Below are 60,948 nucleotides of genomic sequence, written 5' to 3'. Positions count from 1 at the left end.
ACTTTCCTCTGGCACCGAATGTTAATTCAAATTGCTTTCGAATTACCTGACGCTCTGCGTGAGCCAGCGCAAGGAAAAAGGGCACGAGAGCAGATACGAGAAACGGGCGACTCCTTTTCATATATAGATACGCGCCACACGTCACGTAACCAGCTTGCGAATTACCCGAATCGCATTTTACGTCCGTATCCTCGTTTCATGTCGCACAAAAAGGGCTTCTCCGGTGTTTCCTCCTCGGAGAAACCAATCGAACCCCCCGAGGATTGGAATTTCGAGGCTGAAATTGCTAAAGGACCTTCGCAGCTTCATCCGGTCTCATCGAAATAGAAACGCGTAATGAGAAGCACTTGGGTAATCGATTAAGAGTGTATTGCGAATTTTTTATCTTCAAAGACCGAGGGACGATAAATTAAGGCAACGAGAAGTGCTGGAAGGTGAGTGAAAGAAAGAAATGGCGTGTGAGCACTTCAATTTCGATGCTCGCGCCTCTATACTTGGGGGCTGCTGGTCAGTCGCTCTCATTATACTTTACCATGTACACAGGTATATATAGTACCTATATGTGTATAGTGGATGGAGCCAATATATAGATTACTCGCACATACGAGCGAATTATAAACGAGAAAGGTGTGCCACAATCATTAACAGACCCTTCGCCCTTTCTCTCGTGAATGCTGCGTTACCAATCCATAAAAGAAGACAGCACCTTTCGCTTTGCTATATACTGCTCATCGATCGACGATTTATTCGACAACCATCGACGAAACCAAGCGTTTCCTCTCAAAGCTCAATCCTATATTGCTATATGCATCATGTGCAAACCAAATTTCCAGAACACACGAGATACAGACTATATAACGTTTACCTTCTGCGAGGAATACATACATACATTCTATATATATACACGTATAAATCCATAAATTTACAATTAAAGCTAAATAATTAATTCAATAGAATTTCCGCGTAGATTCTGGTAAAATTCTTCGCAATTCCAGTGCTATTCAGCTTGTACCAACAATGTAAATCAAGATGCTAATTAATTGTCACGTAGAATACAAACGCGTGACGTTTAATCCCAGCTGAATTTTCACCAAATACCACGAGTGGCGTCATTCGATCGTTCATCTCGTCATCGAGTCAATGACCTTGCGTGTGTAGGACTAAAACGTGACACGAGCAGGTACCTTCATATCTAGGGATTTATCAATGTTGAAGAGGTAAAATTCATAAGCGTTTTAAATGGAAGAAAAACAATGCGAGGGATTTCTGCAAACAAGCTCAAAAAATAAATTCTATATACGGCGAACCGAGATTATCATTCAGTGTACCTGTTCAAGTCGAGAAGTACACTTTCCAAGATGAAAAAAAGACAATGTTCTACTCACCTGAAAAAAGAAAAAAGCAATTTAAGGCTGTAATCTAGCCTGGCAGGTGGCTTCCTGCCTATTTCCTTCCCAAGTTATCTATGGAGCAGAGCACAGAATTTGTCGGTTCACTGTACGTATAAAAGAAATCACTTTAGGGTGAGTGGGAGGGGGGGATATAGCGATTTTCACCGGTAGCTTGGCACGGTCGTTATGCGATATAGGTATGCGCGGGTTAACCTTGAAAAGGCAACCCGGTTGGAACGATACGCGAGGCTGTTTTGGGTGGCGTGCCAGTGCAAGTTCGGGTGCGCCGACGCTGTCGCCACGGCGCGGCGCCTTCTGGTGGACCATGGCAAAAACCCTGCAATCGATAGAGAATGCTCCCTATAGCACATGCGTGCACCCTCGATACGCCGAACCGCGGAATGGAAGGAAAGCCGACGAAGTACCATAAGAGGAGGACGATGATGAAGAAAAAACCCTGGGAGAAGGAAGCTTTCTTCGTACTACCTCTTCACCCCCTAAAGTAATGGGAATTTCTGTTCTATTTAGCTTTATTCTACCACTGGCTACACATTTATGACTATATACTCACCCTTCCCCTTCCTATCTCTTTCTATCCCTCGTTTTTACCTTATCAACCAACTTCAAGCTGTCCCAAGGACATTTTCAAACTTGACGCACCAGAAGCAGCTCTACATACTCACTCTTATCCGCGGACAGGTGCAACTCTATTTCCGCAACTACTTTCGTTTTCCACCCCCAGCTTATTTCCACCACATTTCTTCAACTTTTAATTGAAATAGAACTTGCTTAATGATTAGATGTACAATTCACCATACATTTATACAATATTGCAAGATACTTTGATTTTTTGCATTGTAATAAACAATTGAATTATATAATTAGCTGAATCGATTGAAGAAAGCAACTATATATAATTATAGAAGTATATGTTGTATTGATTTCATTAATTTTAATATTGAGCTGGTCTTTGCGGGGTGACACGGAAAGGCAACATTAGTCTTGAGTGACCATAAATAATCGGTAGGCTCAGCTAGCTCAGGTGGCTAATTACAAATGATTGCTGTAGGAAATATTGAAAATTGCAAGAATAAGAAATATTTTATGAAGAGTTACTACTGTTTGCTTTTGAGCTCACTTAATAACGGGATTTAATATTTTTATGTTTTCCACGTAGGTGGATTTTCTGGTCGCTTAGCGCAAGTGCTACAGGGATGTATGAGGATGGTAAAAGGGGTGGGAGTAAAAACCAGACAACCGAGCGTGACTACGCGTACATGCGTGTTCACGCACTCCGGTGAGTTTACGTTAAAGAGACGTTGCGTTGGTTTGCTGCAAGCTCGAAACTTGTCGGTCCCCAGCAACGGAAGCCGTTGATCCCGATTCCAGAACACGCTCGCTTCCGCTTTGCATCCGTGTTCGCGCGACAATTCCAACCAGTCTCCGGTGGGACCATCACTGTGTTCCGCTTAACATTTTTGGTACGGGAGAAGCTTACAATTATTTCATCCACCCTTCTAACCAAATTATTCTCTACTGTCGTGGTTAAACTTTATCGTATCCCAGAGATAATTAAACCTTTGGGATAATGTAATTAATGTACCGTACTTTTACAAAAAAATTATATGATTCTCATAAAAAAACAGTATTTATTGTAAGTTCAAAATATATATTCAGTATCTCGGTGGTTTTCCTGTTTATAGCACGCGAGCTACATTGTAAGAATGAAAAGTATGAGTAATTTTGAACGTTGAATTGAATTTGGCATAAATTAGAAGAGGGATCGCTATATATCCACGTTATAGACGCAAGTCCAGGAAAGTTTGAACGTAAGACAAATACGGCTAAGCAGGACTGGATATGGTCCAAGAAATTTATAGCTGACACGAGAGAGAAGCGAGCTGCCCTGTAAATTCCAGTTGCGGTAAATTCAACCGCGAATGTATGTACGGCGGTAAATTCTGGCGAAGACGAAAAATCCGGAGGGTGGATCCGGATGGCGATCGATCAGGGTTCGTCTACCCAGGCCAACGCGTAAAAATAGAGGCGGGTACCTTGGGATAAATTTAGCCGCCGATTCTAATAACACCGACTATCGATCGAGATTCGTTCGCGTGCCCATTCCTCCGGCAAAGCTTAATCACGATTTAACTAAAACACCGCTCTCATTTCTACATGTTTCACTGCCTCTTCGAGCACATACCCCTCTATACATATGTACATATACCTATACGTGGTGTACTCAAGCAAATAGTTGTAATTACTTGTCAAATGTCCGTCCGTGAATTTCGTTAAACAGTATTAAAAGGGACTCGGTCGAAAGTTGGGCGATTCATCTTTAATGTATAGTACGCGGAAGATGCGTTTACTCTTGTTTATATAAGGGAGGAATGAAGAAAGCTGCTAAAACTTTAAAAAGTTTTGGCATAAAAACGAGAAAAAGTTGTAGAGCATCAGCGTGCCGGAAGGAAATAAGCTTGAGAGCGGAAGGACGTAAGATGTTGCAAGAAGGCATCGGAGGAATAAGATGGGGGGGGGGGGGTGGGGGTAGTAGGTCGGGACAAGGGGGACGAAGAAGACCTCGGTTTGCTGGAGTTTCGCCAGACTGTGTCTTCGAGTACAAGAAGAGAGGGGTAGAGAGTACAGCTACTTGCCAGAAAGCTAGATTTTACATCCTCCCTATAAAGCTTGGAAGCGTAATGGTCCGGAATCACCTTACGAACGGCCACCAGTAAAACCTCGCGGTGGTAACGCACGAATAACGTCCCGCTAACGTTATTCCATGGGATGACGGGTAAATTCTGATCAACATCCATACAAATCGTTCGTTCGTTACGCGCGTGCGCGCGCGCGGCCACGCCAACCTTTGTGTGTGTGTGTGTGGTTTACGACGAAAACCAAAGCATCGTGGCTAAATCGCGAAAACAAAACTGTTATAAGGTTGGGTCGAGGCTAAAATAACGGAAATGGTTTGGAAGTGTGTAAAAAATTATGGCCACATTAAAATTTACAGGTTTTACGGTACGGGTAATAAATAATAGTTTGCACAATTTTTTAGTGGAGCCTGATGCTATATATGCGGGCACAGACAGAGTATTTTGATGTTTGAGAGAAAGCGAGAAATAATTTCGTATCTTAGGAATGCAGCGAGGGTTTGGAAGGAGGGAGAATTGTCACTGGGTGGCAGTGGCCGTGTGTACGCGAGAGATTTCGAGGCAGGGTGCAAGGTTTCATGGTGTCATGGCAACACCCGCCGCGCTAGAGAACGCTTTTGGCCCCTTTTGCACCGGCAACACGCTGCCACCGGAGAGCTGGGGAAAGAGAGATAGATAGAGTGTGCTGCTGCGTCGGAGAAATCCACGGGAAGTTAGCTGGCTCCGTTGGCTCCTCCGAGAGAGCCGAGAATCGGCACTCATCGATCGATTTTCCGTCTCTCTCAACCCCTAAACTTGGTTACCTTATCAAAAAACTGTAGCATCTGCCAGAACCACCACACCGCGATAACGACTTTTTCAAAAAGAACCTATCCATTTCTGTTAAATGTAGCCTTCACGCCTGCAGATACTCTTCAGAAAAATCTGCCTTCCTGTCGAATCAATACACCAGGGCAAACAACCAAAAACTCACGCTTTAAAAGCAATTCTTCATAAGACTGTTTTGCCCCTGATGCAGAAAATTCATACAGCTCTTCTCAACTGATATATACTCTTATTAGCGTAGCGTATCCTAATTCTTTCTATTGGAAATTACGTTGTTTAATTTTATCGAGCGCAAGTTTTACGCGCTTCCTGTTTTAAAGTCGAAGAAATGCGAATCAATCGTATTTATTTCTCCAGCACGATATAAATTTTACGAGGACTAATTTTCCGGTGAAAATATAAAACGAGTGTAATTGCAGCTTTTATTAATCCTGCAGTTTAAATTTAGCCCATATACGCGCAATTACAGCACCGCTCCGGGTTAATTGACTGCGCAACGATGAAAATTTGCTAGTTTCAACTGTAAATATAGGGCAGAAATCAGCGATTTGTAAAATGGCTTTCAGCTTTGGCTTCTGTAGTATATAGTACATAAGCAAAGAGAGAAATGTGTAGCTGCCATGTTTCATTGAAATTCTCCACGTAATTTTTTGAATCAGCTGCTATAGATTAAATGCGAGATTGAATTTACGTGAGGATTTTTGTGTACTGAAAAAGCACGATATAGCAAGGCACGGAGAACGCGCAGGTGTGTTTATGCGCCAATGTCTATAAAAAAGAAAAATAGGATTCACTGCGTAAAGATGCAGAAGGTGCGTAAAAAACCTTATCTAGCAAGTTATCTATATATAACGTCTACAGAAAGAGGTTATTATAGCCTGGTTATCTAGCTTTGTAGCGCTAACAGAGGTACTAGTTGAATCATCTAATGATAAAAAATTGTCTTATCTCGGTATATGGGGTAGCTAAAGAACCGGAATATGCACGGATCGTGTTTTCTTGGGTCATGATCGTATAACCCAAACCTCCAGGCAGCGCTTCGTCAACTCGATTTCCTGCCAGCGTTTCGTCAAAGACGATGTGGAACTAGGGGCTGGATCGAGCGCTACATTTTTGTCACGGAAAGTCCTAGCCCTTCATAACTTCCAGCAAAATAACATGGTCGCCAGCCAGTCGCTCTAACTTTGACCATCTTATCATTTTATGTAAACTAACGCTGTATTCTGAAACTTTGCCCAAGGCTATATACGCACATGTGTATATGTATATACGCATCCTCGTCAACTAATCTCATTGTTGTCTATCGTAACCTGTATTCTTGAAAAATAAACTGATGCTTTATCACACATATTATACTGTTATCTCAAATTGTTATTATTTGAAAATAATTGTAAATATAATTATTTTTCCAAAACGAGAATTATGAATCTATAATTAACCCTCTCTCTCTCTCTCTCACACACATACACAATATGTAGCACAGATAGGTGTATAGCTATTTTTCTAAGTAATTCATCTTATCAAATTTCAGAAGTAAAGGCAGAAATCAAAATGAAAGTGTTCGAATTACGACCTCTCCATATATATACCGATCGTTATAATTATAATGTTTCGCCTATATATAAATGCATGTATATATAGGTATATATGCAACGCGTATGTCTCTGGCTGCGGTAAACGGCTGGCCGATACAGTTTTAATTGTGCAAGGATTTGCAATTCAGATTTGGAGACGCGCGAGCCAACGCATGACCGTCGAATGCAGTTCGCATGTATTCGAAAGAGGAAATTTGCTCGAGTACCGATCGAGGAGAAAATACGTCGGTGTGCTGTATGCGAAACTCGGATAAAGTTCCCGTGCACACCGAAAAGTCATTAAATTGTCTCGCAACACCCTTTAACTTCCACGCTATCCGGATACAACTCATGATTTCATTAGCCCACCGATCCGGAACCAAAATCAATCATTTATTCGCGCGCTCCGGCTTGAACGAGCCATTTTACGAATTTCTACTTGCTGCATGCACCTTATGTTTATGCAAATCTTAATTAAGCGTTATCTTACACCTAAAACTCTGGCTGACAGCTATATTTCAAATTATAGTACACGAAATCATCTGAAGCTTAATCGGCCTCTTCCATAAGGTTTTTTTTTATTGATTATTGTGATTCTGTGACGTTGATGAAAAGGCAAATAGCGTGTTAAGCCAGGCTTTTTCAACCCGAGTAACCATTTTAATTTCCATTTGCCTGTCGACTGTATACAAATTCCTATACATTAATGATTAATGGTTAATAAAAGAGCTTTTTACATTGAACGCAATATCAATAGTTGGCGCGAGCGTTTTCCCATATCGATCCAATCGAAGTTTACCGAGTAGGGTTATCTAAATTTAAGTGATGTCTATACAAACACGGAGTTTGCCGGATTGCAAGTTACTCAAGCGCTAAGTTTCATCAAACCGGAAAATCCCAAGCCCTGCAGACTTTAATGTAGGCTATCTATTTCATTGCTTTTCCTATAAACGAAAATAAAGATCATATCGATCTAAATAATACTTTTATCTCAAATTTCTTATTATTTCTCCAATAAATCTCACCTGTACGATCATGGCAAACGAGAATATATAATACATTATAATTTTATTCTACGCGAATGCTTCACTTTATTTATTATTTAAATATCTGCTACCATAATGCGCTGTTATGGAAACTGATGTGGGCAACGGTACAGGTAAAATCAGCCAATGTTTGACCACGAATGGAAACAGGCTGGCTCGAAATTAGCGGTTGCTGGGTTAACTGGTTAATCGTGTGAAAGTCTATATAGCGTTTGAGCATGTAATCATTATTAAGCTCTGTAATTTATGATTTGAAACAAAACTTTACTTCTTAAAGTAATTTGTTTTTAACTATTTCTGCAATTTGTACAATTTGCTAGTTTAATTCTAGATTTATATAGTACATATAGTGATGCATGGACGCGAATTTAAAATTAAGAATATCAATTCTCTACTAACTTTATAGCCTATATCTATATGTGTGTCATTAAATATGAAAAAATGCAGGACATCTGTTTTATAAAAAGTAAAAAATACACCATAAAGCTGTCTTTTATAAAAATAATTTATTTTAGAGATTGAAGAAAATTTTGGTGAAGTTATTCGCCAATTGTGAATCAATCAGTGGCTGCAAAATCATATTAATCTGGAATTGAAGAGGCTCTCAACGTTCCTTATTCTCAGATACTCTATTGATATGCGGAGCACATTTTTATGGAACGAGCGCGGCAGAGCTATTAGCCTCGATTTCTCGTGAATCGAATAATTTCGAAGCGATCGGGCGTAAATCCATAGCATCGTAGCCAATTAAAATCGATTAGAAGTCCGTACGAGCCGTTGGAGAGAGCCGAGTAATTGAGGAAAATTCGTTTCGTATAGTTCGCTTTGCGGTTCTGCACACGAGAACTTTGCTGTCGAATGAAGAACCTATTGAAGCTCGTTTCGACTGCTTGGGTCTGGACCTCCTTTTTTCCACAGGTACATCAGAGCCGATCATCAACTATTCTGGCTGCCACCGTTCTATCCCCTTGAACCCTTCACCCTTTGCAACGTAAACCGACAGTCGCATGCGACCGACCACTTTCGTAATTACTTCGATTACCTATCCAATTATCCTCACAATTAAGTATGCTAATTCTGATCCAACATTTCAGGACGCCGCACATTACCATCGATAAAACTCTCCATCCTATTTTCTTTCTATCTCAATAAAAAGCTTTTAAGCTCCTTTGCATCGACAGATTTCTTAAAACTAACTCGAGCTTTTTTCTCAATAAACTATTAGACTACTTTCAGTCTAAACTGAAAGTAGCAAAAGACACGCGTTCTGATAGAAAAAATATTATCTTATATGAAAGCGGTATGTTCAGTGGACGAATGAGAATCGATCGATATGTTCTCTCGCATTTGATACGGACTGTTCGCTTTACTATATATCGCGGATGATTCCCCAAAAAATGCGCATGAAGGGTGCGGGAAGAGCGCTGTGTAACGATGAGAGGGATCATTGCCATGAACAAAAAAACGCAAGCTATTCGAGATAGATACGAATAGTACGATGGATGTGGCGACGAATGGCATGGAATGGCCAAAAGTATTGTCGACTCCCATTCGGCCAATGACTTTTCACTGGCTCTATTATGACCATGCGCAAGAATAAAGGGGCCCATCGTCGATCGTGAACTAAAAGTAATTATACCTTCGAAACTGAAATTATGCAGCTGTCCCAAATTGTCTCGAACCTTTCGTAAAATTTCTAAAAAAAATGTATCGCCCGCTACTTCAAGATTCGAGTACTTAAAACAATATTAAAGCCAGAATCGATGACGGAGGAAAACTTTGTAAAACTGCTTTAACCTCTGGTTCGCTAGAATCTCGAGTATCCTGTCGGGGTTAAGAGATTTTATCGTCTAAACAAAGAGTTTACCTCTTCTTACCAGAGGGAAAGTTTTCAGCGAAGAAAAAGTCTGCGACAAACCCTTGTTGGTAACCCCTTCTTGAAAACTCTACATGACTGGAATAACGTATTAGCTTTCAAGGACATCATTGACGATCTGTAAATGGCACATTGACAGATCTGTTTTGCACCGAGTTGAAAAAAGAATTTGCATTTTATTTCAGGCTGTTTATTATTCCAATCAGAATCGGGTGACAAAGCAACTTTACAGTCGGATTTTAGTTTGCCTACTATACGTATACACTCTGCTTGCTGCTTGTTTCAAATACCTATCTCAAATCATGGGGGATGAAATCGTTTTTCTATGCACGGTTGGTGCTGAGTGTTGCTTCCTAAATGTGCGATCGAATGCAGTAGTCTGTATGAAATAGGTAATTTTGTCTTTTAAAAAATACTGTAATTTCAAGAAAGAGATATATTTCAGAAATTGACAAAGTCGAGTTTTTTTATTCCTTCGATTCATCAGTCTTTGTTCTGACGCCATAGATTATTTAGTTAGCAGTACTATACAAGGATTGGTTCATATATTGAGGAAGAGGGCTACGGTAAAGGCAAAACATATATATGTACGTACCTACTACGACATCGAGAACTCAAACAACATAGGTAATTGGATGCCACAAGCATGTGTCTAGTTCACAGAGTATTTGTTTTTTATATGTACAGCTTTACCCTTATAACGGTGCGTGGTTTGTCTTTTCATGACGAGGAATCTGTATATACGTCACCACTCAAATAGCTTCTACCGTTTAAGTTACACTGAATTGTGTAGATTAGATTTCTGAACCAAATAAAAATCAAGCTTGCTGGACCAATTCATCAAATGAGCCAATTGTATAGGCCCAATTTTGGACGATGCAAGAAATACTAATAACGAGTCGATTATATCGCACGGGAATATTGGAAGTTTTAATTGCTACGCTAGTAAAATCAGCAAAGCCGAATATTTGTCAGCTCCACCGAGCATGTAGACGCGTTCTGCGCAGTTTTATGGAAGCCAATTAATCTTCCTCCAATTCTGAATTGTCAGTGAAAATGCCAACAAACACATCGTATATACCAATAACGATGCTTTATACGACTCCAATAAAACGAATGTGGAGATAAATGCCGTAGTTTTCATTATCTATGTGTTTATCACGGATGTGATGTATTAAAAGAAAAGGGGATGGATGAAATTGAATTGAATAATTTATACCGTCTGTTTGATTGCATATGTAATCAGCGGACGCTTTAACAAATATATATCATATAATATATACCATATATATATATATATATATATATACTTGATTTTGTTTTTCTTTTGGCACAACTATACCAATTATTGAAGTTGCTGAAATAAAAACTATATATGTCAGAGTTCGTGTAAAGATGCAGGCAATAAAAGGGACGATTCAACGACTGAAAGTGGAAAATAAAGATGCGAGACGCGAGGCATCGATCCAAGCGTCTCTCCCCTCAATTTCTCCGGGTTTCTTTGCCACAGGCTCCGTGACGAAATCGATTATGAAAATACGACGAAGCGATAGACGATCAAGTTCTGTCTTCTTCACAGGAAAAGTTAACGTTTCAAGGATATACTGATGCTAGAACGGGATTGAATCTTTTCCACGAGATATTCCGTCCCCTTATAGCTGACTTTCTTCCATGTAGATTTTCAACTCTCCTCCTCTACTACCTCTGCTTCAATACATAGATTGTATATCTTCAGCCCGCCGTAAAAATGACGGAAGTCTTGAGTTTCAAACTAAGTTATCATGATAGCAAAAGTTGGCCTGTTCAGCTTCCACTGAAGATTGCAGCCTATGAGTAACCAATTTATTGTAGAATTATTAAATTCGTCACGCTGTAAAAATTTAGCAAAGTAATATAATGCATAAGATCCTTCTTCGCATCTATACCTTATTCTTTTTCCCTTAATCTTTGTCATAATTAAAATTTACCTTCTATACTACTACTATAAGGCTTCAAAGACGTTCACTTTTAGTCAAAGAATGCTGAAAGTATTCATTTCATATACAGACTACAAAGTTATTATAAATTTGTTTTAACATTTACTCCACTTATTTCTCACGAAATATTCCATATGTAAAAGGAGAATGGTACATTTAAAGCAGGGAAACCAAAGTGCTTATACTATACGTCGATTCAGGAAGGGAACCTTATGTTTGATCATGGTACCCACGTCTTACTCACCCCAATTCATATGGACACCGCAACGCAATACGGCACAGCCTTATATTTGTGATATGCGTCAGTATATTCCACCGAGATTTTCGCTTCTGACTACCCAATATGTAGACACAAAGAAAACACCTGCCTACGAATTCAGCAAATTGTATTATTTTCAAAGTTGCGGTGAATATATAGAGCATAGTTTTAACAAATTGATAAAAATGCCAAAGCATTGGTTTCGTGTTGTTTGCAATACATATCAAAGTTAATAATAATTCCAAATTGTAATAAAAAGATTAGCAGTAGTACCTAACAATATGGATTTAATTTTAAAGTCATAGTTAAAATGAGAGAAATCAGAGGAGATAATTAAGCGTTTACAAGATGGATAAGTGACAAATATCCTCATAATAGCATAGTGTTAATTTTTGTCTTGATATTTAATTTTTTATTTCAACTTTTTTTTAGATTTCATAGTATCTATTTTCGTTTTCTTTTAAAGATTTTATAGTAAGCAAACGTAAAAATGAAAAGTACTTGATCCGAACAGAACTCTTACAAGAGAGTAATGTATTAAGGGATTAAAGGTCTAACTGCTTTGAAGATTTTCTGCGTCTGCTTATATATATATATATATACCTATACGTATTTTTCGCTTTATTCTTCCTTCTATTTTCCACGTACGTTCATATTTCTTTCACTATTTTTGATCTTTTTACTTTTTGCAACACTTTATAAGCATACCTTTCTTCTTCTCATATTTCTTTGCAACGTTTTCCTCCTTTAGTGTCTTGAATCAAGCGTATAGGATATCTCTTCATACCTATATATGAAATTGCACGAATACCTTTTATTCTCTCAAGAAGTTCTCTCAACAGAAAAGCTCGAACTTTAGTTTACCTAATTAGAAAGAAAGAGAACATATTATGACATAGTTAACCAGTACCTATATTTTGTATTATATTAACTTTATTGACTATATGTTACAGAAAGAAAGTATATCGATTCAAAAAGAATAACTGTATCATTCCATTAGTAATCGAATGATCGATCGATATATATATATATATATATATATACACATATTCCCATCTTTCGTTCCTACATGCTGTATAGCATGTATGCTTTTATCACTGCAATCTACCCTCCAATATTGCCTGTACCAGCCGATATCAAACTTCGTAAACTAGCTTACTCATAAAAATGATTTTTATTCAAAGGCCATGTGCTTGTGAATTTTTTCGTTTCATCATGAATGTCTACACTTCAAGGCCAATTGCAACTTGTTATTGAGTTATCGTGAATCTTATAAAATATAATTATGGTGACCTGTATTGTGATACGATTGATATAAAGATTACTTTTATAAATTGAAAAAATGAAGTGTTATATCATCAGTAAAAAAAAGCTTGATTGTAGTTTACTCAGCGAAAATAATAGTCCCATTGATCAAATATTTTTTTTAAATCAAATGTATACCTAAACTTTTGTCATTGTATTAATATTTTAACTCTAAGCTAAGCGCTTTATGCACTTTAATTTTTTTTAAATAGTTCCAGATTTTTAAAAGTATAAATCATTCTGTCTTTGATGTTGCTGCAATAATCTTCAAATTAGTATTCACGAAAGAAAAAAATCCAAATTTATATGTTAACTTAAATGGCAAAATTATAGTATAAATTGAAGGATTTGTTAAAACTGATCGAAGTTTCGACAAACGATATAAATACAGCTTAAGCAGAAGAAGAACGTAGTGGCCATAAATCTTATTCGCTATATGTTTAAATTAAACTTACATTTAGTTAAAAACATTAATAGCTAGGTTTTTATTATGTTTAATGAGAAATATTGAAGAGACTGCATTTATTTTTCAGATTCATTGGACTGCCAACAGGACACTGGAATGTTTTTCCAAATTCATTGGAATTTGCCAAAGTCATCTGTATTACTAAGCGTAGATTATCCTTTAATTTTGGCTTTACATGTTCGCATAATTGCTACAAAAAATTAACATACGTTTATATTAAATTTATAAGCCATCTTCTATAAATTTAATTTGCATACAACATTATCTGCATTCATTTATATTAGTAACTTACATTTGTATAGAGTATGAAAAATAGCTTGTCCCCAAAGTAAGTTTCTAAACCAGACACTCCAATATCTTGGTTCTTATTGGTTTCAATATATTTCTTATAAGCACGGAAACCTATTGTCAATCCAGCAGCTTCAATAAAAGCTTCATGCACAGCTAGGTCATAATTATCCTGAAATTTATATGAAAATTTTTATTTAAGTCACCTAAAAAATAAAAACAAATATGTAACAGAAAACAATATTTGATTCAATGAAAAAAAAAACTACGGCATAGCTCGTTGCGGTAAATGGGTTTTCTTCTTGAATTGTATATTTGTGGAGCAGATTAGCGAAGCATCTTTTCTTTTCTTTCAAAACTATTTTGTCATTTTCTCCAATAAAATGTGTATGGTTATGTTTCGAATCTATAATATTAATAATATTACAATAAATATAGCAAAGATTCTATTATTGCTTATTGAACTCACGATGTTCGTCGTCGAAAGTATGGAATATTTCGTGTGCTACTGTTTCGCCAAGTGCTGCATAATTGAAAACACTGTAATAAAAATATAAATATACTAATTTATCAGACTAATTTTTTCTTAAATAATAATAAGATAATACTTACGGAGGCAGCTTTGCATTAAATTTGATTTCTAATATGGTCACCGTGTAGACTGGAAAAAATTGATTATTGAAAATATTGATAAACAATTTATATTAAACAATAGTATTCAAAGGGGGAGCTTCGTGTAACATATTGAAAAAATAAATTTGTATACAAGAAAATATTCAGTTAATCGTGTTATACGAAAAACATGAAGGTTCCCTTTACTCGAAATCACTGGCTGAATAACTGAAAATCATTGTGAGAATTTCCATGCGGTAATAATTACTTTTTCTTTAGAAGCATTCTTTTTCAAATTGGTTTTTCATATAATTCAAAAAATTCTCCAATGATTTCGATTTCTTTCGATTTTAATAAGGTAATAAAATTTCATTCTAGATGAAGCTACTTGTTCCCAATATGTTTGAGAATTAATATTTTATATAATGTTTCAAAAGTGAAAAGAAATGGTTCAAATTGCAAGTTCTTCTTTAAAGTTACTATAATTATGTCTACATCGATCATCAATTTTTTGTATGAAAATATGTTCCTTTACGGGTCATATTTGTGAGAGTTGTAACAATTTTTTGTTAGTTTTAGAGGAAATTACACGCCATGCCGATTCTACATATTCTCATGCCAATACCACCACGTTTTCTATGAATTGCTATTTTACTACGCTATTTTCATTAAAGAAAGATGTGCAATACTTTTGTAAAATTATATAATTAACTGCAAAAACAACCAATCAATTATGTTTCATTAATCCTGAAAAATTATCCAGAAATTACCATTTTCTCGTTGGACTATACGAAGCTCTAGCTTGATGTATATTTAGGAGATACTTACTAATTTCATTTTTATCGTGGTTATAAAAATGATCATCTAATGACAGGGGGTTAAATGTACTGTGAAATATAAAAAGATACTCTTATTTAATATTGTACACTACATATAATAATACCACTTATGTATTATATAAATACTTACAATTTATCATCTTTAGGTTGTCCTAGTTTCTTTAAATTTTGCAGGTGTTTTGATTTTTTTAAACCTACTATGCTTTCAAAATATCCACTTTTAATTTTAAACTATATTAGAAACACACGAAGATAAATTTAATTTAGTTCATATAAGATTGATTTAATATTTTAGCAACTTACGTCTGCGTAATAGTTATCTATTGCTTCAGGAGTAAACCAATCTGGATAACCAACATATATTTTCATAGCATTAACCTTTTCAATAATTTTCTTTTTAGAAGTACCACTTAGCCAAACACTTTCTTTTATATAATCCACTGCCGTTTCTTTAACATTCTTTATCAACTCCTCAGCCTAGAAATAAAACGTATATACTTTAAAAAATTATTACTTTTATAGTTGACAAGTACAAAATTGTTAATAAGTTTACCTTAGCTTTTGTTTTCTTTGATAAATATTTATTAGCATACTCATGGCCTATTGCTAAATACAAAAGCTTCGCGGTATTTTTCACACACTTTCGACTTCTAAAGGAAAAATATTTATTATCAACTCTATAGCATGTATTTGAAGCAATTTAAATTTTAAGATAAACAAGAACCTATTTGGGAACCGCTTTTTCTTCATTAGTATTTTATTTAATTCAAGATAATGATTTGTCGCAATACTGTCAGTCTCCTTTACATTATCAACAAGGAATCTCCATAGAATGTAATTTACTGTAATAACAAAAATTTTTATTAAATATGGGAAAGCTAATACTTACCCATACAGCGCACTTGCCTAAAAGCCACCTAAAAGATGTCTTTAAGACATTTGGTGCTTTATGGATAGTTATTATTAGTCGGTTTCGTACTACATGCATTAAATGAATTTAGTCCCTACCAATGGTACGCGAATCGGTTTGACCTAACAATTTTGGGAGCTTCAAAAAATAAGTTTCCACATTGTTTACAATAATTTCCGTAGAATCGTTTACGTTAATGTTGACTTTAGCAAAAGTTTCTTGAAATATTTTCAGCCAGTTTATCTGAAAAACAATCAATACATCTGTTAGGTCTAGCCTTTTAAAGATAGTTTTTATTAGAAACAATATTACGTTTGTATGCTGGTTTCCGGCACTTGCTTTATTATACTTTTCTTGAAACTGTCCCAATGTTATTTTACTTGATTCAGAAGTGACACCCTTCAACATCTATGCAGAATAAATAATTTATGTGTTTTGTGATACATATAACTAATAAATAATGTTTTATTGATAAGAACCTTAGCTATTTGTCTTTGTAAATTAACAATTCCATCAACGTCGTTTTGTATATCTTCATTCGAGATATTTAAATTTTTATCTTTAGTGATCCTGCTGATAATATTTCTTATGAAATCTTTGTAAGCATTTATTTTTGCGGAGTTTGCTCGGGTATGCATCAATAATTTTTGCATTGGAAATGCTGGTGCTGAAAGCTAACATATTCTATATATAATATGTTATTTATTAGTTCAGATTTACAATTTCAACAATTTTTATATCAAATCATGCGAAACATACCTTGGCTATTAACTTGGTCTCATGATTTGACGAAGTGTCTTGCGATACGTCTATGTTATAAAAACCGCTGATTAAATATTCCGTAAACAATTTTTTGTCATAATCTTGCCAAATTTTATTTAATTTTTCTGATTTCACTTTTAAAATTGGCCACCCATCGAATTTATCGATAATGGTTAAAAGGGGAGTTATACCTAGTTTATCCCGGTTCTCTGTAAACTATAATATTGAAACAGCTATCTGCCATTAAGAATAAAATTATAATTATTTACCTGCATCATTGCACTGCTTATAAAGATCCTTAGCCATTTGAAAAGCTTTAGTCTTACTGGGCTTTCCGGGTTTTTTCAATAGACCTGAACAAAGAATTGTACAAAAAGTAGAAAGAGCTTAAAAATATAGGTAAATATTACTTTTCATAGTATCATCGATTTACCTTCTATTTTTTTAAAAACCTTTTTAGAAGCTAGGACACGTTTGTTAATGGCTAAATGCTTGCGTGGAATCGCATGAGTTTTAATCCAATTATCGCAAGTAAATTTGTATAAATCATCGCAAGGCGCGAAAGTCTCGTTCAATTCTTTTTTTAACTGCTTACCTATAAATATTTCAAAGGCACGTTAGAAATGATCGATTTAAATTAAGCAATCAATTTTGCTATACTCACCTAATTTAATACAGGGTTTTGTTTGACAAAACAAATTATCTGAATCAGCAATTGGTACAGTTAAAAAGATAAAAACGATGATACATTTTCTGAAAGAAAGATACTTTTAATATTTAATGCGTATTTTATCAAATAAACGAAGAAATTTATAAATTCATTACGTACAAAAAGAAACTTATATAATTTACAGTCATAACGGTAAGATTATTAACTTCGAAACTTTAGTCTTGGAAGGCTAAAACCTTTATTTCGGTTTAAGTCATTATTGACGGATATATTTATGTGCAAGATATCAAAGGTATAAAAGAGGGGATACTAGTTTATCGTTAAATATTTATGAAAAACTTGAGATAATAGTGCCAGTGGAAAAAGAGGATGATTAGAAGAGTTATTACTTATACAAATATTTACTAAAAAATACGATCTGCTAAAAGTATAAATTCAAATATAGAAAAATAATTACATATCTAAACTTAAATGTATTACGAATGCTTGCACGTCAAAAGATACATGAAAAGCTATTATGCAAATTATATAATGTGCTTCATTTAACAATTCAGGATAACCTAATGATTACGGCCAATAAATTGCAGCGCACATTTTGTTGAAGTTTTTAGTCAAACCGCTTATATAAAAAATTAACTATTATCTGTTTACTTGCTTATATAATTTTTATATATGCTATGAAAATTGGAATTTATCAATATAGAAATATGTATAGTAATTTCGTTGACTTTGTACTTGTTTTGCCAAATGTTTTCCGAAACTCCTAAAATAAAATCACTTCATTTAGAGAGGACATTTTCCAAAGACTAAATAAATAATTAACAATCAAATTATCAATGTCCTATATATCGTAATTCAAAATGATTGAATATTTAGCATTGATAATCCGACTGTATTATCGTATGATGGGGGATGCAACACTAAATGAAATAAAAAAATTGTATCTTATCTTTATAAACTTTTATTTCCATCTATTCTTTTCAGCATTAGTGTATGTCGTTTATCTAAAAAATGTAAAAATACTGTGATTAAAAATGCGACTAGATTAAGCAATTGTTAAAAATACTTACAGCTAACAAATTTAGACAGTAGTAAACATTTTACGTGTCCATAAAATGAATGAAAACATTTTCAAGGAAATCATATAAATTTTAATCATTTTTAGCACGATAATAAAACCAATATCTCCTTGTGACGAACAGTTTTGTGATTAAATGTAATTATTTGTAGAATATAAAAAACAAGTTTTTCTTTTTATTTAACCATGACAAAATATTTTTATTTGATAAATATTGAACGGAAAATCACATACAAGATTTTTACCAATAGTCGAGATTTTCTAAAGTTCAGCGTAACATCACTGGACAGATAATTTCGATATTTTTTTCTTTTCATTTTTATAGATTTTTTATAGTTGCACAAATTTGTTTGGTTCAATTTTGCAAATAAAGCTTTTTACCTATTTATCTCATTTTCTCTTTCTCTCTCGTACCTTTTGACAATAAATCAAATTAATTATGCATATAGAAAATATTCCATATTTTAGTAACAAAACTGAATTTCGTTTATTAAATTTATGTTTATATTTTCTTATAAATTATTAAGGAAATTAAGAGAGAAGAATATCAAAAATAAACACTAAAAATCAAAACAAAATTCCTTTAATGGTCAGATCCAAGCATAGTCCTTTATATAGAGTTGGTAATTGTGTGAAATATATAACGTCTTTGTATGTTTATGCCATATTTTTGTACCAAAGGCCTATTCTAATTTATCCAAATGTCTGAATTTGACGAGGGAGAGAGAGAGAGAGAGAGAGAGAGGACTTATAGTATTACTTCTCTATTTATAAATCGAAGAGTGGAAAACAATTTAAGGGAATAAATGTCTCTTATTTTACATTATAAAATCTTGTCTCAAAAATTTAATAAATGTTATGGTAAATGTTTCAAGAAATAGTTGAATGGCTATATATAAAATTGCACTTTGTCATCTTTTCAAGGATTACGTCTCCTTCATAAATTTGTATGCGCGATTTATAAAATGTTTACTTTTTAATTAGCTCGGCATTTACACTGTAGGGTCATCGACCAAAATTTGCAAGAGCTTGATTTTAAAATGGTTTTCTTTTTTTAAACGAAGAAGCCAGAGGATTGCTGTTTTTTTACCACGAATAAATTTGGCTTCTTCCGGTCGCTTGGGTCGAGGTGAGAGAGCAAACGAGGCGGCAATTGCCGGATTGACCCGTTCGACGACACAGACTAACGTCCTGACTGGCTAAACTAAACACTAGCATTTTCAAGCGTTCATACGTAGCGGGGCAGCTACACGTCGAATACACGAGAGGTTTGCATGTATTGCTATCTGCGGTTTGCTGCAGTTGTGTGAGTGGGATCCAATCGGAGCAATGCCTTGGGGCGAAATCAGGAACCCTCGACCGAGAAGGCGTCAGCCGTGAACCATTTCATTGGTTCCTGGCACACACGTGTGTACACAGGCGAATAGATAGCTCCTGTTGGATCAACGTATCGCCTCTGACGCTATCAAACTGCTTGCACGAATATATTAGGCTCCGCGTGTATCCTTTAATAAGAACCATTGTCGCCTCATTTTTCATTTCACTTGCACTCATTGTTGCAGCTTGCAGCATATGCTTGATAAATCACTGCGAATCCACAATATACATAAATTTATCATCTCTGTACAGTCAAATTGAACATTTATTGGAGGAAACGCTTCCATCCTCGTCCGATAGAGTTTTCACCGCGAGATTTTATCTCGAACAGTCGAGAACGGTGGCTATTGAAGGAGTATACGAAGAAAGTGGATAAAAGTGGAAAAGTTTTTTCTAACCCAGACTATATGAAAGAAGCGTAAATATACGTGCGACAGACGCGGCCAACTTTGATGCAATGAATATGAATGAGCGTCCCTATCTGCGAGGTCTTGAAATTGCAACGCGGAAATTTGAGCTTCGCGCTGGTGCACCCCTTGGGGCGGAGGGCGTCCATACTCACCCCCTAGAGCGACAACAAATCGAATATGACGTTATAATGGAAGCAGCATTAGTGGTTTTACCGCTTGGATCGGGATGAAAATTGCTGACGAAAGTCGACCACGCCAAATACCGGCCTGCATCCTCTTAGGAATTACAGAAATCTGATCACGTCGATACAGTAATTACGAGATACATGAATATATTTAAGTCTCCCTTATAGCTCCATGCGAATCTCAATTATCATATAAAATTGCACTTTTAGTTATTCATATACATATCGATGTTTCCCCTATCCTGAGCAAATATCGTATTATAAAGTGTAAATTAAGTATATAGGATCTTTGTAAACGTCATGGAGAACGAATATAACGTATTATAAATTTGCACTTTAATTTGGATAAAGGAAAATATCAATGGAATTATATACAACGGTCGTTAAATTATATATAGTTATAAATATATGTACATAAAAGTTTGCAGGAGCACTTTGAGGAGCGTATATTCTCCAAAGGAACAGTTTTTCTTGAACTGTTAGTCGAATCTGTATAGTTTCGTTATGCTGTCACAAAACTGCGAGTTCCTGAAAGATATAAGTTTCTGCAACGGAACCGGAAATGCAGGTACGTTGGAAGGGTAGTTGGGACGCTATTGGAAGGAGTTTTTTCGATTGAAAAGAAATAACAATCTCGTCGTCACAAAGCAACTACGCGGGGGCTGAAATTTCTTCAGCTCACCCCAATAATTGGGCGCTGCGGGTGGTATACTTGCTCTTCGTTATCGTTCTCTCGAATAGTCGTTACGCTTTTCGATGACTGCGCTAGTTCCGTTTTGCTCTCGAGTATATACCAAATTGAGAGTCCTTCCTCTTTGCCCCGTGCGTCGATCGTCTTTATAACGCTATACCCGACGCTCAAATTGAATAAAGCGACAAAATTTGCTTCACTTAACGCACCGAAGGGGAATCTCTCGCGTACGACTGAATAACCATACGCTCAAAGAAAGTTACGTCAACCATTTCGTGAAAAAAAAGGCCAACCAACGAAACTCAGTTATCGTCCCGTGGCAACGTGTGTGGACCAAAAGCAATTCAACCGAACTAATATCAATCTGTAGTATTATCGATGTTTTCAAAACTGCAGTGCACTCTGCATCAGATTTTTTTTGCAGTCGTCACTTATTGGAATCGTCAAAGACAATAAACAATTCGAAAATTTCACCAGGTGGCAAGCGTAAGCGTTTTATAAACTGTACACTTTTTGTGAGAAACTTTTGGACACTTATACCGTCTCACACGTATAAATCAGACGAGTTAAACTGTACACGCATGTTACCCATCAGTGGTCGAGAACGAAAGACACGAAATTGGAAACGCATGCATTAACAGTACTTACCCAATAGGGATCCCAAAATAAGAAATTTTCGGGTTGAAAGGTTTCACGAAAACCACGCGTTGACGAATTTAGTGTATAGTACAAAAGCAGTATCTGCTGAAAGTTTTTAAAATACCCGAGGGCGTTACATAATTTCAAAAGGGTTTAATTGTCGATGGAAATCTTGAATTCCATTTACAACTCCGACGATGAGTATCTCGTAACACGGAGCATTATTCAAATTCGTGGATAGGAGGACTCGAGGTGACGCTGATTAAGTTGGCGAAATTGGAGAGTACTCCCTGCCTCGAGAGAAAAGTTTACAGTCGTTTTCTAAATTCTAGCTAGTGTACTGTCGGTCGGAACTAACGTCAGTTATTCTTCATTCGTGCTAATATACTGTAGTAGAGTTTTTCTATCGTGAGAATGCGAGGTGAGTTTCGATACGATAGGAAAAAGTATGTGGCGTGTTGGTGGAATTTCGGAGTAGGATGGGGCTTGAAAATTGAGTCGGCGACTCAAATATACGCGTGATTTTCCATTGTGAGAAATGTTGGACCGCGTCTCGCATGGCTCTCATCGACAGTTCGAACAGAAGCGAAGTCTCGGGGCATCGATTCAAATCTCGTACTCGAACGGGGAGTCCATTCACGGGGATATAATGGGGGGACGGAGCAGAATAGAGGGCTCGACCACGTGTATGCACCGTGACAGTGGATTCTCATCCCGTCTCTCTAATATGTATACCACGACTCCACGCGTTGTGTCGTGGTGTCGTGGATATGCGAACTAAACTTGCGTTTCGTTGTCACCGAAACGGAAGCGTACGTCGACCGGTTCTGACGTCGATGGCCACTGACACTCTCTGGTATCATAATACAAATCCATAATCGTATCACGTTGCTTTCGTCGTTTCGTTCTGTCAATTATTTCACCACTTTTTTCCTTTAAATCCTGTACTTTCATCTATATATTTCGAATGCTTGCAATAGAGATGTGTGCTCAACAATATTTTCTAATCTTCTATATCTATTTCGGAATGAATTTTATTTTGATATATGTAGCTTTTATCATTCTGTACTCTGTATGAGAGATTATTATAATTATACTTGTTTCATTTCCTACTTCCAACTTCCAATTTATTTGCATGCTTAATATGTCGCGTCTTAATATCTTGCATGAAGTGGAAAGTTCTTATCCGCTGTAACTAGTTCATTTCAAAGTCGCTTGTATATTTTAGTACATATTGGAGATTGTACGGTAGTGATATATACGTGTATACACATACAAGTTCTCGTACTCCCAGTGGAATAATCGAAACTTTAATGCTTAATTCCTCCTTCTCTCAGTGAGCAAAAATACTTTCAAGACAGAATGCCTTGCACTACTTGCTTTATTCTATTTTTTACATGACAATTATTTTAAAATAGAAGTAAGGAAATAAATTGTTTAAACCGAATCAATTGCCAAAATTATCAACGCTCATTAGCAAATATTTGTCAAATGTCACTTTTATCGAATGTACATCAACAACAAGGTATAATATTTATCTGAAATTTGCACGGGCAGATTTATAAAATCGATTTATTGCCAGTTTACGCCTCGTGAACATCATCGGATCAAATATAATAATCTGGTATATTTCGCAAATACGTTCAAGCTGGCATATCGTACCACGAGAAATTGTCAAATTCACGCATGACTGACTAGGCGTGATTTAAAATGTCAGATTCATGAATCGATCATTTCGTATCGGAAGTTTGACAAACAGCTGTGTGTATCGTTGATATACATATATTGGTGCATATTAGTATATGTACTATATGTATATTAATAATACATATAAAATTGTACGGTTTTTGCTAATGCTGAGAACGATGATTGGCTAGTCGATGTTGGGCAAAATTGCAGTAAGGCGGCTCTCGTATAAAGTGGACGTTGGTGAAAAAGTAATGGGGCGGTCGATACGTGAATGTAAGTGGAGTTGGCAGAAAGCGTGTCGCCCATTGTCCCACGTATTACGCATTCCCTGTGTGGCATCTTTAGAAACCTTCTGGCTGCGTTCGCAAAGCAGATAGTTTGTGTACACTACGGAAGACCGGCAATGCTAGGCCTCGGCTATCTTCCCTGATGCGAGTTTTCTGTTTACAGCTGCAAAATTGCAAGGGATGATGCAAAAGCTCAAAAACACGCACCTCCTGCAAAATCTCGTACAAAATCATCAGAATATTTGCACGCACATTCTAAATTATATAAGACTTGCTCCTGTTCATTGAAATACCTCATCAGCCTGAAAGCATATATATATAACTGCATATCGAAAAGGTGGAACCAACAAGAATATAACTTTCATTTATCACTCGCTATCTCTAACACACCCTGCAGTATATATGTATATACCAATTGGTTTTTTTACTTTTAACGAAGGTCTACCCTAGTCGATAAATATTACCCGTCATTGTGTATGATCCAACATGACGAAAAACCTGGAAAATCATTCACGTTACGTTCAAATTTCTGCTCCGTAGCTCGATTTCACGTTACGCGCAGAAATCTGACGGTTCTATGATAGATTTTCGGTGATGTTGGAATCAACCTATTATATCTGTGAATTTCATCTGAAAAATAAATGAAAACCACAAAATATCGATCAATTTATTCATTTTTGCTTTGCTTTAAATGTGACTCGATAGTATCTCTTTTTTGTGCAGAAGTAGATCCAAGTATAATGACGGCATTTGCCATACATATATTGCTCAAAGCGAGGGTTATTTTTTGACTGGAATGTTATAGCTTTCCGGAAAAGTGGCCAGACATTCTTCGAATGGCCTCGAGTGCTTTTAGCTATTTCCGGCTGAATTCGACACTTTGGAGAAGTAGGAAAGTAGCACAAAGTCATTTTTTTTATCAACCTTGGCGAAGCTTAGTGATCGACGTCGGAATCACGTACATATAATAGCCATCGAGGGGAAATCTCAATTATCCTGTCGACGGCGATGCCTGTTCCTGACAGGCTGGAGCACGTCCGCAGAAACATCACGCCTTTTCAACTGCTATCCACTGATCAAAACGTACTCGTATATGTTTTATCAAATGATAACGCGAATTTTGCTGCCTTACTTTTAACAAATTTACACTCAAATCTAATTTTTTTCCCCCACAATGAAATAAACGTCAATGGTAAATTATTGGACGTCATCAGAATTATTGTATTCTTCGTGCATTTAATTATTAGTATATGTATACATCGGACCGCAGTCCATGAAAGCATTGTAAATGATGGAATGCAAATACAGATGGATTATCCGCTCCATCCCGTGAATGTAGAAGGTGGTATTAAATGATTCGTCGATCACGCATCGCATCTGTTCAATTTTTAATCGGGTTTGGCAATTTTTACGTAGGGATTGGATTTTTCGTGTCAGCCTTTCACGCGTTGATACAGGAAGATATTCAGCCGTGATTTTGGGATTGGATGTTTGCATTGGTCGACTGCAAAGTTTCAATTACTCGTCTGTCCAGTTTGATTCTATTATCGACTCTTGCTTGATTACCGCTTCAATTGTTGTAACGAGTTCGCCGAGGAATTCGTATTTGCATTATCGTTCACTGTACGATCTATTATGCAAAATACACTTGGCTGCTTCTCCCAACCCTCTGGAAGTTTTTACTCGAATATCGTGCCTTACACAATAAACATGCATCATTATTAGCTTTCTAACAAATTATTTTCCTCTTAATTAAAGCACTATCTTTTTGTCGTTATATTATTTGAGCCGTTTATCGCACAAATCATCGATTAACTCTAATAAACAAAAAGGCGGAGATATACATATAAAACAATGTAATTTGTTTTATATAAAATTGCATTTATAATATAAATTCAACTAAATATTGTATAGCATGTATATATAAACACAAGTGTATAGCTTTCTTCTAATGGTAAATAAAATTAGCAAGAAAGGATAGCCAAAAGAATAATCGTCGGTGTTGTTATATTTTTTATGAAACTGCTGGAGTTAATTAATTGGAGCGCAATGAACGGCTCATTTATTGGAATGATCGAAATATTTTAAAGCTTCGGAGACTTAACGAGTGTTTTCCGTTCTACGAATAAATCTTAAAAACAGTCCCTATAATTTAAAATACGCATTATATAGAACCAGATTTAAGAGAAACATAGATGAAATTTGATAATTAATTTTCAATGCTGTTCTTTCGATTAGATTTATGTCACATTTAAATTGGGTAGGCTTTTTAAATGCGTGTCCTGTCTCGCCTTTCGCTACTTCCTTTCTTTCGCACCCTTTTTGCGCTCGCAGGAGCACTAACTGTCTCTCTGGAGGCGTTAAACGACGTAATGCGGCAATTTTGTTAGCCGCTACCGCAAATTCGTGGAGATGCGAATGGCTGCCGTGGCTCTCGTTCTCGAGTGCCATTAAGCGATCTTTCCACGATAATTACTGTCAGTCGGGTCTCCATTTCCGGGAAAATGTCCTCAACGGCCCACCGATTCTCTTCCGGAAACTCCTATGAACGTTTTCTTGTCCATTTAAGCTCCACTGACAACATTTCTCAACACGGTAATCGACTATGAATGTTTAATCCTGCGTGCATGGAGTTTACCTTTCCTAGCTTTTTTTCTCTTCCCATTATATCATCTATTCCGTTTCTGCGCTTTTGCGTTTTCGAATGAAGCAAATGAGATTAAAAATCGCCAGTTTCGTAGCAAGTCTATAGCACATCGCCAAGCGAGTAGTGCATGAATTTTTCAAACCATGAAGATTTTATGAGCCTTTCCGTTCGTATTTCTACTCTTGTTTCAGCACTGACATGATTTACAACTTTATTACAGATTGAACAATCAAAATTGAGAATCACTGCCTGTATATGGAAGATATAGTCACGGTAAACGTCGCCTTTATCGAATTGCTGTCACTTCAATCAGAATTGGCCAGAACGTGCTTCCACTCTACGCGCAATACAATCCTATTCGAGGTGCCAAGCAGATAGCAGTGGTATCACGGAAAGCTCATTGCTCGCTGACGGTGGAAAAACACTTGGATACCGTTTCCTATACTACACGTTTTTGCCTTCAAATTTCTATTCTTCTAGATCAATCATATACAATATATTATATAGGTATCTATATATATTATAACTCAATTTTAACATTTTCCACTTTCAGAGCTTATGCTTGAAAAGTCAATTGATTCCCATTGAAATATATTATACGGCGAAACACCTCTTTTAGTTTTACAATTAAAACATTCTGGTTTTCTTAATACAGCAAAAGAAAAGTCGATAATTAATACCATTCGAAGATCACACGTAACAAATTTATCATCGTTCAATGATCGACTGTGAATATTCTACGCGGATCCTTCCGTTCTTCAGGATCTAGAAAACTGTTTTATCAATTGCGGGTAAATCGATGGTAATAAGATCTTTTAACCGGTTTTCTGATTTTCTGTATCATTAGGTCTGTTTCATAAATGTTTCTCTATAAAATAGAGAGAGAGATAGAATAGTGAAACATTAACAGTTTCATGAAATTATAATAATGTAATTTAACCCTATTGAAAAATATCATTATTAAAAGTGTTTAATTTTGGAGCAATTCTTTCTTGCATTATGAGTTTTAAGAAAAATCAATCTGTTCTGCCAGAATAAAGAATCAGGATTTTAAATAAAAGTTATATTTAATATTAATATGTATTGGATGGTAAAATTTTGTGGACACAGATTTTTAAGGAAGAAACGTTCACAGTAAAAGGTATAGCTAAGAATGGATAAAGTAAGGGTCGCAGAGCGTGCGGTGAGCATACATTTGAAATGATAGGTCTTCGAGCAAGGCGGCGGATCCTTTTTTGATCGTGCGACCTGTGCCTTGGAGAGGAGCTGGCAACGTAGCAGGATGAGGAGGATAAGGTGGAGTAGGAGGAATGATCTCGCGAGAGCACACTGGCCAGGAGAGAAGGATAGTAAAGCGAGACACTGGAATGAGACGTGTACAAAAGAGAGAGAGAGAGAGAGAGAGAGGGGAATGAAAGGATGGGAGGGGGGAAAGGGGTATTCGCCGGCGACTACGGTGGAAACAAGAGGAGGCAAGTCTTGGGGAAGGTCGAAGAAAGAGGGACAAAGGCGCGAGAGCGAGAAGACAAGGATGGATAACTAAAAACAAGGACGATGAATGGCAAAGGGAGATGACGCGAGCTGAGAAAGAGGAAACTGACGAAGAGAGAAGAAAGATCTAGGGAAGGGCAGAAACGAGTAGGTTGAAGAAAGATGTAAACTCCTGGAACGCGGGAGTTGAATGAGAGAGGAGAGGGAGGGAGAGAGAGAGAGAGAGAGGAGAGGCGATTCGAGCAGCGAAAAAAAATAAATAAGGATACGTAGAGCTAGAATAGAAACTCGCATGTTTGGTTCTTCTCGCGTTGAACTCGCATCGCTTCGCGAGAAAGCTCGAAAGTTTTCCAGGTCGGAAAAGCTCGTCGAGTTGGAAGATCGAGGCGTGCCAGCCAGTTGGTGTGCGTTTGCAAGTACGCTGCCGTGCGTGAAACAACAATACAGAGGAATACACGGCAACAGGCAAGGGCACCGCGGACTTTGGGAAAACATTGCTCGTTCGCAACCAGCCCGTTTGGTAGAAGGATGCCGTGAGACGGTGGAAGTTCAAGTCGAGTCTGGCTGGCGTGTTTTGCCTTCCGAATACATCCACGTGTGTTCCCATCAGAAATTCTTACGTGCTGTGAAAAGACTGTGCTGCGGCTGCTGTTACTTTCCAAAGTACCACTATCATCAATCATCTCTTTTTCACGATAATTCGATATATTTGTTGAGCGTTTATACCCAATTTAAAGAGAGATTGTGGAATATCAACTAGTTTTATTTAATATATAGTAGGTAATAATTCTTTTATTTTAATTACTTTCATCTATTTATACCTATTTCGTTTTGTTTAGAATGTTTTACTACTGTGTGAGTGTGAAGAAATGATTTCGTTGAATCATTTACTTTTTCATTCATTTGAGAATAGAAAATTTTAGCAATATATTATTTTTTAACTATGTAATTGTATAAGTATTTCTGAGCCTTCCGTATTGAACATTATTACAAGATAGCTTAGCAAGTTACTTCTATTTTCGAACATATTGATTAACCATCAATCATTTCTATTTTACGATATTTCGATATATTTCTTGATTGCTCGCTTCCGACTTAAACAGAGTCTGCACGCGCGCGCGATAGCACCTATTTTTATTTAATACAGCAAGTGAAACGACTTTTTTTAGTCCAACGTATTTATACTTTCTTTTTCTCTACCAATGTAAATAAAAACTGTCATTCAATTACTCAATTTTCTAATTGATATCTGATCGAAGTATATTTCAGTAGTATATAAGTATAATTAAGGATATGATTGAAATATTTTATTCAAGACTTCTGTATCAAGCATCTACCGAGATGATTCAGCTAATTTGTTAATAAGTTATTCTTTCTATATTGAAGTGACTTTATTTGCACGATAAACTCAGATTTTTTCGGATACAAAGCAGAATTGACGAAAAAGCGTTGGAGTGCATCAATACAAGGGCGGAGCAAACAACTAGCACGATTGTAGTTTTTGAATCCTCGAAAGGTCTAGTAGCTCCTCGGTGTGTACACAATTCATGGGTGTTCTATAAAAACTACAAAAGCCAAACTGATTAAAACCGAATCAGAAAGTCACGCTGTAGAGATCGTCCAGATGAGGCCTTTTCAGATCAAATATTAATCACGCAATTAGCGTCAATTGTACTTTAATTGGTTTTGTGCTTGTTTTTTTCACGCACATATGACGCGCTAGAAAATATTCGATATCGCGCGAAAAGCCACGCTACTGCTGGTCGCTGTCATCACTCACGGTTCCATTAATTTCGAATTATCGCAAATTGGCCAGACCGCTGGCTTGTACAGTGCACCGGATGCGGAAGAAACCTGCGACAAAGAGCAAAAAAATTTATATAAAATATTACCGTCGCCGCCAACGCCTGCTGCGCCCTGCGCGCATCTCCCGATCAAAGAAACTAGCCGCACAGAATGAGCGCGATCGTTTATGAAAATGCATTAGCAGCTGGCCGAATTACTGCAAAAATTTCACCGTTATTAAACGCGAATTATGCTGAATACCTATCTGATTTTATTCCAGTCTCGGCGGTTGCTCACAGAATTTAAAGCACTATCAACCTTCATTACGTCCTTTCTTGCGCTTTAAATTGTTTCATTTTTTAAATTTTTATCCATTGTATGAATCACTGCTCAATCTCTCCCTCACAGCTATGGTTATTGATAAATGATGATGAAAATTATCTTGTTTCTTCTGCACTTTGAACATATTTTATATTAATATTTGAAAAGTCCTTAATTTTGCTGTGAGTCCAATATACTATATTTCGTAGTAGTCTAATTATAGTGAACTTTTAATTAGTAGCTGCTTCTACATTACACATTAATTACATTATTATTACAAACTTTATATTTCTCAAGAAGATATCTTAAATGGTAGATTCTGGGGGTGTTATATAAATATTTTATTTAGTTTTTTTAGTGATTTATCATAGGACACTATATCACTGTAGTACTTTGTGGCGTGAACACAGATAACGCGTGAAAAATGGGAACCAGAGCAGTCGCTGTGGGAGCAGCAGCGGGAGCAACTGGATTTTCCGGTGAGGCTGGGCTTGCTGGTGTTCCAAGACTTTTGGAGGACCTGGCCAGGCTTTCCGAGGACAAGGACTCCGCTGATATTGTCTTCCTTCTGGGAAGAGACGAAACTCCAGTTTACGCTCACAGAATTATTCTTCAAGCCAGGTTTGTTTTCTATTATACTTATCCTATCTCCCATTTCTTTTTGTAAATACCACATGCGATTTAACCGTTATCTCACACAGTACATGCAAAAAATACATTTAATATAGGCTTTAACTTTCTGATCAATATTTACAAAGAAAATGATTAAGTCAATAAAAGCAACGTTATGAATCATGAAACAGTACAGAATTATACTAAAATATTACTCGTATCATTTTTCCCTGTGGTTATTTTTCTTCCCTAAATGGAATAATAATGCTCGTAATTAGATTCTTCAATGACTTAATTCAATCAACGAAGGACTGTAATGCGGAGCAAGTGCTCTGAGAGTAAATTACTTATGTAGCGCAACATTCGGCAAGATTTCCTTAGAGATTATTTCATGAAAGCGCGTACAAAAAGTCAATGGAAAAGTAGTAGCATGGAAAAAACTAATCTAAAAACAGAATATACAGATGGTATAAATGCAGGAAAGGACCAGACAGGGAAAAACTAACAATAAAGTAAGCGACAGTTTCAATGATAATATTTCCTTGTATGCATGATTCAAGAATCGATGTAATCGATGGGCTTTAAAAGATTATGGATTAATTTTAACATATATTTTGATCAATAACGTGTGTATCCTAAATATAGTTAAGCTATCCGAAAGTTATCTTAGTTTCACGAAGTCGCATGAGCTCTCCATTTGCATCCCGGTATCAACTTACCAACTTTGCTATAATTCAGTTAGAAAGCTTCTTGTGCAATATCGATATTGTATATGAGTTTCTGCAAAGACTCTGTTCTATTGGACAACGCGAAACGCTTTCCAACCAATAGAAGTGTGGCGTTGCGGTATAAAACAAAAAATTTTTAATGACTAAATAAAATTTTGTACATAGGTGACGAATTCAAACAACTTTGAACCTTAACATTAATTCTGTAATAATTTAACATTAATGAATTATTATACAGCACTGATTGAAAGCGTTTAATGATTGTACTAAACGCGTGACATACCTCATTGGATAATACGATAATTCAATTTATGGTAGATAATCTAAGTGGTTGGTGGTGATTGAAAACTAGTAGGGATAGAGCAAAGCCAACATTCGAAGAAGCAGTATCTCATCGGGACGAAGCGACATTCTGTAAAGCTATCGATTGAACGAGTGGCAATCCAATGAGGTGGGAAGTTATGGAGCTTGCTTGACTTGGTGCTATACGCGGGAGAGAGCGTATTCTATATATATATATATATACATAAAAGAGAGAGAGAGAGAGGAGCGTTGAAGATGAATTTTAATTAAGGCATCCCGATTGTTACGACCAAATGAATCGATCGGAGCTTCCAATTAGTTGGACAATGAAAGGAGGAGCACTCTGCCGATTGACGCGTTTTAGCGCGAGATCTGAAGATGAAGATTGGGAAAATTCTAATTATTGTAAGAAGGGAGGATCCGCTTGATATTTAGGCCTTTAAAGGCAGCGATGCTTAACAGAACGTTGAAGAAGAGTATTGCGCTGCTAATTGTTAAGTCAATTACGGAATTACCGTGAAATTCTTTTGATATTCGAGGGTTCGGCTTAGCTTGGGTCGTTCCTTTGCTATGTAACTTTCCCCCGCTTTTTCAATCTTTCTTTTACCTCTGTTTCTCTCTTTCTCTATAGTCATTCCCTCCCCCCCTCCCCCCTCCCCTCCTCCCGTTTCTCTCATAGCGTCAGTGTACTTATGCTTCCCCCTCGTCCCACTCGTTTTGCCAACATCCGAAAATTAAGTTACGCATGCTCGTGACAGGCGTCTCCAGTCAAAACGAATGGACAATGCAACCGCACTCAAACTCACCACTGACACCATGATACCCTGTTCTGAAAATTCCGACAAAAAGTTCCACTCTGATCTCGCCACGAAACCCCGAGAAGAGAATAGTACTTGGCAAGAGTGAAAAGCTCCCCGAAGTAGTCATAATTGCGCTGCGTGACATCGGCAAATCTTATTTGCCAGATTCAGAAAGAATTTTCTTCCTAAGATGTTCCCCGTTCATTCAATACGACGAAGGTGAAGAAAGGAATTAGCAAAGATTTTTTGAGTACTTTAATCCTCTGCATTAATCTTTTCAATTTCCAAATACTCCTTGACTATTCTCTTTGCATAACTAAAACAATAAACGCAGGGTTATTTTATTTATTCGTTTCAAAACTCAGCGATAAATAATTTATGTGTTAATGGAAACTCCCCGTCATTCCAGAATGCTGCAACTCCTTTCAACGCTTTCCTGGATATAAAATTTTGTCAACGATGATTAATTATCATCCTGCAAAATTCGCCTGTATCAGCTTTCTGTTCTCCGCTGGATACCTCGAGGAAATTTCGCGCGTGCAATAAGGCAAAGTATCATATGCCACTCTGCACTATACTATATCGCTCCGATAATTACACTTTTAGCGAAGGAAATTGCTGACGCTAAAATTGTCAATCACCTTAATGGATTTTACGAGTAGGGGGAATGTAGCGAGAAAATAGAATTTTTCTGTACAATCGTGCTACGTTAAATGATCGGGTATTCTGTCATTAGTTCAACATCTTTCTTTGTCCTGACAGCAGCTTATTCGTTTGTACACTGAAACGTCATCAGGATCGGTTTTAACTTTACGATATAGGATTCTCACCTCCGTGTGCGCGAGCAACGCGTGATTCAAGTATTCGCTAGGGGTGAGGGCTGGGGGTGTATGAGTCAAGTTGGTAAACGAGCAAGAGCAAGCTCCCATTTCCCAAGGGACTGCAGAGTTTCTGCAACCGGAAGTCAAGGCGGTTTTTATGCAGAGATTGACGGAGTCGACGTATAATCGTACGCGTGGTCGTTAGTGGCGAAGCCTGCGGCGACTTTCAACCCTTACACCACGAAACCATGCAGCCACGACTCCTTGTACCGAGTCAGCCCCTTTCTCTGGATGCTCGACGACACCTCCGTAACACCTCGCTGCAATACCAGCCGCACGTGGCTGCTCGCTTCTATTCTTTATAGCGCCCTGATTTTGTCCTCTCTCTCTCTCTCTCTCTCTCCCCCTCCCTCAAGCTTTTCCTGCGCTTTTCTGAAACGCGATTTTACCAACTTCCGGTCTGCACCACTATTTTATCCTTATCTGATTTGGCCAACCTCTCTAACCCAGCGAATTTCTTTCCACTGCAAATCACTTTTATTATTCTCTCCAATTTTAACTTTATTTCCGAAGGTAAAATGCGAGCTTTTTCAAATATTAATTACAAAACTCTGTGGTATCAATAATGGAAAACTACAACTACTTTCTCGTCATTTTATTGATCGAACTTATTGATATAATGTTTTTTGTCTAGTACCTATGCACGATATGGTAGGCAGGCGAGCGCAGTTTCATAAGTGCTGGAGGGATTATTAATCTCGACCTACTATAATCGTTATCGAAACTCGCAGCTGCGCACTTTTATTCTCAGATATTCGATATTGTTGAGAACTCACGAAATAATGAATCTTCGTCTCTGTCATCCACTTTCCGCTTTTAGCGATGATTAAAAAGACACGATTTTAAGATATTCTCAAAGAGCGGATTTGCGTCAATAATTTGCACAGGATACTTTTCTTTCAAAGATCGCGAATGGTAATAACCGAAGACAAATTTATAAACCATGCTGTATAAGCTCCAACTTGAACTTAGCAATTAATTAAGAGGAAGATAGAGTTAAGCATTGTATTGAAGGTTAAAGCACTTAAGAAACAAAGTGATCTTAGCTGAAAGAATTCTAAGTTTAAGTTTGGTTTATAAAAGAGGGCGCCTAAAATTATATATTTCTTCCTTTGTGTATAGGATTAGAGAAATGTAGAACAGTTTTTGAGTCGTTTAGACGGTTCAAAGGCTTGAGAAATATTCGGTAGCTAAGCGGCCATAGCGTGCTTCATAGGTGAATTTTTTTCCTTTCCACACAAGCAACACGCGCTTTCTCCGTCGAGCTTTGGAGCTTTGGACTTTGGAGGCGAGGTCGACACTGACGTTGACGTTAGCGTCGGTGTCACGGCGGCGCGGGCGCATCAAAGCTGCTTCCATGCCTCTTCCATTTGCGTTCTCCCGCTCTTTGACACATTTTCCTTTGATTCGATACGCGCATCAACTTTACATGCTTCTATGACTCACCGTGCGTCACACTTTTTTCCTGCAACTTCTTCCCCTTAAACCTCCGCATCAACGAAATGTAGCTCTTTAGCGTACTTCAATTCAAATCAAAATACACTTTACATTATTATTGTATTCTAACTTACAGAAATAGCGGCTGAAGCAACGATCGATAAACCCTTTAAGATTTTCAACTGTAATGATCGAATCTTTCGTACTGAGATGAAAACTTTTTTTTATTTTACTGTTCGTTATTTTGCAGAAGGTTCGAATTTTAAAATTAGGAAAATATCAGTTATGTCAGCCATGTGCCAGTAAGATATTCCATTGTAGCTCTATTATTTTCTGACGAAGTCAATTAAGCCCTTTTTCTGAGAGAAAGTACGAGCCGAAGTGCATGGTGAAGGCGCAGCCCGCGCCGGCAACAACAGACCGAGTGGGTAGACTTTCGTTACAAAAACTGGGCGCGGATTATACTTCTTTTGTGTATCGTCAAATACTTCTCACTTATTTCTATGCGGTGACTCTTATATCGCTTGACATTTATTTCTACAGATGCAAAAATTTTACGGCCGCTAAGAGAATTGGAACTTCCGGAAACCCAACTTCGGTTAGGATGCCACATGCTCATCCCGAAACGTTCCGTCAATTCATTCATTATATTTATACTGGAAAGGTGAGTAAAATAAATTATGTTATACGAGGTTAAACAATGTTATATATTCTTTTCGAGATAATTCATTCATTTTCGTGGGCTAAGATTGGACAAATTTTATTTAGAATCATGTGTATATCTTTGTTTGGGTAGATAATATTGCAAGACAGCGGTATTTTCGAAATGCTAGGACTTGCTCAGGAACTTGGCGTGGAGGAACTTTGGCGTAGTTGCGAGGAGCACGTGTCGGCAACTCTCAGTCCTGCAAATGCTTGTGCTTTGTTAACCGCAGCTTTGGATGCTCAAGAACGAGTCTTAGGTAAGTTATATTCAGGTAAAACTTTATTTTAATATAAAGGGCGTGGATGATTTAATAAATTTCTCATTATTCGTAAATGGTAGATACACTCATGTTTATAACAACTTAATTGATTTATACTACCAGTTTTTTATATTTAAAAATGATATCCAATTTTTGTAATGTTTAATTACATCTACAAATTTGTCTATATTTTACTCAAATTTAATTGTATACAATGTTGGGTAAGCAGTTTATTTTCTAATATCCTTTTTATACTATAGTATTGTGTTTGACTGATAAAACGTTATACATTTAACAAATGCCTCTAACATCAATCTTCATTATTTTAATTATTTTTGATATCCTTCCCCTCGTTTATTTTCTTTATTCGTTTTATCCTACTTGTCGGCTTTCATTACGGCTTCTTAATGGTTTTCAGGGACGATTCTCTGTAGTACTACCATTATAGTAAGAGTTCTATTGATCGAATTCTCCAATTTCATCATCTTAGCTATGAAATTAAGCTTATTTTTATCTATTTGTGCTGCTTTATATTTCGAGTATTGTCCCTTTTTACATGGTCGGTTCCGCGTGCGGTTTGAAATATGTAGTTTACTTTTAATATACAATATACATATATATATATATATATATATATATAAGTGTTTCATTCGTATTATTGCTGTTCGGTTTAAGGAGTTTTAAACTATATTATCTTAGAAATTTGTATTAAATGTTCGTTACGTATATTTTTTTGTGTAACTTTTTTTAATTTTTATTAAATTAATAATATTTTCTAAGCAGACTTATTTTTAGTTTTCGAATACAGTCCGACTTAGCCGACAAAACTTCTGTTATGTCTACGTAGTTCCGTGCTTCACCGATTTTGCGGCAGCACTAGTCAAGCAAATAACTATGTTGGTATTACTGCGTCAAAAATATTATTCATTTTATGACGATGCAACCCTGCTCCCGTTGCCGCCATTACAGCCATTACCATTTACCAATCATAACCATACTTGTGTGGCGTGAAGCGTCCTCGTAGAAATAAAGGTTTTTGTATCAATTCCAGTTAGAGAAAAATATAGTTGCAATGTCTTACAAAGGCCCTCAAAAAGTTCAAAAAGTGATGGTACAACCCATCAACCTGATATTCAGGTATTTACAAAATCGATCGCGGGTTCAAGTTTGGTTATTTGAAAATATAAACCTTCGAATCGAGGGACACATCGTTGGTTTCGATGAATACATGAATTTGGTTCTGGACGATGCAGAAGAATATAACTTGAAGACAAAAGCACGGAAAGAATTAGGACGAATTATGCTGAAAGGCGACAATATTACATTAATACAAAATACGAATCCTGGAGTAAATTAACCAAAAAGTATCAACATAACCTCAAAAGTGCCGGTACACTCAACAACAAGTGTGTTGCAAAGTATTTGGGCAGATTGTCAACAGAATAAAATAATCTGCTCCAAAAGCAACTTGGGAACATTTTTATGAGTCTCTAAGCTGTCAGAACGTTTTACATAAGTGTAATTGGTATAGTATTTGGGATACAGTACACCAGAATGTTTTGGAAAGAAATGAGCCAGTTTGAGTTACAAAGTGTTTGACCAAGTGCTTGAACTGATTATATATGAATTGATATAACAAAACAAACTTGTAATTCAGCCAAGGATTCTATAAATATGTATTGAATGAAATCTATAACTTGTATTATTTTTTGAACGTACTGTAAACGTTATTTGGGAATACAGTGGAAAGTTAGATACAATTTGTACAACCGTTTAAATTTCTTATAATCTCAAAACAAATTTCTGTAAAAGATAACTGAATACTGCAATATAGATACAACAGAATTTCTTGTACAAATTTTGTATTTACAATATAGCAATTAAAGTTGTAACAGAATTTAAATTGTTTAATTGTTCATTTAAAAACCCTACCCTATACATTTTATTTAATTTAAGAATCATTTTTAAAGATAATTGGCTATGTATAGCTCAAAAATGTTTTTTATATGATCAGTGATCTCACAATGATAAAATTCATCAATCTATCTTTTATTTCAGGCGGTAAAGGAGCATGTTCATCATTCATAGAAAGATGTTTTGCTTTCATTGGAGAAAATGCAGTTGATACTGTTAAAACAACAGCATTTTGTAATCTCCCGAAGGATGCACTGGTGAAACTCATATCTTCAGACTATCTTGGTTTAGAGGAAGAAGATGTATGGAGAGCTGTTCTCAACTGGGCTAAATATCAGGTTCTTGTTCTCAGGATTATATTTCCGTTCGCTTACATTAATTTTCCCTAAATGATAAAAGTATCGCGTTCTGACCATACTAATGTCACGTAAAGTTTTGGACCTTATCTTGCATACGGTTACTACCGGGTCCTTAGGTTCTTGGATCGGAATTTAGAATTACGAGTTGAGGAACTCTTAACCGTACGGACCACACTCCTAGGCAGGGGTGACGCAGCCAACTCAGCACTGGACCGGGGAGGAACGAGTGAGGGTCTGCCAGCATCTGTCAGGAGTGATAAATCATGTGCGCCTGCTACTCATCGACAGTCAAGTCTTTGCCGAAGAGGTCGAGCCAACAGGGGCCGTGCCAATTGAATTGTCCTTGGAGAGGTACGAATTTTTCAATCCTGATCGATCGGCCAGCTCAAAATACTTAAGGTATGGTTTGATAGGAAGTTTGTTTCCCCTTGGAAACCTTCGATTTTGTTGTTCTGCTTCAGATATAGATACGCAGCTGTACCGAGCAAATATTCAGAAATTTGTGCAGACAAACGATTACAGCCAAGGGTCAGTCCGTTTCTCTTTCCTGGATCACAGATTCTCTCCAGGGACAAAATGGGCTTTCAGCGTTTACTAAATCAGTGGTATGGCTCACCTAAAGAAAGCTGGCGATTAGTATACAGGTATGATTGTCAATCTGGATCCGTTTTATGCGATGTTAATATAATTTTCAAATGTAACAGAGCATCGAGTCATGGATATTCAGCAACATTGTTTCACAGATATTGTGACGGTATCAGTCCAACATACGTTATAGCACTAGTTAGTATTATTATGCCTTCCTTCCATATTATATGATAGGATTTCTATTTATATATTAAAGTTTTGAAATTGTTTTATGAAGGGAACGCGAGGTGAAATTTGCGGTGGTTTCAGCGATGCTCCATGGGGTAAGAATAACGCCAAAGGACAGTACATTTCTTCTGAGAAAGCTTTTCTCTTCACTTTGACCAACAATCAGGATGTACCACCAACCAAATATGACATTGTTAAAAAGCCTTTTGCTATCTGCTACCATCCAGAGTAAGGAGCCATATTCATACTTTCTAAATAAGACTCTTGTTCAAAGCCTTAAACTAATACTATGGCTCATTTGTAGCATTGGACCAATTTTTGGCGCGGGTGCAGATTTACTGATCTCCAGCAATTGCAACGTAAATAAAGATAGTTACAGCAATCTCCCACATAGTTACGACGGTGAGCACGCCTCTAACACTGTATTAATGGGAGATTATCATTTCTCAGTCATTGACTATGAAGTTTTTACTCCCAATCATTGAGCTCCAAAGTCTAATCATCGACTTAATTACTTGTAGTCCAAAGTATATTAATTTGTAAATATTTTATTATTTGTACTTATTCTCAAAATCGATCATTTTTAAATTTTAGATTAACATTTAATCTTAAATGCCATATACTATAATACAATTCAATATCTGAATCATCATTTATTTTCAGATTGTAAACAAATGCTATGAGCATTTTTATACTTTATTTAATAAATTTATACTGAAGTATCGATCGATTGATTTTATATGTAAGATCACCTAAGAAATGATACATCTACAAAATCTTTTAAATCTTTTTAGCGCAAGTAAAAATTTCTACTGCGCCTAGTACAAGTTGTTCAACCGGCTCGAGCATTCACCTTTTATATGTCACGTGAAGTGTTTACTGCAGCCTTCATACGGACATATTGTGAAAATCGGCAAGTGTACGTATACTTGCATTCTGCGGTACTTTCGTACTTTAGTTGGATATTTGAAATAACTTCCGTACTAAAAAGAAACGTGCGCTGCATGTGTAAAGACCGACATGGAAACCTGTTCTCAAACTAATTGATTTTTGAGTGCAAATCTTTAATATTCTTCGTGGTGACATCGCCTTGCGTGTATGAGGTTCGTGGGCTTAGAAAATTTATTCTGTGCGTCCCTTGAATATTCATGTTAAAGCATTAACAGTTGAGGCAGCCATATTTGTTGTCAACGATTTTATTGCGTTACGTTTATTTATTTTATGTAAATATATTACCTTTTGTTTTTTGAAATTGCTCATATAGCTGTAATTATACAAAGGACGTATACATGTCTTAAGACAGCCATAAAAGAAGGATTTAATGAAAACCAAATTAATTAAAAGTATTATATATTTTTTATTGGGCATAGTTTTTACCCAAATTATATAAGCTATTGTATAGAAAAATACTCTTCTTTAAAATCCCTTATTATAACTATTAGCTACTATCACTCGTATAACACTGTATAAAAACACGTGTTGATTTCTGTTGCATTTTTATAGTTGGCAGTGTTGCTTGCGTTGTGGTGAAATAATTTTTTTTATTGTAAATATTGCGTACTACGATATTTTGTTAAAAAGTATAAATTCAATTTTGTGAAAGATTCGATCGCCAATTCTTCAATAAAGTGATTCATGAAAATTGTTAAAAGGCCTTTTGCATAAATAAAATCCATTATAGTAAAATCTGATTGTTCTTTAAGTTACAACAAAATATTTAAAAGGGCTTGCTCATCAGGGAAGGCCGTACCTTACTTGCAACAAATTTGATGAATCAGCTTGAAGTAAAGGTGATTATTATAATTTTCTTTTGTCGAAGAAAACCTGTTGATATCATTTTTTAACTCATGTACATATAAATTTTATTATCAGTATAAGATTTACGTACAAGTAAGTACATACTGGCCTGGGTCCCCTTTGCACTATTCTTGCCGATTTATTTACATGCTGTCAATGTGATTCAAATTAAAAAAAACCTGAGCTTTTTCAACATAGGATTCACCTATATGATTGCACATATCCGAAGTCTCAATTGATTTAATTACATTATATCAATCGCATTGATAGTAATTCAACGCTAAATACTGGCCTTTGTTGACTACATCGACGATGAATCGGTAACAAAAATTTATCGTATTATACATTTATAATATCATATTATATAACATATAGTACATCATCTGAGTTCGTTGTCAAGTTTGTTCTTAAATTATACATTATATGTAGCATAGGGGTTAAAAAATATCTAATTTATATTTACAAAATTTATGTACATTTGATTAATTGCATCTTTTACTCTAAAATTTTAGTTACAAAATGGAAGGGGATCTTGACGAGGTATGGGAAAGGCAGTTGGATAATTTATCAGCTAACACCCATAGTTTAGCAGCTCACCGAATACTGGGCCCACCATGGACGTTTTCGGAATCAGCAAAGTGGCATAGCCGGGATTACAAATCGCTCTGTGATTCCACACTAAAAGCGAATCTGTGTTCGACAAGAAGAGACTTTGCCGCGCGGATAAAGAAGCAGGGAAAGTTTAGACCATTCGGCAATATTATCCTATCTGGAATAAAATGTCGCTATAACTGAATCGCCCCATTATGCGCTATAATTTTAATTCAGTGCATGGTTTCTCGAACAATGGAGAATACTAACGTAGCTTCCAGAAATGTGCAAGATAAGAGTATCGATAGGAGAGAATTATTTTGGAGAAAGACGAGAAGGTGTTTACATTGGCGGTGCGTCGAATACGTGTAAGATAAAGCTGTTGGCTGCAGCATTGGACAAGTGTACGCTGCTTTGTAAAACGCCTTCGAAACACGTGCTTCCCGTACCTCGCGGTTTTATCAATGTACTGTGTTTACGGAATCTCGACCATCGGCGCTCTTGTAGCTTCTACCGCAGCTTCAAGTACTGTGACGCCCGAGCGATAAATTGCTTTGATACCGTCGATCGATTTTTACGTTAAGTCAGTTCCGGAAATTCCAATGATCTGGAACGAAAAGATTTCCTAGAAGCATAATAGATTTTCCTCCAAGCTGCAACTGCCAGTCATTATTATCCGTTTACAAGGCAAAAAAGCCAACGTAGCCGAAGTGCATTATTAAGTTATTTGCATAGATCTATTTTGAGAAACCGAAGAAAAAGCTTGGTAATGTTTGTTCTAAGTGGTAAAATTGACATTTGGCATGGAAGCACCGTTGAATCAATGAAACTCGTTCGTTGTTCGGTGGATTTAACCAATTGTTCTTGCCCCAGGCCCCTAACTCCGTCTATGTGATTACCGTGAGCTATTCGAGAAGTATAGCCGGTTTTTGCGCAATACCGATCAAAACTCCAATCACATCGATGATTACGTACCAATGAAGACATCATTGCTTCGATACTTCGAGCCAATAGACGCTCTATCGATCCTTAACATTACTCTGTTAGATTCCTCGACAGTATTCATCCTTGGCGAAACGTCAAATTCGTCAACCGATTGGTACCGAAATTTCTACAATGTATTTAATACACAAAAAATTAACACGTGATCGGTCATCGATCAAGATCCCAAGCTCTCAAGCTCTCGTGGTCAGATCGATGGGTGCTGGTCGCCTCTTCAAGGGTGGGCTCTCACTGTCTCTGTCACTCTCGCTATCCATATTCACGTGGTCCTCTTCTTCCATTTTCTCGGTGACGACGGTAAAACTTGATTTCATCGATAGATCCATCGGATTATCTTGCGGGGGCGGACAATCGATCTGAAGATCCGGACTACCAGAGGACGAACCGTGGTCGGACTGCACCTTTGGCGAACTTCTCGTCGGTGTTCTTTGGCTTTTGAGAACTGCGTCCAGGTAAAATCTTTTAGTGTAAGTCTCCCTCGTTTCGCCGCTCGGGGAATTTTGCACGTTATTGTTATCCTCGTATCTGTCGTTATTATTATTAATATTATTATTATTAACGCAGGAATCCTTGTCGTTGATGGTGACAATGGTGGAGGAAGTCGTCGTAGATGGAATCGTGGCAGGTTCAGCGTCAATAACAGGAGACCTCCGGTGTAAAGTAGAGGGATGATGATGATGATGGTGATTCGTTACTAATGGATGGGGTGGTCCGTGAGGTGCAGCGTAGAGATGATAAGGAGGGAACATTGTTAAGCTGGGTGGGGGTAAAAAAGCCGGGGGTAACAAAGACATGCCACCGAGGTGAAATCCTAAAGGGAGGCTCATCATCTCTTTGCTGATCGCTGACAGGTCAGCCACCGAATGCTGCAGGTGTGGGTGGAGAGGCCGGAAACCAGGATGACCAGCAAAAGCTGCTCGCCTTTCCGAAATTTCCACGGAGCTATCGCTATTGTGAGACTCGGGCGAGCTGATGCTGGGTGACGTTGAATTCTTGTAATCGTCTAATCCCATCATCAACACGTCTTCTTTCCTTTGAGCGGGATGAAGACTGATCGGTGGACTCATCGGCTTCTTCTGCTGCGGTACCTGATGCTGATTGGGCAATGGTGATTGGTAGTGGAATTGAGGCTGTTGTTGCTGTTGTTGCTGCTGTTGTTGCTGTTGCTGTTGCTGCTGTTGCTGCTGCTGCTCCTGCAGCAAACAGTGAATCTTGAACCAATTGGATCGTCTGCCGTATCTGGAGCCGGATTTCGACATCCCCACCAAGAGGCATTTTCTCAATCTGCAAGCCTTACACGCTGTTCGATTCTTCTTGTTTATCACGCATTCCCCTCCGTTCTTACACTCCGAGATGCTGCTCAGGTTGTTATACGACCTTCCGAAGAAAGACTGAAACAGAGAGGAGAAAACCATGAGAAAAATCGGTAGAAGGAAAGATTCTTGCGCGTGCCCTATAACACGTGTGATATACACGGGATTTCATATTATTTGGCTACTGCAGTATTCCTACGTTTAATTTAGCATTCGACGTAGGAGTTGATTAGTGATAGTTATTTAATTAAGAAAGCGATTGAAAATCTAACTTACAGTCGATTATAGCAGTGCAAAAATTTATAGTCAAATAAGGTGATTGTGCAGGTCGTCATTTTACAGAAAAACTCTAGAGGTGTATATACTCTGTATATAATGTTGGTGTCCAAAGGTCTCGGAATAAGGTGATTAGCGTGTAACCGTGAGTGCGTCTCATTCAAGGAACACAATGCGACTCGTGCGACCTACTGTAACTCGTCTTAATTGCCGAAATGGTGCAACCCCCAGCGCTTCCAAGAGGCGCGTTAGTTTCGTGCCGAGGACCCTCATTTTTCCTTTGCTATTTCAAAAACTCGAGAGCCGCAAAATTATAGTTATACGCTTCAAATAAATAAATATACAGCGGGATGCAATTATGTTCTACAATTATTTCCGTTATATCATCCGCTTTTACTTTTTTTGTTTTGGTTTTTGCGTTTAAGCGGAAATAACGCTTGTATAGTTGTAATTGTTTTGTGGCGCAAGAAAGTTCAATAGAATTTAGGTAAATTGATCACTAGGATTTGCCTACAACGATCGATGCTAATTCACTAGAGTGTGTAATACGTCGGGCGGGATTATTCTTGGAAGGAGCGAGCAGGCGTTTAAAAAGGACTTTCGCTTTTTCTGCTCGTACGCACGCAGTGTTATTAATTGTTTCTGGTTCGTTTGGCACGAAAACGAGCTCTTCCTGCGGCCCAGTGGTCCCGATGCGCGCTACGCGAGACTCGCCAACGCTATACCGTCTCTCGTTCCACTTATTATCTTCTTCGATTTTCAGCAACGTCGACGTCAGCTTTCGGCCCATCCAAAGTTCGCTCGCGTTCGACACGTGAACGCCGCGCCGTGCGGGCCCGGGCGCTTTGAGAACGATGACACAATCGAGAAAATGCTACCGTTATTACGTGCCCCCTACCTTTCCTCACGTACAACAGATCTTACGCAAACGACTCTACTTCGAGCTTCGAGTCACGTCATTTTATGCTCCACTCTGAAACAGACTCGTTGAATACGAAGAAGCGACAAATCTGCATTTATTTGCGCAGATAATAAACTATACATAAATATATATATATTTTTTTTTAAATTCGAGGGAATTGACAATTGGTAAATAAGCGATTTAATTGGACGCAGATCCGAGGAGGAAATTGGAGCATCCTTGAGAGCCCGAGAGGTTGGTAGAACAGTGTTAACTGACAACTCGGTCGAGGTAGATGTATATAGAGGTAGAGCGATTATACGGTGGGTCTCGCGAGTGATTTCGAAGCGTTGCTTCCGGCGCTTCGCACTTGTCCGCCACAATTGTTTCCGCCCTAGTTCACGATTACGTCAGTCCGACATTGTTTCGTTTCGTTATTTTCGTTTTCAGGCCCACCGTAGCATGTCGCCTCCCACTTCTATCCACGTCCACGCTGACAGCCCCACCACAGGACCATAGGCAGGAGCAGCCGCGTGGCGTTCTGCGGATGCTCAACTGCGACTACACAACAATTGCAACCTCCTCCAACGCAGCTGGCAAAACATACTTGAACCATTTAACCCTATATAGTATAGTTTTAGTAGTGGTAAAAAGTGAAGCTACACTCTCCAAGTCTAACAATCCTTCGCTCGTCTAAATCCGAACGCGTGTGGTTGTTTTTCTGACGAAATATTACACACACGAAACAGTTGCTCAAATGCTCGACTTTAACTCCCGAAATTGCGATTGTTTCGAATCCATTTTGCAAAATATGCGAGAGCCACTTAGAATCTTCCCAGTACTTGTACACACCACTCGCGAATAAACTGACCTTATACATGTATGTATATTCCAAGCAGCCGCGAAAAGTAAAGCGAGACTCTCGAAGCGTGAACCTTCCATCATGCCGGTTCAAATCCGAGCGTGTTGCTATAGTCGACTTCTGCTGGAGACTTTTACACGCGCGGCACCTGGTTGACACGCATGCTTGGCCAAACGCTTAACCTCGTGAAAGCGATTGGCAAGCAGCATTTTGCGAAACGATCGAAAGACCGATAAAGACGAGGAAAAACACTTTGATAGGTGCATGATCAGGAACAAGGACACCGTTGAATTTCTTTTGTGAAAAATATCTATCGACTACAACTATTTCCAATAATAATCGTAACGAGACTCACCTTGCAACCCTCGCAGGTGAACGCGCCGAAATGGAAGCCAGCGGCTGGCTCGCCGCACACCTTGCATTGCTGATTCATCTGCAATTGGAAGAATGGCGTTGTTTCAGCATCGTTCTGAGCCATCTAATTATCATAAAATTTCAATTCTACATATATACCATATAAAAGCTACAGATCATAATCCAAAAGAAAAAGGATAAAGCTATGCTTGTGTATTTTAGATAACCCTCTATATATAGCACTTCTCGTCTTGTTTGGAGAATTTAAAATTTTCAGATTTGCTGATTTTTGCACAGTACGATTTTTTTTGTTCAACAATATAAGCTTTACCGTACACCTACACTGATGATTGGGAAAAAGAGGAGGCTAGTTACGACATTCCTTGGTTTGCCCACTGCGCATGGATCGCTGGATCGCAGTAAACCGATGTGTGCTGCGTTCAACAAGCGGAAAACTCTTGTGCATCGCATCTCTCTCTCTCTCTCTCTCTCTCTCTCCATCTCCCTCTCCCCTGCCATTCCTTCAGTAGATTCTTCCTTCCGAGTTTTTTCACCGTCTTCCATCACTCATCCAGAAAAATATCGCTCCCGCACTTTCACGCCTTGACACTTCTGCATGCTCAACTCTTATAGCACAACGATCTTTTTCTAAATTAGAAATGTGTTCGTTCGAGCCAGGTGAAACAAAAAAATTTATTCGCATTAGTAATGCAGTTTTATTTTTGCCACGTAAACCTATACAGTAAAATATGCACGTGTATGTTCAGGTATGCGTGTGAAACATTGATGTATCTCGTGGATCCTGGAATGTGGGACAATAGTTCTGACCCACAAATATAGCCTAGGGGCTAAGAGGTGTTTTGAGCCACATCGACTTTCATACATGACGGACTGTCGCTAAATGGGAAAGTAAATCTCAGCTAATGGAAGAGACATCGAATGTTTGATCAGTGAAGCCTCCCCCCTCCCCTCCACCCTCCTCTATCTCTCTCTTTCTGATTATTTCTTTCCTCCTCTGACCTACACCCTACAGTCGTTGACGCTTCTCATTCGCGAACTACGCTTCCAATTCAGCTCGATCCGTTGCATTAGCTTATAGCGCAATGCGAAATACCAACTTTTCCATCGACTCATATATATAAGCAAATGCAATGGAAATCGCGGCGTGGTCGATGTTTACCATTCTTCGAAGACGAGACATAGTACTAGTAAGCTATATACATATTAACGTTTACAGTTTTAAACTAAAACTGATTACTGTTTGTGGTCAAACGTTAAGAGACAGGGCACCATTAAATACTGGTACTTCTATATTTTATTTGCAAGTTTGTATGATAGACTTTTATAGTAACATGCTTGTAGAGAAATCCTCTCTCCCTTGACTTGCACCCCACAGTCGTTGAAGCTTCGAGTTTAACCTGATCCATCGTATTAGCTGATAGAAAATGCGAAAAAGACTGGTCTGTCCATCGACAGATAAAGTCGAATGCATCGAAAGCCGCGCTGTGGTCGATGTTTACCGTTCTTCGACATCCAGAGATGAAGAATTTCTCTCGTTTTCTTTCGCGCATATTGACGCAACGCTATTGTCACAGTAGTTGAACATTTTCGAGTTTCAATGTGAAACGATCGTGTGGTCCGGTCCCTGGATTGGTTAATCGTCGCGCTTCGCTTGTTAGGCCTGTCGACTCGATTCAATACGATTCGTCAAATGATTCGAAATGTGACAGTGAACTGAGATCGATCGAGACTCGTCGCCCCCTTCGTGACGAGTGTCGAGTTATCGGGTAATGAGCGCCTCGGGGTCTCGATGATCTTTCGAAAACCAACGATCTCTCGGGCTGGAAAATTTACAGCATGGTTATTCTGTGCTTACAACATTTTTATATCTTGCTATATTACAATTCATTGACGGATATAAATTTACAAAAGCGAAATATCAACAGGTTTATTTTTAATATCGAAAGCAACATCTTTCGTATCTCTGACCTCTAGAGTTCCGGCCACCGTAAATGATAGGATATTACAGTAGAGTGTCGTAATCCGGAGTTACGCATCTGTGAAGCAGTTCCGGAGTATATAGAGCGGGGAGAACGATGAGCGATGATTGCTCGCCGGACGACTCGAGCTCCATTATTGATTTCGCGTGCTAGGAACGTGCCATCCGGCGTACAGCCAGGATTTATTCTAACATTATATATATTTGCGCTAATTATCTCTCTCTCTCTCTCTCTCTCTCTATATATATATATATATACATACATATATCAGTGAGTAATTCGAATTTGCAGAGCGGAGTTCGCTTAGATCGTTGGAGCGTTACGCCAATGCATCGGATTCGATTTCAAAGTGTGAATAGGAGAAACATTATCGCGAAGAAAATCTTTGATCGGTTTGGCCTTCGGTTGGTAATAGTCGAGTTGTGAAGAGCATTCGTAAGCTGATTATCGACGGGAATGGATCTGTGACTGGAACGATGATCAGCGAGATGATCGGGTATCGGTGCAGGTCGACCTCGCGCGCGCAGGTCCCTGCCAGAGACACCGAACGTATACTGGACGGTATAATCGTGAGAAATGTAACGACCCCTTTGAAGCATCCTATCAACGCCATCATCATCAACTCGCTCCACGCCGTCTCTCGGGCAACAAGAAGCCCGAGGAGGCGAGAAATCCTTAAAATGATCGCGAGCCACTCAACTCTGTCCTCCTTTCGCAAACTGACCTTCTCTACAAACCGCCTACGTGCCACCCTCACCTTTCTTCACCCAAGAAAAACCAACCACCACTTGCTTATTTAATCAACAATTAACATCTTGGAAAATCGTTGCGTGTATTTTATAACGATACACAACGTCTCATCTCTCCTTTCCACCATCCTCCGACTCAACCTTCCACCGTTGAGATCAAGATATTGTATTTATCGCATATCGAGACGCAGTGCTCTATCCGTTTATTTTCACCTTTTTTTCATCCATTTTCCTCTTCTTTTTATTGGTTCTTGCGATCGTATCAAAGGAAGCCGAAAAAGAGGCCCTATTCTTTACGGTATTTTCCATGGCCCGTGTGAACACTGTTCAAACAAGTCCCGCCTCGCTTTCGCTTAGAATTAGGGATTATATTTTACGACAGGACAGCCACGCACAACTCTCGCACGCCGAGTTCCGCCGTGGCTTTGCCAGAGTTTTTCCGCCCTTCCTTGCTCCTCACCTTTTTAGCTGGTGATGAGATTCCGGGGGAAGGCGCTGTAAAAAAAAGGTCCAAGGCACTTGCAAAGTGCTGCCATTCACCTTTTTATTGGCGAAAAATAGCTCGAGGATCTTTCTCCCCGAGTGGTCAGGCCCGAAGCTACGCGACGAAACACGGACCCCACTGGCAGGTCACACTTTTTACGGTCGCTTTCCTTCCAGTTGTAATTATCAGGGCAATTGTCACAATACAAGCTGAAGTCGATGGTGCGACAATTATGTTTTTTTTTATGACAGTGTTGATTTTTTACAAACGTATGCTTCTGACCATTTCTTTTTTGAAGGTATAATCATAAGGAGAGCGAGAGAGAAAGAGAGTGAGAGGGAGTCGAAGAGGCGTAAGGAGTGGGGAGGAGAAAGAGAGAAAAAAGTTCAGAATATTACGATTCTGGCCAATTCGCACGTTTTAGAGTATATAATGCACGTTCCTCTGAGTATTTTTACTGTACTAAATGCATTGTTTTGCCACGACCTGACCTTGCAGCTAAACTTTCCCCTGAAGGAACGGCTCGATGCACAAAACATCTCCTTTTTTAACGCAGCCGTAAGTCAATCTCAGCGTTCCACGAGTTTTTCCTCCCGAGACCCTTTGCACAATCGATTAGAAAAAGAAATTTATAGTGCATAAAGTATTCATATAGAGGACGTAGAGCGATAAGCGGGCAGGCTGCCTCTCCTCTCTCTCTCTCTCTCTCCTTTTGACGTAAATTGTGCAATATTTCCCGCAACGTGGACCCGCATAGATCGCGTTACGGCCGAGCGCACTTAACATCTCGTAACCTCATCTTCCAGCGACGCGATCTAGTTTGCGGAGAGTAACTTCCGCTATGTCGAAACTGCCTTCCGCAACGGCCCACGATACGTCTTCGGATTCTCTTTCTTATGATTCCATTGTTATCGAGACGTGACGTGCCAAAATTTTCCCCGAGCGTGAAAACTCAATGTGAATTTATTTCTAGAATTATTTTAACGCGTCTCGATAACACTAAGTCGCGATTGGTATATGTATGTGTACATATCTTATTTGGTATTTTCAAAATAGAAGGATAATAATATTATTGGTTATATCAGTTAAATGCATAGAAGAAATTATTTGACCGTCCGATCTTAATTGTGAAGATGGGGAGTTTCTGCTGAGGTATATATAGAACAGTGAGATCGTACTGCTATTATATATATATATAGGCTAGATATGAAACATAATATGAAAAACCACGATCGGCATGTATGAAATTGACTAATTTGTTTGAAATACCCTTGCTCTAGTGTCATTATCTATTATGGTGTATTCTGTAGCCGAGAATCGTTAAATCTTATCATAGTCGAGTCTATTCAGGATCTCTGTATGAATGTATGTGTGTAATGATAGAAACAAAGAAGTTACACGAGTATTGCTCGAGTACAAGCAACGGGATGCTTGAAATGTGCAGTCTACCGATCATGCATACATATATATAGGTGTACAGTATCTGTTCTGTCAAGAGACACATGTAAATCTTTTATTTACCGCGGGCCACGAACTAATTAAATGTCAGTTGGGAATGTTAACTTAACCCCAATGACAACGAACAACGTATGTATGTAGTATATAGTCCGTAGTGGCTTGAATTGGACTGAACGATATCGAGTGTCTTTTATTTACAAGTCGACAAGCACACTGGGACCACCCACGGTTTTGCACGAGGTGCGATTCGAACTACCAACATTCCTCAATACACAAGCTACCTGCACCATTCTGTCGAATGAGACACGTACCTTAAGCTTTTTCAGTGATTAATAATCGCACGGCTCTGCAAGCATCTATGTCTCCGTTTCGGCTCGTGCTGCTGTCACAGGTATACTTTAAAAACCATATTCCATTTAGTCATTTGTCATTTGCTCCAGGTAATGTACGGATCAAATAAATTGGCACTGTTGCAATAGTAATAACCAAATGTCAAAACTATCCCTCAAAAATACACAAACTTGACACTTGAGCGAATCTACCAACTTGACAGTTCACAGTTTTCAGATTTTCACTGATAAAAACACAAAAACGGTTTGTCGGCTTCTCAGTTTGTAGAATTAAGCACGGTTTGGAAATAATGGTAGCACTTCGGTGGATGTATCCCTATTTGAGAATTGTTGAACTCGGACGAATTTTGGAAAAGTATCGTGATTATGTGACGAGGGGTAAGAGTCGTAAGATGCACGTACGAGTTGACCGACAGGGATGACGATGATGAGTGATAATAAAATGAAAAAATGGAGAAGAAGAAAAAGAAGAGGAATGAGAAGAGAAGAGAAGGTATCTGCACGACGATGACCGTTAGGTGAATGACTTGGGCTGGCGAGGGTGTCTACGTCGATTCTTGAATCAGCCCCCACCTTCGATGATTTGTTCGGTTTCAGTCCCACTTCTTGGCTAGTTTGGTTCGATCACTCGTTCGTTGGCGCGTTGTCGTAAGTGTGTAAGGCCCGTATAACTCGAAGGGGCCTTATGGGCATACTGTGAGCAGCGAGTCGCGAGTCAAGAGTCGGGACAGTAGAGTGTACACTGTAGAGACGTAGAGTAGTAGAGGAGCATGCAGGGTCCAGTCGTGGGGCACAGGTGGGCTGCGAGTCTTGCGTGGGGCCTGGTGGGGGCTTACCAGACGTTTCGAACCTTCTCCAGTCTTTTGGAGGGGGTACGGGGGAGGGGCTTCACCACACTCTCTTCTTTCATCCCCTCTTCTCCTTCATTCTCCCTCCTCCTCCTTCATCTTCCAGCTTCACGATACTCAACATCCACCCCCTACCCTTGACCCATAGCCCTTCTACAGCCAAGCCTCCTTCTCCTCCTCTACCAGAAACTCACCCCCTTCACCCTCCCTACCCTACCCTACCGTCTTATCGATATCGATACTCTGCCAGAAATCCCCCTCGTATATAAGGACACCTTCTGTGTGACTTTTCCTCGACCCACGTCCCTCGACCCAGCAGGTGTGCTCTGCCTTTTCTCTGAGAATGTTTTCTTTCTTCTTTTAAAGTATAACATTGTTCAGTGCTAATGACGGAACTGTCAAAAACTTTACTTTTCCATATTATAGTATACGTATAATTGGAAAAGCTTCTGTAGATTTAGCAATTTTTGCAACGAACGTCTTTGACTTAACCAAATTAACACAAGAATAATAATCGTAAGATATATATGCAATATTTTTAGCTAATTTTCTTTTCTTATGATAATTTAAAGACGGCTCGCGATTATACAAGTAAATCGTTTTCTTGCGGTCAAAAAGCGACATTAGCGCAATTTGCTGGACTCCATTTTACGAGGTACAACGTGGGAAAGTATTATGCGAATTTTACGCAAATTGCAGAGCAAGTGGTTTCCGCGCGGGGACAGTGATTTGTCGCGCTCGATTTTAATTTGACAAAGCGTCTCCTGAACATTTTTATGCCACGGTTAAAATGGAGTAGGTTTAAAGCAGCTCTGCGTGTCTATATATCTATTACCGTAACACGGAGCGAGAGACGCGTCCTTGGAATCCCAACTGTGACGGACAAAGATCACCGAGATATAGTTATGTGACAGACATGTCATTAAATTTATACTCGCGCGAAGAAAAATACTACGTAGCTTCGCTTTTACGAAATTTCACGATACTTTCTTCGATATTTCAACAACGAACGATATTGGAGAATTCACTCTCCAACTTTTCACTATTAAGTGTATTTAAATTAGTAAAGTTCGATAATTAACAGCGACTGTGCCGTAGGCTGCACCTAATTAACCACACTTATAGGTATTATAAAGATGCAAACGTCACGCTGCTTTTATATTTCCCGATAGCTGTGCTACAACTGCTGCAATGCAAATTTAAATTTTTGATTCGTAAACGGATACTTTTTCCATTTTATGACACCATTGAAGTTATTTTAATAGTAATTTTAAGTGTCGTCTTTAATATTAACGGGTAATATATTCAGTTTAAACAAGGTGGTGTAGTAAGACCAATGTGGGGTAAAAAAACAGAAAAATTGAAAAAGGTATAGGGGAAAAAAAAGATTTAATGGCACTGCACTTAAGTACGGTCAACGGCTCTTTTTGTGATCCCGAATTACTGGTAGGTTGTTATTTTTGGTATTTTTGCTTTCAAGCCGGTTTTTATTCCTATGAATATTAGAGGTATTTCTGCTAATGGACTTAGTCTTGTAAGCGATGGCGAATATCTGTCTCAGTTAGGGTTGTTAAAAACTTGTAGGGCAGAGATGGAAGAAGAAACAATAGAATGGTATTTATATATGTGTGTGTGTGTGTTATGGGCAAAAGGACCGTCGTAAAACGATGATGGTGGACGACATCGATTCGGTTGATCGTCCTTTAGGTTTTACGACAGAGCCTATAGTTCTAATTAAACAGTACTCGCGCCGCTCACCAGCAGACGCTGCAAGTATGTACTGTGTTATAAATATGCTGTATTAAAATTGAGAATTTTTCGGAAAATGACTTTGATTTTGGACTCCGGTGGAGTCTCATTTCTACAACAGACACGATCGGTTTAAGAATGCAAAGTGCTGTTCTCCGCTTCGAATCCCATTAGACATATTACTGGCCTCGGCGTTTACATTCGCACGTGAAGCACAGTAGCAACGCTTTATAACGATCGATGGCGTAGAAACCGTGAAGCGAGATGCATCCGACAGCAATGATGGCCAACAATAGCGACAAGTGTGTCATTTTCCCTAAATCCAAATGGCACACGTTCGTCCTACCTTACCTGACCTTCTACAGCGAGACACGAAAGGGATTGGAAAATTTTCAAAGAAAAGTTTCAGGTTGACGTGGGCAACCGACAGGAAACGTTTGGACATTCATTGTAGGTTTTCTATCTTGACAACGCTAAATGGGGAATAAAAATGTCGTTTCTATTGGTTCCGTGGGAGAATAGCATGAAGCGAGTAGCTCTTCTTGCCTCGGGTGAGAAAAATCTTCTGATTATTAGTTAAACCCTTGTTTGCCTTTAATACAGGGGTCGAGCGAAACTGGCACATACTAGTCATACTACATAGGAACTTCCAAAGTAGACTCTCGCGCTCGCTTCTTGGCGCGCGAATACGCGCTTGCCACCATCGCACACTATCGCAATTACGCGCTCGTGCGATGAAAAGGAATTGTGCAACCAGCACCCTGTGACCTTTCCCCGACTTTGTTGCGGACCACGCGTTGCTATAATACGATAAATTTTTGCGACGCCAGGGGCAGAAACTCGCGATGAGCTCCTGCAGCTCCTTCGAGATTTAAGAAGGCACGCAATCCTAATGACGAACGACGCGGTCTTTCATCGATAGATGGCGCCACCCGTCTTAACTCTCAACAACTCGTTTACTTCCTCGTTCATTTAAATCAACTAACGTTATAGTCACACACCATTCTCTCTCTCTCTCTCTCTCTCTCTCTCTCTCTCTCTCTCTTTTCTTCTATCTAGTAATTTTCAAAATTTCGCAGTGCTGTGCTATATTTATATCGATGAATTATAATCACGCAATCAAGAGACACGGCAGTGTCTCTATACGCCACGTACATGCCGCTGAGCGGTATTGTGTAATTATACAGCAAGTTAGACCCTCCCAATTTTTCAGACGGATTTATTGTTCATGAATGATGCATTATCGTGATTTAAAATAAGTGTCTCTTAAATAAATCTTAAAAAAGTTTTCAAATGAGACGTTGAATGTTAAAAACAGCTCATGCAATGCAGAGATCTCATATCCGTTTCTACGATTATGTCAGTTAAATGTCAAAAATAAGATTCTTCTCCTTTATATTCTCCGCCAAATTTTGGTGTATGTCTTCGCCTTGAAGTTGGTCGCTAAGAAAAATGACGTCATTTTCACAGCACTGACAATAATGTAGTTACACACGAAACGTAAGCAGTGCATGTACAGGGCGTTTTTCTAACGGCGGCATATAGGAGATTCGTGTTAGTTGACTATAGCGCTCAGGATGATGGTTTCTGAGAGCGCTGATTGGTCAATATCATGTAGTGCCAACATGAAATGGTCCGTTACCAATAGACGAATACGAAAAATGAGACCCATCCGCCATTTTGGAGTGGAGAAGTGTTTACATGCTGGTTGTAGCAGAAAGAGGTGTGAAATGGAAAAATGCCAAATAGTGAGGTTACTAAAGTAAAAATGGAAAATAATGAATGGAAAGTTCGAATATACCAGTTTTCGGATTTGAGCAAGCAGCTTCTACCCTCTCCCCACTCCAACGACATCTTTTTCTCCCAACATGGCCGCCGCGACGTTTCCTCTTTTGAAATCCTCGACCGCGGCCGACCGGATTTTTTGGTTTTTCTCGCTTTTATCGCGCACCAGTGCGATTTCGTCGCTCTTCCTCCATTATTTCGCCGGAATTCGCACTTTTCTTCAGTTTTAATCGAGAAAATCGCTCAAAACACGATAAAACGTCGAAGTGAAGTATCAAGTGATACCGGAAGCGTTCGATTCTCCAAGATTTTTACATCATACTGCGGTGCAATGTGTACGGTGTAGTTAAAAACTTTTATATCTGTAAAAATTCGATAGAATATCAACGTGAAGCGTGCAGCAGTGGAGTTAAAAAGTTCCGTTTTTGCATTTGCCCGAGCAGGTTCTACCGCTCCGATATCCCACCGCCATGTTTATTATTTTTATTTTTTGAAACGACTGTTGTGACGTTTTCCTTTTTAAATTTATATCCTCAATTGCAAGTTACTTCCAATGTCATTTTCATTGCACGAGCGTGCAATTTCATCATTATTTTTCAACAATTTCACTGTAGTTCACATTTGCCTTCATTAATTACTAAAAAATCTCTTAAAATCCACAAAAAACAAGCTTCGCCTGTAAAAATAGGTGGCAAGTACATAAATCGTCTAGCAAAAATAAAATAGTAAAATAAAGTGTTCCAGTTATAAAAATGAGTGAAATCCTAATATAAGCAGTATAGTTTTACCGTAGCAAAAAAGTTAAAATTTCGAAAAAAAAGAAAATATATAGTAACATAAAAATGTTATTTGCAGGACGATAATATTCATACCTAACTCGCTATCTTACGATACAAGCTTTGCTTTTCGTAATTTAAAATCGTGGTTATTTATTGTTATTATATACATATAACGGACTCGGCAAGTAATTGTTTTGTGACTATTTTTTTTTGTTTGAAATTTTAACTTTTGCCACGGTAAAAATATGTGTATAGTTGCCTAACATTATGATTTCACTCATTCTTTTAACTGGAAAATCTTATTTCACTATATATATTATTTACGCTAGACGATTTATGTACTTACTTACCACCTTTTTTTACAGGCGAAGCTTGTTTTTTGTGGGTTGAATTTACCTGCGTGATTAGCGTAGATTTAGTCGCTTGGTTGAGAAATATATGTATATATACGTTTTTATTTATAAATACAAACACTGCATTGCTTGCAGCGTGCGCTTGCATTAATTTTCATACGAGAAGCTTTTTTCCTCAGAGACTCGAAGGATTAAGAATCGTAAAGTAGTCAGATACCGTCGGAGATTTAAGTTGGAAGAATGTTAAAAACGGATATCGCAAAATCTAGATCCACGTGCGTAACCGGACGCTTTCTCGATTTAATCGGACGTCTTGTCCGTTATTCTCTAAGTTTTTTTTGTCATGTAACGATAATAGCGACTCATCAGTAGGCACGAACCTTTTTTCTGCGTTTTTCAGTGAACTTATTAAGCTGGACGGGAAACACTCGAGTGGAAGTATTTGATTGCGTAAGCTGTGACAGTTGCTACAGTGAATAATGAATATGGGATTGATATTTTGTTTGAGTCGGTAACGCCTATATTTCTTTGTCGCATCTTGTAATCAGTGAGTTATATAGCTCATTAATGGCTCGTTCGACCCTCGAGCGCTCTTCTTCCATGTCCAGTAGTACTGCGCAGTGTACTCTCTAATTCTTACTTCGGTGCCTTTGATGTCCCGATATATTTGGGAACGCTTCGCTTCTCTATTCAACGATTTGCCTAGATGTAAATGATCAGCTGGTACTCTAATGAATAAGAGAATTGTTATTGTTATATGCGTGAAGATCCTAAACTTGAAATTTAATTTATTTGGGCTAATACAGTGAATTACGTTTTCTTTCAATAGAACCAGATGGCTCTTTTTATAAGCCCTGTAGGTACCCCATTTTTTTCTACTTTCATCCGATTTAATCACAATACTAAGATTCATTGATATGAAAAAATGATAATCTGTTTAAGATGCGATAATCTATGTTAAAAGCCACCTATGCTAACTTAACTGATAAACTTTCATAGAAGCATCGAACTCTCTGATATCTTAACTCGTTAACGAAGAAAAGCCTACAAGAAATGGAAGCAAAAGATCGGTATTTCCAAAAACTCGTCCTGCTAACTTTAATCCACGTGCTTGAATGTATTTTTACAAAGGTCAATTGAATATAAATGTCAGTTCATGACGTGATTAAATGGTTTTTAGTGCAAAAAACGCGTTGCTATTATTAATGACCGTCAATAAATTATGCGAATGGGTTCATTAATGCAAAAGCAGGCGTAAATTTTAAATTCGATCTTTTTTAATTATTCTACTTTTAGGAAATTATGGAAGGACGCGTGGATTTTTAACGATTGCCTCAGAGTAATTTCGAAATCAGGAGGACGTATACGTGTTGTAGAATATTTATGAACATAGCAATATTGTATATGTATATCAAAATTTTAAACTTGCAAAATTCGAGAAAAAGTTATTTCGGTCGGCTATCATGTATTGCAAAGCAATTATTATTATGCTTTACGACAGTGGCCTTTCGATATTAAAACCGTTATGCATGAATAACACGCGAACAAACGCGACTTGTGAGATTCAATTGGATCTAAAATTTCGAATTTTAACATATGATAAGCGAATGCTGACGGATATATACGGGAAGGGAAAATATCGACCGTTGCGTAAACGGTCAACCTCAAAGAAAACATCCCGGTTATAAAAGTGAATGTTTAAATGTGGAAATGAGAGTAGCCGCAATCCGCGGATTACTTTTGGGTCGCCTTTAGTCAAGCACTGAATATTATACGCAGATATTTCTTTCAAATAATGTGATGATTAAAAAATATCTTGTTCCTTTTATTCTGTACGCATGAATTGTTCCCAAAACTGCAGTGATTATAAACTTTAATCAGTAGAAAAAACTGAAAAGTTACGTTTAATTTTTTCCTGCAATAAAATTTCAGGTTCTTATTAATCGAGTAAATCAATGGTTTTATAGCTTATTGGTCAAGACAATATGACGCTTAATTCGGATGAAAATTTGATTCCATTTCATTTTCGGTTTGCAAGTAAATGCATTGTACATTCTACCAAATAGAGAGTTACAGATTTGAGTACAATTTTATTGCACCTACGTAGAAGCCACTTGTGGTTTGTCGGTCTCTTTGCAACTAAAACTCTTTCAATTATCCTATATTCAAGTCGGAAGTCACTGTCATTTATGCAGCAATATATTTGGATAAAAGCTTTGAACTAAAATGATCCTAAGCTATATAACACACATCTCCCTAACCAGTAAAAGTCTAGTGTAGGTACGAAGGGAAATTATTGCATTTTATTGCCGCAGTCATTTTCATCCATTATTGTCTTCCTCGGCTGTTTCAGAGCTTTGTTTCCGTCAGGGCTGACGATCGTTAAACGTAACCTCATCGAAGCAAGAATTAACTAAATCAAGAATAAGTTACGAGAATGGATTTGCGTAATTTCTCGCCAGGCAAGTTTCTTTCCCAAAGGGGTTACAAGGATTCCTATCTCAGAGAAGTTCTCGCGCGGTTCCCAATTTACGCAATTCGCTATTATTGTCATTAATCGACTTTTTTGTTCAGATTCATACGTACCAAGCTGATATATGGTCAAGGCACAAATTTTAAAGTGGATTTGTTGGATGGTAGAAAATGCTGTAGATAAAAAGTAGGGACTATATAGCGTGCGTTATAGTAGCATAATGAATCTTGGGATTGCGGATGTGTTGTAATATGGGAAAGGTCGAGTAGGTTCGTGGCAGAAGGTGCAGGAGGCCGCACCGGAAAATCTACTGCACGTAAAATTTCGTTCAAAGAACAAAACTTGTAGTCCTCGGTATAGGCATCAATATAAGAGTTATCACTGAACGAACACCTGTAAAAGAATATACATGTTATATAAAAATTTCGTTTACAATATATTCTTATTGATTATGGAAAGAGTGTCAAGACACCCAAGTCGTTTCTCCCATAAATTGCTATACTCTGATGTAACGAATGATAGGCTGGTCGTTATAAAGCTCTTACGTTAAATTTGTCAGTTAAAAAAGGATTGTCACGCATCTGGTGCGTTTATGGTACGGTGCTAGGTTAGTGAGAAGCAGGGTAGAGATCAATTGGGGGGGTTGAAGGATACCGAGGTTAAACATCGAACGTATCTCAAGCAGCTGAAAGGTGGTCAAACGTGCGTAATAAGTGTGTATACGCGCATAGGCACCGGGGGTCGCTCGTGATTTACGCAAAGTAATCCCATTACGGGTCGCGCCGCTCGTTAACGTCAGTGCACACCCATACTCTATACCAATGCGACGTTGTTACAGTGCAGCTGCAAGAGAGGCATAGTATTATTTACAACAAATTCCGTCAACTCAACGCGGTACGGCGCGCGTGACAGTATAGAGGTCCTGCCAGCTAGCCTTTATACCTTTCTGCGCTTGAATTTGCAGGTGCAAATCCACACACACACACACTCTCCAATTATATATATCGTCTTCCATACTCGCTGAAAATTTCTCTCTCATAACGTAATTATATATATATATATAGGAACCGTTACACTCGCGAATATCGATCGAAAACGCCGCGCGCGCGTTTTTAAATTGCGTCTGTACTAGTAAAAAACATGAAATGATATTTCGTGGCTTTCTTGAAAATCATTGCGGGTGGTCGAGAGATAAGAGCCGAAGAGAGAGCTTGCAAAAAGTCGAGCGATGATGGAATAACGTTAATAACAGCTTCGGCAGTAGTAACTTTAGCGAGGTGTCCGCGTGCGCTCGCGGCACGGCCACCTCGTAACTTACAAGTTGAAAAATGGCCGAAACGCTAGTTATCCAGCTAGTTTTTGCATGCGCTCTCCTGCGTTGAGGCTCCCTCGCTTATTACGCAGGTCAGACATTTTCTTCAAAGAGCGAAACAAAAAGCTGTGAAGGTAGGCTCGTTTTTCCATCGCTAGGAAAATCAATAAGCGAGCTTGAAAAAAAACTCGAGTGTCAGATATGATTTGCGAGCAGCCAATGAGGTTCTCGTGATATGCAGCGCGTGTCTGACTGGAATGCTGAGATATCTCCGTGGAATATTTAGATGGGGCTGGGTATAGGTGGAAAGTGGCGATGTGGATCCTTGTCATACACTAATAATATTTAGCCTGGCCGTTTTGCGTCGTGGAAAACAAAGTGAAAGGTGAATACGTGACACCGTTGTACGATCTCGTCCGATGATGCTGAACCCAGCTGCGGATCATCATGCGCACGCACATTTATATGGCCTATGAATCACGACTGGAGATGGCCACGATAGCCCGAGAGTTAATTGAAACTTTTATTCGTAATTACGCGTCCATTTTTTTATTCCGAGCGGTTGCTTTCGCGTATTAATCGGCGCTCGGCGCGTATTTCATCGGTTAAAGGAGCGTCGCTCAAAATGGTCTGCCTTAAAATAG

The 60,948-nt window shown here is 38.0% G+C and overlaps 4 protein-coding genes across 7 annotated transcripts; 2 read left to right on the top strand and 2 right to left on the bottom strand.

Annotated features, from left to right (window-relative positions):
* Positions 1-12,514: 12,514 nt before the first annotated feature.
* On the bottom strand, positions 12,515-17,685 carry LOC136785716 (neprilysin-11-like). Of its 2 annotated transcripts, XM_066746943.1 has the most exons (19): positions 17,613-17,685; positions 17,448-17,536; positions 17,217-17,378; positions 17,053-17,136; positions 16,781-16,992; positions 16,501-16,695; positions 16,334-16,429; positions 16,120-16,264; positions 15,836-15,953; positions 15,665-15,761; positions 15,415-15,588; positions 15,242-15,342; positions 15,101-15,159; positions 14,273-14,321; positions 14,130-14,200; positions 13,930-14,066; positions 13,665-13,832; positions 13,362-13,562; positions 12,515-13,161 (listed from the first exon to the last, which is right to left on the bottom strand). In XM_066746943.1, exons 1-18 carry the CDS (start codon positions 17,639-17,641, stop codon positions 13,401-13,403), a joined length of 2,148 nt encoding a protein of 715 aa, XP_066603040.1. In that variant the 5' UTR covers positions 17,642-17,685; the 3' UTR covers positions 12,515-13,161; positions 13,362-13,400. The 2 variants fall into 2 exon arrangements, with proteins under 2 accessions (XP_066603040.1, XP_066603039.1); XM_066746942.1 differs by having other exon boundaries at positions 12,515-13,562.
* A 10,649-nt stretch (positions 17,686-28,334) lies between these two features.
* Positions 28,335-39,557, top strand: LOC136785620 (serine-enriched protein). Of its 3 annotated transcripts, none has more exons than XM_066746771.1 (10): positions 28,335-28,723; positions 30,464-30,674; positions 35,358-35,478; positions 35,611-35,776; positions 37,838-38,031; positions 38,234-38,451; positions 38,514-38,696; positions 38,757-38,835; positions 38,918-39,096; positions 39,173-39,557. In XM_066746771.1, the coding sequence occupies exons 2-10, from the start codon at positions 30,478-30,480 to the stop codon at positions 39,351-39,353; spliced, it is 1,518 nt and encodes a 505-aa protein (XP_066602868.1). In that variant the 5' UTR covers positions 28,335-28,723; positions 30,464-30,477; the 3' UTR covers positions 39,354-39,557. The 3 variants fall into 3 exon arrangements, with proteins under 3 accessions (XP_066602868.1, XP_066602869.1, XP_066602867.1); XM_066746772.1 differs by having other exon boundaries at positions 28,335-28,727; positions 38,234-38,403; XM_066746770.1 differs by having other exon boundaries at positions 28,335-28,727.
* On the top strand, positions 36,750-37,682 carry SmE (Small ribonucleoprotein particle protein SmE). The gene has a single exon (XM_066746774.1). The coding sequence runs from the start codon at positions 36,852-36,854 to the stop codon at positions 37,134-37,136; it is 285 nt and encodes a 94-aa protein (XP_066602871.1). The 5' UTR covers positions 36,750-36,851; the 3' UTR covers positions 37,137-37,682.
* Positions 39,558-40,182: 625 nt separating the features above from the next.
* LOC136785660 (knirps-related protein-like) lies at positions 40,183-51,190 on the bottom strand. The gene is made up of 3 exons (XM_066746835.1): positions 50,967-51,190; positions 45,966-46,043; positions 40,183-43,649 (listed from the first exon to the last, which is right to left on the bottom strand). The coding sequence occupies exons 2-3, from the start codon at positions 46,041-46,043 to the stop codon at positions 42,432-42,434; spliced, it is 1,296 nt and encodes a 431-aa protein (XP_066602932.1). The 5' UTR covers positions 50,967-51,190; the 3' UTR covers positions 40,183-42,431.
* Positions 51,191-60,948: the final 9,758 nt, after the last annotated feature.

The sequence above is a fragment of the Prorops nasuta genome, unplaced genomic scaffold (assembly GCF_024137725.1).
Source record: "Prorops nasuta isolate Cenicafe-Biocafe unplaced genomic scaffold, Cenicafe_Pnas_1.2 PNAS00003, whole genome shotgun sequence".
Taxonomy (NCBI): Eukaryota; Metazoa; Arthropoda; class Insecta; order Hymenoptera; family Bethylidae; genus Prorops; species Prorops nasuta.
The sequence above is the reverse complement of the archived record's forward strand: the minus strand, read 5'-3'. Positions and strand labels throughout refer to the sequence as shown.

Bases quoted from the DNA above. Each gene is read 5' to 3' on its own strand.
- LOC136785716 (XM_066746942.1), bottom strand. From the start codon at position 17,641: ATGACTGTAAATTATATAAGTTTCTTTTT. The intron at 16,430-16,500 runs GTTCTTATCAAT...TATTCTGCATAG, and splicing joins TACAAAGACAAATAGCTAAG to ATGTTGAAGGGTGTCACTTC. The intron at 14,067-14,129 runs GTGAGTTCAATA...TTAATATTATAG, and splicing joins TACTTTCGACGACGAACATC to ATTCGAAACATAACCATACA.
- LOC136785620 (XM_066746771.1), top strand. From the start codon at position 30,478: ATGGGAACCAGAGCAGTCGCTGTGGGAGCAGCAGCGGGAGCAACTGGA. The intron at 30,675-35,357 runs GTTTGTTTTCTA...TTATTTCTACAG, and splicing joins AGAATTATTCTTCAAGCCAG to ATGCAAAAATTTTACGGCCG. The intron at 38,697-38,756 runs GTATGATTGTCA...CAAATGTAACAG, and splicing joins AGCTGGCGATTAGTATACAG to AGCATCGAGTCATGGATATT.
- SmE (XM_066746774.1), top strand. From the start codon at position 36,852: ATGTCTTACAAAGGCCCTCAAAAAGTTCAAAAAGTGATGGTACAACCC.
- LOC136785660 (XM_066746835.1), bottom strand. From the start codon at position 46,043: ATGAATCAGCAATGCAAGGTGTGCGGCGAGCCAGCCGCTGGCTTCCAT. The intron at 43,650-45,965 runs GTGAGTCTCGTT...TCTCTGTTTCAG, and splicing joins TCACCTGCGAGGGTTGCAAG to TCTTTCTTCGGAAGGTCGTA.